The 68,508-nt window shown below is 39.2% G+C and overlaps 1 protein-coding gene across 1 annotated transcript; it reads right to left on the bottom strand.

Moving 5' to 3' along the window:
* Positions 1-7,960: 7,960 nt before the first annotated feature.
* COL3A1 (collagen type III alpha 1 chain) lies at positions 7,961-56,614 on the bottom strand. The gene is made up of 51 exons (XM_079310709.1): positions 56,387-56,614; positions 38,708-38,913; positions 37,070-37,108; positions 36,380-36,496; positions 34,741-34,812; positions 31,514-31,579; positions 30,889-30,942; positions 30,627-30,680; positions 29,829-29,882; positions 29,619-29,672; positions 29,239-29,292; positions 28,746-28,790; positions 28,515-28,568; positions 27,560-27,604; positions 26,816-26,869; positions 26,429-26,527; positions 26,268-26,312; positions 26,048-26,146; positions 25,256-25,309; positions 25,020-25,127; positions 23,796-23,849; positions 23,577-23,675; positions 22,519-22,572; positions 22,070-22,168; positions 21,863-21,916; positions 21,697-21,750; positions 21,138-21,191; positions 20,736-20,789; positions 20,479-20,523; positions 20,292-20,390; positions 20,097-20,204; positions 19,581-19,634; positions 18,611-18,664; positions 18,457-18,510; positions 17,803-17,856; positions 17,482-17,589; positions 17,271-17,324; positions 16,686-16,739; positions 15,893-16,054; positions 15,661-15,768; positions 14,740-14,847; positions 14,313-14,366; positions 14,026-14,133; positions 13,346-13,399; positions 13,131-13,238; positions 11,936-11,989; positions 11,595-11,702; positions 10,694-10,976; positions 10,028-10,215; positions 9,620-9,862; positions 7,961-9,145 (listed from the first exon to the last, which is right to left on the bottom strand). The coding sequence occupies exons 1-51, from the start codon at positions 56,463-56,465 to the stop codon at positions 8,999-9,001; spliced, it is 4,383 nt and encodes a 1,460-aa protein (XP_079166835.1). The 5' UTR covers positions 56,466-56,614; the 3' UTR covers positions 7,961-8,998.
* Between the last annotated feature and the right edge of the window lie 11,894 nt (positions 56,615-68,508).

Below are 68,508 nucleotides of genomic sequence, written 5' to 3'. Positions count from 1 at the left end.
GTCTCTCTTTGCATCCCTATCTCCATATGAAGTGTGCTGTATTTCCTCAGCCAGGTGCCTTGAGCACTAAAAAGAGCTAAAAGAACTAAAGAGCCATCTGAGGTAAAAACCAGGGCTGGAGAATCACTAAAGGAAAGTCAGCTTTGAAGTGCAAGCTCTCAGGTAGTGAACTGAGTCTGTAAGGCAAGTGGCTGGATGTGCTTTTCTCTTCTACAGGTTGTGTTTAGAGCATACATAGACATTGCACCTCTTTCCCTGTTAATGCATTCCTCAAAGTATTGTAGAATCATATTATGAATGAAAAAAATAAAAAAGGGAGGGGGGGCATTTTTTTATCCAGGCAACATGGAGTAGCCTCATGTAAACAGCTTTGAGTGAATGAACCTAAAATGAATGAGCCAATAATTTGTAATTTATGAAGTAAATACCTTCAAAAATAATAGAAAAAAGGCACTTGAGAGTGATTAAAATAACAGAGTGGTTACAGTAACACACGATCAGATGCTGCATTTAGATTAAATTTGAGTTACAAGAGTTGATTCTGTTTTCCAAAACTGACCTGTCCTCAGGGAGAAACAAACCCCAGGACTGCCATATTGACAGAAACCCTCTCTTGGTTTCCAAAAAGCAGTATTGCAATATTTGTTTGGCATTCATTCATTGAAAGCTCATCTAGAAATTAAATTCCCAAACTCCTTCCCTGCTTTGTGCTAGCTTCCTTTTAACTATGATAAATAACCAGCTCTAAGTCTTTAGCACTAAAAAGATTCTGTAGAGCACCAGCAGTATTAAATGCAGTAGAAGAATGTACCAAGCAACACAGAAATCTAACAAAGAAAATGACATGGCATTGCAGCTAGAAACAGCACAGCTAATACTCACAGAACAGCAAGAAAATGGAAGATTTTTCTTCTCTGTAAAGGCAAGTAAAGAGTCTAAAAACAGTTTAAGAGCAAAAAGCACTGTTTCTCTTATTGTTGTAAAGTATTGTAAGAGCCTCTATGGCTTTCTTTTATCTCCTATCGCTGCTTGAGACTGAGCACAGTAATTGAGCTGGTAAAGACTCACATAATCTATGGATGCTTTAATTACTTTTTCAGGAAATGTAGGATATAATGAAGGTTTAATACTCACTGGGCAGTTTTATCTCTTTGAGAGAGGATTCCAGAAAGAGTAAAACAATTACAAAAGGAAAAGCAGAACTAAATGGAAATGTAGAAATGCTAATGAAGGAAAAAAGATTTCCTGCAAGTATGCATATATCATAGAGAAAACAAGGTAAAATTAGAGCATTAGATGTTTTCAAAAACCATGACAAAAGATAAAACTAAATCAACAGTTCCAAATCTGAAATAGAAATGCCTTAGAAACTGTGGATCCATAGACAAATTTTATTGTGAATTTGCTGTTCATTCCTGTAAGGCAATTATTGGACAATATCTTCAGGATCAGTAAAAGAGAAAAAAAGCAGTTTATGCTTTTTTCTAAAAGCCAGAGGAGAAAGGGCACAATTTGAGAGCCAATGGCCTGTGCAGAGCTCAGGAGAACCTGAGCAGAGTGGTGCAAATATTAAAACTGAAAAGTTTTATGGTATTGCACAACACCAGAGCTTGATTGCTGATCTGTTTACTGTGCTCTTGGCATTGCATGTTTTATCATTTACTGGGAGAAGGTCTGGGAAAGCACAAAGATATCAGGCAACACTAGTTTGAGCAGGATGCTAAAGAGTCCATTTTTGACTCCCTCCTCAATGTTTTTTTTGTGCACATTCTCATTTCCTTGCTGGTAGTTAGAACCCATCTTTCTATAAACTCTGGCTTAAGTTCTGTTATATTCTCAATATCAGAGATTGGTGCACTATCAAATGTTTCTATTGCAAAATTAGTAATTAGTTCTTTGATTGAGATATTATTGTCCATCCTCCAGGAAAGGCTGCATTTCGGTATGTTTGGGCAGAGAAGAAAAGAAAAAAACAGTCAAGCAAGTTCACATCAGCCACAGCATCACAGAACTGCTTTTTAGCCTCAGTCAACTGAGTGAAAAAATCTGATCCAAATGCAACCAAGTATAACAAAAGAACATAACTACAATTCTAGAAATTCAGTAAATATTTTTGCATGTTTGGTACGGTATGATCTTTCCTGCCACAAAGAAACATGACAATGAGAGAAGATGATGATGAGTGCAGGAGCCAGTACTGTAATTCACGAGCCTCTGCCCTCTGAGGAACAAGCTGTGTGACTACACAAAAACCAGAGAAAGTATGAGCATTTCTTTCTGTTGTATTTCTGGGGTTTAACCCAGCCCCTAAACACCAGGGAAACACTTGCTTACTCCTCACCCCCCTCCATAGGGCAGGGAGGAGATTTGGGGGTATAAAACAATATAAGATTTATTGGATGACAAAAAAGAAAGAGAAAATAATTATAATAACAAAAGAATTCAAATATAGAAAACAATTGCCTAGAATGCATTTGCTCACCCTATACCCAGCCAATTCCTGAGCAGTGACCCCTGGCCAGCTTCCACCATAGATTGATGTGCTGAGGATGACTCCATAAGGTCTGGAATGTCCCTTGGATCTGCTGAGATCAGCTGTCCTGGCTGTGTCACCTCCCAGCTCCTGGTGCTCCCCCTGCCTCTTCACTGGCAGGGAACACAGACAAGGCCTTCATGTAAACACTGCTCAGAAACAGCATCAGTCTGTTAGCTGGAAGATTTTCATCCCAAATACAAAGACAATACTGGGCAGAAAAATTAACGTTTTGCAGCTGACACATATCACAGCCATTTCCTGCTAGGAATTTTGATCCCTGCTTTATAGATGTACCCAAGCTGAAAAGAGAAGTGAGCAGACTTTCCCAGGTACATTGGAGATGTTATAACAAATAGAGTGAAGCTGAGAGGCAAGTTACAATAGGAATATTCACAAAAACCCAGAGGAGGCACATCTCCAGTGCCCCCAGGAGTCACCTTTCAATGACTGCCTTCCCAGTGGATGTGGACTCAACAACAAAACTTAAACTTCAATCCAGAGATGTCCATGGCCAAGGGGTGTACTGAAAGGTGAGAAAGTTAGGATAAGTATAGCTTTGCCAGATACAACTTCAGGATTAAAAAGAAAAGAAGATGGTCAGTGACTTTCTCAGGAGGAGTCATCTCAATCAAGAGGGGCTGCTGTGATGGGGAAGCAGCAGTGTGGGTTAGTCAGACTTTCTGGACAACACTCTAGAGTGAAGCTATTGCAGGACAAAGAGCAGTTGGGAAGATAAGACCCAGCAGGATTTTGTCCTGGTGGACTTCATCCATCCTGGAACAGCAATTCCTCCTTGTAGTGTGAGCTACTTTTTGCTTCCTCCCAGTAAACAGATAGGCAAAAACACAGAAAGCATCTCTTTGTCTCCCAAATCCTAAAACCTGCAAAATATATTTCTCTTCTCATACTTTACATAGAAGTATTTACAGATTTCCTTTTAGATCATAACAAGATACAGTTGTGGACAATTGTAATTACAAGCACATGTTGAATTAAAATGTTAGATCATGATAAAAAAATTTCATATACTACTGTAGCTTAAGATTTTTGCAACATGCTTTATCCCATTACTCATTTCCAGAAGAGAGAGACTTGGTTTAAACATGGAGTTTCCCAGACCCAGCTTCTTTTCTGAGGCAAAGAACTGGATATGATTTTTCATTGAACCATGAGGTCTTGGTTGAAATCTGTATTAAGAAATTCTAATTCTAAGAAATTCTAATCATATTCTAATTAAATGACTACAATAACACTATCTTATTGCCATAAATAATAACCAGTCCTCCAAAATAACATCTTTTCCAGTCTGTATGAATAATATGCATGTGACAAGGACCTTTGATTTTCCTAGTGAAGCTACCAGGACAGCCATGGCATGGCAAAGCATGTGTTGAGAAGTACTTTCTTCTTTATTAATTTAAAATTCTTATACACAGCACTTGCTCCAGGTTACTGCCTACAAATGGACGCTTAATACTATTTAGCTGAAACCACAACAAAAAAAGTGTTACAAATCACCCAATGCTTATTTAAAAGTTGATTTCTTTTGTTTTAGGATGGGAAAGGAGGGGAAGTTATTGCCAATTTGCCATCTCCCAGAAGAAATTCCTAGCAGCTGCTCAAATCCAGAAACCATCATGAGCCCACTCTGAGTGCTGCTTTAGCCTGGCCTGGCTTTAGGTGCCAAATTACTGCTGGCAGAGGGGTTTGAGGAGGGGTTCAAAGCAGCTGCCAGCCGTGCTGGCCATGGAGAAGCCTTGCCTCTCTCCCAGAGGAAGCTGAGGGTGTAACCCACTGAGTTATAGGTGTTTACAATTTTTTTACAATTAGGGCCTAATCACCTAGCAAAGTTTTTAACTTAGAAAAAGGTTGGCTGGATTGTTGTCCTTTTTTTAGGGTTTTTTTACACTAAATTTTTGTAAAACACAAAGAAATAGGATGTTGCAATAGTCCCTGTGCCACAGACAATAGGAAGTCCACATTCACTGGAAGAAAGGCTCTGGTGTCCTACAAAAGAGCTCCACCCTGAGATGACAATTTGCACTTAACTGGAAAGGCAGAGTTCCAAGGTAATAGCAAAGCCTAAATTAGTGATATTTAGAAGACATGGATATGGCCTAAAAAACTCCTTGAGGAAGGGCTTTTTGCTCTTGTCTCCTTGTCTCAGAGAGCCATAGGAGGATGGTGTTGTGAAATAAATGAGATCAGCTTGTGTAAAAGAATGAGAAATTGTAGATCAAAATTAGAGAATTCTTGTATCAGTCTTATTACTGTGTGGGCATCTTCTATCCTTGTTTTTCCTGCCTCTCATTCAACTTCATGCCTCTCTTTCAACTGTGTGGACTACAATATTTTCTTCTTTTCTCCAAGACAGCTTGAAATTTAAGTGCTTGAAAACAGGTGTTGGTGTTTTCATCTAGACCAGCTTATACTGAGCAGTTCTGGAGGCTTAAAAATGTAAGGAAGGCAAACAGGGAATTCATGGCTTCATCCCTCTCTGGATAAGAGGCTTTGCTCAACCCACAGTTTTGGATTTATCCACCTCAGTTTTGCACTAACTGAAGAAAAGTTTACATTTTTATGGATTTTCCCCTCTGTGGAGGCAAGTAAAAAGTCTAAAGAGCAAAAAACTTAGGTTGGTTTTTTTTTTTTTTTTTGTCCTATTGTAGGGTGAGGTGCCCTAGGTTTCTTTGTTCCCCTGTAGCTGCCTGAGACTAAGCATAGTAGCTATTAAATTAATAATCTCTGGATATTTTAATTAATTTCTCAGGAAGTTGAGGCTATACTGAAAGTTTAGGATTCACATAGTAGTTGGTGTTGTTGAGAGCAGGTTCCAGGAAGGCAAAGAGTAAAATAGTTGCAAAAGGAAAAGTTAAACTAAATGAAAATGTAGAAATGCTGATGAAGGAAAAATTATTCCTTGCAAGTATACAAATATCATAGAAAAAACAAGGTAAAAATGATAGTTAGACAATGTTGGTATTATAATTTAAAAAACCATGACAAAAGGTGACAATCAGTAGTTCAATGTCTGAAATAGAAAATGCTAGAGAAACTGGGAATTCATATATGTTGTTGTCCAAATGGTGTGTTTATCTTGGATTATTGTGTCCAGTGCATCACAATTTGCTTGCTGAGAGTTTAAAGGTTTTGTTGAAGGGTGTGATTTCAGTCATATGCTGCAGAGTTGAGAATATCCACAAGGAGCCTGTTTGGGCAGAATTGCTACTTGTGTACCAGAAAACTCAAGCTGTTTTTAGCCTGCCTATTTTACCTACTGTCCTGCTATTCAGAAATTCACCAGGTGTTAAAATCAGAGGTAATGCTTCTTAATGTATGAAATAAATATGAAAGAAACATTCATAAGAAACAAACAGTGGAAGAAATCTGCTTTTCTCACAAGCCAAAGAGGAGGGCACTGGCTGAGGAATGAGTCACAGGTGTGTATAATTTGTTAGCAAGTAGGGTCTAATTAGATAGCAAAGCCCTTCTGTTGGATAAGGGTTTATTGGATTTATGACGTGTTTTAAACATAATCAATAAAAAAATGTAGAAAGGAGATGTTTAAATTGTCCCCATGCCAAGGACTCCAACAGAAGAAAAAGCTCTGGTGTTCTCAAATGAGCTGCACCTTCAGGTGATGACCTGAAAAGGTGAGGTTTCAAGGCATATTGAAGCCTAGATCAGTGATATTTTGCACTCTTGGAAACTTTTTGTGGCAGAGTTTTGGTTTTTTTGCATGTTTGGAGTGCTTTTTTGGTAGATTGGATTTTTTGCTGGTTTTTTTTGGGTTTGTTGGAGTTTTCTTTTTGCATGTTGGGATTTTCATTAATATTTTTTCCTTGTTTATCCCGAATAGTAATGTGGTGATATAAAAGTACAGATATATGACAGCCATGGTAGCCCAATTAACAACTCTGAAAAAAAGAAGGTTTTTATAACAAAGAAATATTTTTTGCTGGTCTTGGTTATTTTTTGAATTTTCTACAAATGTTCCAGAAAATGAACTTTCATTAGTAGACATTATTAACAGAAGACTTGATGAGTGTGTGTGCTTTATAAAGTAGCCCCCAAAGCTTGAGTTTTAAGCTTGAGTCATTGCTCCCAAAGATGGCAAAGACTATTTTCTTCTGCCCTGGGGATTAAGAACAGGTGTTTCCAATGCACTTTTCCCCCAGCCAGCATTCTTACCAGCTGCTTTTGTAAAACTCCAAATAAAGGCTTCCTACCATGTAATTTATGTCAGATTAATACTATTATGTACATGTAACTCACATTTTCCATAAACAGTAGTTCATTTTCACCATCAAGGAGGAGGTTTCCTGCAAGAGCCAGTACTTTTTATGAATTTTTGGCACTGTTCTTGTATGTTGCATTAAGTACAGTCATGCCTGTGGTGATACTGCATTGTGTTGTTAGGGTTTCCCCAGAGCCTCACTATTTTCCTTCTGTATGATCACATTCAAATTTGTAATGCCAAAGCAGGGCAGTGTCTTGGCTCAGTCCCAAATCTGGTGAGATTTCTTAAAAAAAAAACAGCATTTATCCTGCTTGGGCTAACCAGAAAATATTCTGAGGATGCATAATCCATATTGTCAATGAGAACTTTTAAGAATCAATTTTTTTTTCAATCCCTGATTTTGTTATCTGATCTTGTTGTAGAATGTCTTTAATGATCCTGAGCTGTGGAGTAATGTGTGGCTGTGCAATAATGATGTGGAACAGGCTCTGGACCTTGCTCCATAGGAAAGGATGAGTGGGATCTTTCAGCATTTAATTGTGGGAGACCTTTCCTGGCCTGGGCTCCTTGGTGCTGTTTAGTTCCTTCTTCTGGCCTTGAGGGCAGACACTGCCAAACTACTGCTGCTCCTTAAATGTTACTGTGGGCACTTGCTCCTTAAATTTTTGCTAAGATCTGGGGATGACTGAGTTGTACAGCTTCATTGGCCATAAAAAACACCAAGAGTTTCAAATGTCAGCTTTGTCAAACTGTTGGTGTTTCTGGCCTGCCCTGTGGGAGCCTTAAGCTCTTTAAGTTGCCCCCTGAAAAGCTGGTAGCCTGTAACTGCCTGGTTATTCAGACTGAGGCAGGTTTCTTGGAGGAGAGGTTAAGATCTTCCATTTCCTCCAAACTGATCTGCCTCGGTGCATGGGCCCTGCTTTGGATGTTGCTGACACATCTGAATCCCTGCTGATAGAGAAACTCACTGTACTTGCAGATTTGAGCCACTGGATGGAGTAGAAAAAGCAAGAAATAGAGAAGTTCATACTAGTACATCATAAACTGCATCCCTTAGGATTACCAGAGCTTCCTCCAAACAGAGGAACAAGTCTTTGAAAAATCATAGTGGTACCAGAGCTATGTCCTGCCTTGTTCATTTGTTTGCATGAAGGCACACATAGTAAAATTAAAAGAGAAGTCAGTTTTATGAAACAACAAGAAATTTTATTAAGATATTTTATTATGTGTCTCTGTAAGGAATAGACCAACAACCATATAAAAGCTTACAAAGATGGTTAACCTTCAACACTATAAATGTGTTAACGTGACAGAAGAAATTCACAATTTTGCATCTTTATTGACTTTTACAGAGTGAAGGGAGAAAATTCTCAACTATGACATGCCAATGACAATCTTTGACAGGAGACATTTACAATTGCTTTGAATCCTTTACCTTTTTGTTTTTTTGAGCAAGTCAATAACCCTGACTTGCAGAGTTAGGAGTGAAAAATACATTAGCACCATCATATTAATCTTTTACACTTCCCTAATTTTAGTGGTCTTGACCAGCAATGACAGGAAAGTAGAGAAGCACCTTTGACAACAGAATACAATCCAACAATAAAATTATGGTGACTACTGACATTAAGGTATTAAACTCTTAAGATAAACTGTACCTTTCACAGCTAATCAGTACAGAAATAGACAATTTTGTACCAAACAAATCCACAGAATTGACCACTGGGTCCAATGCATTTTGATTGATTTGATTGATTTTTGGTTTGACTCATCAGACACATCCCAGTTTCTGTCCATGTTGAGGTAGTTGAAACAGGGAGGTCGTTGTAGCTTTATGGACTGCATCTTGGAAAGAAGGGTAAACTTTGGTACTGGGAGCAATCAGTGCTTTGGAAATTGGCTAACATTCAACTAATAGAACACAGTGTTGTTTTATTAAGTGTTGAAGTTTTTATTATAGCACCACGGAGACATGTTTCGAAGATGGAATTTGGTAAAAAAAAATAGAGCAAAAAAAAAAAAGCATTTTTACTGTATTTTGTGTAATAGCGAAAAAAAAAAAATAACCCTTGATATCAAATTGATTTTTCCCCCAGAAATTTTGTTAATAAATAACTGGGATACAGACGGGCACCTGTACTAGCTGACAAGGCTGAAACAAAGGAGCACAGTTGGAGTGTGAATCTGTTTGCTGGGGTTTCAGAGAAAGCAGGATCTTTGATTTATAAGAAGCAAACTGGGCCAATGTCCACGCCAAATTCCTGATCAGGACCACCAATATCTAAAGGTGCAATATCAACCACCGGCAACCTCATTGTCTTGCGCGTCCTGTATTCGAAAACTGTTCTACCCCACTCACCAGTGTGTTTCTGTGGAGTTAAAGAGAAGAAAAATATTAGAGACATGAGTGGCATGTTAGAGACATAGAGACATGCTGCTGCTCCCCTCCAGTGCTCTCTGCTGCACTGACAGTGTTGGATCTGCAAAATGACTGTGCTTGCCCCTTCCCATAACCAGAGACCGTGGCTTCAACCAGCTAGCCTTGTTTTGGTATGACTAGTTATAGAGTTGACAGGGGATGGATCAAAACTTGGTGACTGTGACTTCCCTGGCATTGACTCTAAAGCAAGGAGTTACCTATAAAGCGTAGATTTTAATAGAAATGCACCTCACTTCCTACAGGAATGGCACTTCTGGTTTACAGAATATAAGTTCCCCCTACCAGCTGTAGCTGTGTCCTTTCCTTGTCCAGGCCATGCAAAGCTCTCTCTTCCTTTATTATGGGTCTAGTCTTCTAAAGGGAATTATTTATTAACTACAGCACTAAATTCCTGTTTACTTACAGTGCAGCCATCTTCCAGAACAGCATATGTGAATTTGCTGTTTCCTTCAGCCTTGATCTCACTTTCTGTAGAGCTCATGAGTTTCAGAGCTTTTTTAACATTGCCACTGTCCTGGTCCATGTAGGCAATGCTGTTCTTGCAGTGGTAGGTGATGTTCTGGGAGGCACGGCTGGAGAGGATGCGTAGGAAGGCCAGCTGAACTTCAGAGACATCTTCTGGAAGCTCAGGATCCCCATAGCTGAACTGCAGAGCACCAACACAGACAAGAGTGTTTGTTCAATCATCTCTAGGGTCAGTCCACATCATAATTTTTTCACATACTAATAGTCTCATTCATTTTAATTTCAGAATTAGTTTTTAGGACGTTGTGATGCACAATTTGGGCTGTTTACTGTGCCCATTTCTCACCTGGAAGCCTCCATTCATAGACTCTCCAAACCAAACGTGTTTCTTTCCACTGTTTGCACTGGTCCACCAGTTTTTCTTTGGCACAGTCCTGGGGTTAGCATTGAGGCAGGTCTCGCCAGTTTCCATATTGCAGTAGACTTTAATAGCATCCATCTTGCAGCCTTGGTTAGGATCAACCCAGTATTCTCCTAGAGGTAAGGGAAAATATTAAATGTTAATATATTTGGAGAGGAATCTGACTGCCTTATGGTAAAGCTTATTTCTATGCCAGATTTCTGAGCCAAATCAGGAAATGTATTAATTTTGACAGAAGAGATGCCACAGAAAATAACATGATATAAAAAATACAGAGTTCATGTGAATTCTGTAAAGAGACTGAAATTTGAAATAAATTTAGAACTTGTAATGTTGGGTTTTTTTCCCCCTAAAATAGTTTAAACATATGTTCACTTCTAAGAAGTGAAGTCATATATTCTGTTCAAATGCATAGTTAATTAATGTTTCAAATTGTTTTTACGTTTGTCATCTTTTTCATGAATTTTGTTTGAAAAAAAGTCAAATTTTGATGGAAGATATCTGCATTTAAATACTTGAATTCAAGAAACCAAAAAACCAAAACAATCCCCAAGATCTGGCACCATTGGTGAGAATAAAATCTGAACATACCACTCTTGAGCTCGGGATGGCAGAATTTCAGGTCTCGGCAGTTACGAGCTGGATTCTTCCGGGACCCATCGGGACTAATGATGTTTTCAATCTGGTTGTTAATTGATTTCATTGAAGACATGATGTCACTCAGATTGATATCGTTCTCCTTGGGCTCATCTCGATATTCATACCCATAGGAAACTGGACCTTTCTCACCAGCACCCAGGCCAGCTGCACCACCACCACAACATGGGCCCGGAGGACCAGCAGGACCAGGAAGGCCAGGCTGCCCTGGTGGACCCTAAAAAAGTAGTGAACAGGTTAAAGTTAAAAGTCTGTGTGGGCCCTAGTCTTAAAAAATGAGAATTCGTACGCAAATATTTAGTTTAATTATTCATTAATTAAACAGATGTATAAACATCAGTTAGATTTTCCAGGCCTTTATTTTCTTAAAATTGTAATTCTTCCTCCTCATTTTGTCAAGTTTAACTGTCTTTATGTCTGGGCTTTAAGAAGGAACCCTTTCCACTAAAATCCAGAGGATGACCACTTCTTGGCTTGAGGAGGTGACTGTGTTGGTGACACTTTTGCAGCTGTGGCCTCTCTAGAGCAGTGTAGGAAGCCCATTCCATGGCTCCCCAAACCCAAAGGGAATCTATGCTCTGCAGTGAGGAGGAGATCTGGTTGTACATAGGAAAGTCAGTGATCAGCTGAGACCAACACAGCGCATCAATAGTTACACTAAACTACAAATGAGCTGCATGGTTTTGGATTTAGCCTCGGTACTTAGAAACCTTCTGCCACAAATCTTGTCCATGAAACAGAGAGTTTCTGAGGGAGATGTTTAAATAATTGAGCATCTTGTGTTTCATGACCATTCCCAGAGGTTTGCTTGTATGAGTTTGCACCATTTACTTACCGCAGGGCCGCTTTCACCTCTGGTACCACGGGGACCAGGAGGACCAATTGGACCTGGGTAGCCACTGGTACCATCTTTTCCAGGTGGCCCAGCTGGTCCTGGGGGACCCTAGAACAATGAAGAACACAAACAGTATGGTCAAAGCAGTTTATCAGATAATTCAGAACTACTTTGTGAAGTATTTCAAATATTTCTGTATGATTTATCAGGTGTTTCTTTTTTTTTCTTCAGCTGCTATCTTTTAAGATGGCCAATTAAAATTTATGTCTATATCTACGTACATATTAACTAAAAAATCTGATTTTTCCTTGCAATTAGGCTGAGTAAGGAGTTTTTCTTACCCTTGCACCTGAAGCTCCTGGACCTCCAATTGCACCTTGTGGACCCAGGGGACCCTATGAAAGAAGGAAAAGTCAGTGATACACATCCTGGTAATATCTTGCAACTAGCTGGATGTGCTTTAAATAAAGACACTCAAAACATCATCAAGATTATATAAAACACATCCTTGTACAAAGGCTGTGTTAGGTATGAGAGAATGGTGGCCATTTTTTATTCAGAAAAATATTGAATGTTCTCCAATGTGTTTTCATATAGAGATGTGTTATGCAAAATGCCAACTGATACCAATGAGCTTTGGATGAACTCTTATATTCATGAGAATACGTAGCTATAGCCAAAATACTGCAGTTTTAATAATATTACCAGTAATGTTATTTAAATAATTTGACAAACATTAATGATTTCAAATACATTTACAGATTTGCTTTATGTGTGCACTGCAAAGAGCTAAACCATTTCTTTAAAAGTAATTGATCATCAAATGAGAATTTACCAATTTTTTTTCCTCATGTTATGTGTTAGACTCCAGGTTCTATTGTGTTGTTGAATAGGTTGGTATTGGTGCCATCTTTGGTATGTTGAGTGAGCTTTGGTTTCTTGATTCTCACTAGTGTCATGAGAGGTATTTAGAGGTTTTTTCCAGAATAAATCCCTTCTTAAACCTTTATTGGTTTTAAATATCTATGGCACTCATGTCCATTCTTGTCTTTCAATTCTCTTAGCAATGCTCAAATGGTAATATGTGTTTACAATTCAGTTAATTCAATTTTCTGCTCATTTTGCCCCAGTATTTCTTTCTATAAAAAATACATGGCAGAAGAGAGGTGTTTGGTCTCTGAGTAGCTTTAGTTGTCTGTCTAGGATAGATAGATGTTAGATATAGACAGAGACATTTCAACCCCTACTTCTCTCTTTCCTAATTAAATCAGGAATAGCCTGGTTATATTATAAATTAATAAATAAGAAGTTTTTATTGAAAAGGTTATAGTAAATCCATATCTACTTCCTAACAGCTTCTTCCAGTTCTTTAATTATGCTTATATCAGGTTGATTTAGGGAATCTGGATTTTGAAACATCTGACAATCAAATTTACATAGAGTCCCATAAAATTAGCTAAGGTTAATTAGGTACCTGGGGCCTAAAATCAGAAGCTACAATCAGCTTTAATTCTCAATCCAATGCAAAATACTCACAGGTGGACCAGGGAGACCAGGGGTACCAGGAAACCCTCTGTGACCCTTTATGCCATTGCTGCCTCGTTCACCAGGTTCACCTTTATCACCACGAGGGCCTTGAGGACCCTGTAAGAGTAGATTTGCAATAAAAGGAAGATAGAAGGAGATAAGAGCACTGCCCATATAACAGAAATTAAATGGATGACATCACAAATTCTTTAGACATGACTTACAGCAGGACCACGAGCACCAGCAGGACCAGTGGAGCCAGGAGGGCCAGGTGGACCCTGTGACATGGGAAGAATGAGAAGTTAGGGATCACTTGGAACTGCCCAGCCCACCTCTTTATTTCCAGATATGTTCACAGACAGCAGGTGTTGAGAAACAAGGGAAAGCTCCACACATACTAGAATCAGCAAGAATCCTGGCCAGGCCATTTTAGTACCAATGCCAGCCTGTCTCAGCTGCCCGTAGGCACTGATCTGTACACAGGCACTACAGCCTTTCCCTCTCTCAGTGAGATGCTCAGTGCTCACTGTGCTGGTGTCAGCACTCCTGAGAAATAACTTGAGGGCTTCCAAAGTTACTCCCTTAGTTTAAATAAATAGCACATTGCTTGTGCTGCGTGAGCACCACATGGGATGGAAATTAGGACAGGGCCTGGTGGGATGATGTGCTTTTTGGCACCCTATGGAGTATGTGAATCTTGAGCTTAATTTCTGTAAGCTGTCACAACATAAACTCTGAGATGTCTTTCCCCTGGATATTCTTATAGAACAGGTTCTTGATGTCAAGAAGCTCTGACACTAACAAAAGGATGACTCTTCAAAACTTCCTCTCTATTCCTGCATGAAATGGACTTTGCATAGGAAGGGTATGTAAGTAAGCAGTAACCTCTTTACTCTGGTCTTACCTGAAATCCTCTTTCACCAGATTTTCCAGGTGCACCAGCATTGCCTGCAGGTCCAGGGTGGCCAGGGGGTCCTGGAGGGCCAGGAGAGCCACTTTCACCACGGTCACCCTGCAGATAGTAAGGGGTAATAAATATAATGTTTTATATTTATATAATTCAATATAAGGAGTATACAGTGGAGCACAGGAGATGCAAGGAACAAATTACATAGCATATACATGACATATATTGCCATGTAGTTCATGTCTCATTTACTGGGCAGTCCAAGGATATTGGTGATTTCTTACTTTGCCTCCTGGGGATCCATCACGTCCAGGCAAGCCATCGGAGCCAGGGTTACCCTGGAAAACAGAGAGGCACAGTTTATTCATAAACTGCATGACCAGCAGACAGCTTGCTTCCCAGTAAGCTTAAACTATGCTCAAAGACAGAGTTTCCAAGAGGGAAGAGTTCCTGGAGGGGGAGTGGCTCCTAAAAGACCTGTAAGACCATTGTTTTGCAGGCAGTGCAGTCTCATGCTCCAAGTGAGACAGACAATATCCCCATGCAGTGAGGGGGGTGGCAGGGACAGGAGGCTCATTACAGGAGGGCAGAATCTGCCCAGGCCCCTGTGATCAGGCCCTTGAGGGAGGCCTTGTGAACCTTAAAGCATATTTTCCCCCAGAGTCTCCCATTTGTAACTCACAAGCTAGCAGGGAAATCCCATCCACTCACATCTCTGCCAGGCTCTCCAGGTAAGCCCCTTTGGCCAATGGGACCTTGGGGACCAGGAGCACCCCGCTCTCCTGGGATACCATTGGTGCCTGGTTTACCATCTTCACCCTGAACAAAAAGGGAAAGGATTCCATTGCAGATAGTGTTCTTAGGAGATGACAGTGTGTTTTGCATCTTATTAACTATGCAGGGATTTTGAAGGAGACCTAATGAAGTGAGGGACCCATGTGGCTTTGCTGGTTGTGAATACACAAAAGAAGAGATAAAAACTTGGCCAAACTGGCTTCTTTTCACTGCTGGTAGTATTCATGCAAGGCCATCAAATGTTCCTCATTAATTGACAACTAAGAAATAATAAACAGGAACGTTTCTTCTTATGTGCTCCAAAACAGTGCCTAAAGCTGCTAGCCAAAAAATGCTGGTCTATCACTGTATTAGTGATAATATACAAACCAAGCCTCACAGCATCTTTTCTGAAGGGAGGTGAGGGTACTTTTCTGTTTGGGTCGTAATATTTAAGCAAGAAACATATTGAGAATTAAGCAAGGGTAAACAACTAGTGGTAGGTGAGACTATGACTTGGATCTTGTATCCAGGAGGGGTTACAGCCTCTTCTTCATGACCCTCACAAAGTGTAATATACTCCTAGATATATAATATGTATAATATAATCTGAAAACCTTGCATCCCACAGCAGCTGGATACCAGGCATTTTAAAGCCTGACCTTATGCATATAAACACAAATAGCTGTAAATTCTTTCATCTCTGCACTAAAAAGCTTTAAACCCACCCAACAACCCCAATACATGACTTTTCGTCTCTCTAAGCTATTTTTAGCCCTTTTTGCATCTCTAGGCTATTTTCAGCAGCTGGGTTAGGTGGTGTCAGGGTGAGGGTGTAGCTGCAGGAAGGTCTCTCACCTTGGCCCCTGCCATCCCAGGTGGGCCACTGGGGCCACGCAGGCCTGGCAGCCCCGTGTTGCCCCGGCCGCCGACGATGCCTTGGGGACCTGGCTCACCCGGTGCCCCCTGTTTGAGAAAAGGGCACTCCAGTCAGCAGCAGCATCTTTCCCATTCCACAGGGGCTGCTTGTTCTGGACAGACACAATCCCTGCCCCTTGGTGGATCAGTCCCTGGCTGAAGGGACACTTACCCTCTCTCCTCGTGCTCCTGGGGACCCTTTTTCTCCTGGGGCGCCGGGCTCACCCCTGATTCCAGCAGGTCCTGGGCCTCCAGGAGCACCAGAGCTGCCGGGGGGGCCGGGAGGGCCGTCCTTGCCTGCAGGCCCTGCATTGCCAGGGGGACCTGGACTGCCCTAGGAAGAGTTGTGAAAAGGAAAGCGTGAGCTGCACACATGTACTGGCACTGGGCTCATGAAAGTCAGCCAGACCCGAGTCACTGCCTGAAGGCAGATTTAGGGTCCAGCCCCACGCACCCAAATTTGATCTGGTGTTGTAAGAGAATCCTTTATTGCATCACTTTCACAACTGGTATGTTTTATCCCTGCTGTCTGGACATACATCTGCACATTTTGGATGCCCAGTGCCTGTAATGCATCCAACACAGGGTACACATTCCGTACTCGTGGCTCTACCACAGAAATTGGAAACAGCAGGAGACCCTTCTGCTTTCTTGAATCACCCCTGCCACGTGCCTTTAATGTGGTATCTTGGACATGTGCAGAATGAAATGTCATTCATTACAATCTTAGCCGAGCCAATGAATGGAAATAATTGCATTGACCTTAATGGCACCTTAATTAAAATTCTACTTCCTATTCCATACCATAAAGATGGGGTAAACTCATCTTTGCAGATTATTTTTTCCCTGAAGTACAACCATTCTATTCAGAATGTTTTCCTGTGATATATATTAAAATATATTAATATATGTCTAAATGTATCCACAAATTAAGACTAAAATAAAAGGGGGGTAAACCAACTTACATTGTTACCAGGGGGACCAGGTAGACCACGAGCACCAGGGAAACCAGCAGCACCCTAGAGGAGATCAATACTTTTAGCTGTCATTTTCTGAAGACTGGAAAAGCAGGAACAAATTTATACTTACACACCTGCTGAGTTTAAATTACAGTCATGATTTTTTTGAAATTTGAAACCTGAATTAAATGTCCTGAATAAAATGTTCTAAATGTTCTTCCTGACAAGAAGTCACAATTTTTAAAAACATCTTTTGGTTTTTTGCGAGGGGAGGTCACATATTCTCCTCAAACTTGAGCTAATGGGTTTTGAGAAAGTTAGCAAAGAAGCGAGTAAATGTAATAACTGTTGAGATAAGTCATTGTAGAGCTTTGGGTCATTGTGTCAAAAGCTATTTTTGGCACCATATTATATTAAATCAATGTAACCCAGATCACTAAAGACTTCAACTTTAATTACTCCTTCTAGAACACTTTAAATATTCTTGAACTGCCAATACTAAAGTCATTGAAGTTCTTATTTTTCATTTACATCACATTTGTTGTAATAAATAGAAGCATTTAGCAGTGACTAAATTGAAGAGATACTCACAGGCCCACCAGGAGATCCACGATCGCCTTTTATTCCTTGGGGACCAGGTGGACCCTACATGAAAGGAAGTAGATAAAGCAAATGATTTGATAAAGATTAAAATTATAGGAAGTGTCAATACATTTCAGGCAGTTCATCTCCTTGCACTTGTGCCCAGCACTCTGGGGCTGAAGAAACCTCTCAGCACCAACAAGGAACAGCAAACACTTACTGGGGCTCCAGGGCCACCCTGTGGACCTGCTGCTCCAGGGGGTCCAGCCTCTCCCCTTAGACCAGGGGGGCCTCTTTCTCCTTTCCCACCAGGCTCCCCATTTTGGCCCTGCAGAGAAATGATATTGTTATATCACCACTCAAAAAAGCAGATGATGCTGTGACAAGAAATGCTATCCAGGTATTCCTCTGAAGGGAATGAAATATTAAATTAAGTGTGAATGAACTCAAACTCGACTGCCCTACCAGTGCAGGAGGGGAAGGACAAAGCCATGTTACCCTGTGTGTGTCTGAGTACAGGAAGAGTGGTGTAGACACTTACTGGGGCTCCAGGGAAGCCAGCAGGCCCAGGAAGACCTTGCTCTCCTCGTTCACCCTGTGGAAAACCACATGTCAGCAACTGAAGATGTTAGAAAGATAAAGTTCACTTTAAAAGTTAGACAATAATGCTATCAAGGCTGCTGAAGTTTCTTTGTCTTACCAGCCTTTGGAAGAAAAACATCTAATCCAAAACAATAGTTGGTACAAACTGCTAAACACAACTGCTCAGGAATTATCTGATAATTATCTAAAATGTGGTAAACTTAACTCAGATACATCAGTATAAACCCTGAGCACAATCCATGCTGTTCAACTGAGATCCCAAAATCTTAAATATTAGAAAAATAAATACAAGGAAGAGTATTTTTAAAAGTTTACTTAACTTTAAATCAATATAGACATGACTGTTGCTCAGACTCTTGCCTTGGCCTGTCACCACAGCCCTCTGACCCCTTTTCAGTGTTAAAAGCCTTGGTTTTCTGAAGTCTTCAGTACTTATAAATCTCAAGAGTCAACAGGAGCTGAATGTGCTTAGTTTATTTACAACCCAAGCCACATGTATTGCTGATAGGTTTGGTGCAGCACTGATGCCCACACCAGGCAAGAGGAGCCATGGTGAGGTTACAGAGGAAGGAGGAAAAGTTCTGTCACTTACAGGACCTCCACGGGAACCCATGGGGCCAGGGGCACCTGCTGGGCCAGTCTCTCCCTGCAAGGAACAAGGATGGTCACAGGGTGTTTGTCCTCTTCCCCTGAGACAGCCCCCCTTGGGGGTCTTTACTGTAAAACCCCATTGGAAGGATCTTTACCTTATCTCCAGGAGGGCCGGCAGGACCAGGAGGACCAATGGGACCTACATTGCCCTAAACAATTGGAAAATTAGAAAATTATGTATTTTGTGTCAAAATATGACAATGTTAACTCTGTTTTTTGCTCCATAGTGTTTGTGTTCCAGTGTAAACTGATTGCCAAAGGAACTTAAATGAAGCCATATCTTAAATGAAATCATATCATTTTGCAGTATGAGAGATCTCCAACTAACTCATTCTTTTTTTTTCCCCCACCATCCAAACCTAATCCAAAACCACCTGAAATTAATAGGTCTCTTTCTACGGTGTACAAGCAAAGTGACCTGTTGCCCTAATTTTCAGATAGATGATGGATCTACATTTCTTCAGCATCTCCTGGCTAGCTCCCTGACTTATTTCTTTCTTGAAAATTTAATCTGCACCTTATGCTCTGAAATAAATTTTTTGTATTTCCTCCAACTCAACCAAGCTGCATTTGTATATTTGTCATCCCTCATTACTTTCATGTATATACTGCCTGCAGGTAGTGATTTGATGGATGTATGTATTTCAAATGTCTATTTTATGGGTATTTGCTATATAAATGTATAAATGTATCATATTTGATAACCAGTAGGAGTATTCTGTATGAGAATATTTGCTATTGATGTCTTTTTGTGATTCATTGTAACATTAGTATGTAGAAATTCTACTTTATATGATTTATTTCCCTCTAAAATGTTGTCCCAGTCAACTATAATCTTTCTCCAAAAAATTCCATTACATTTACCCAAGAAGTGGTAATCACAAAAAACTAGAATTGGAGCTTATTTAGTTTACAATCCCAGTTTTGCACTGCTGGAATGAAACACAATGAGATTACAACTTTAGTTGTCCTAGATTGTATTACATATAACTGTGAGGTTACTCATGGTGTAAGAGCTGGCTGTGTAAAACTCATGGATAAACTACTGGGTGTTTCAATACTCACTCTCTCTCCTCTTGCACCAGGAAGGCCATCAGCACCTTTACCACCAGGTTCTCCCTAGGAGGTTAAAGACATTAAAACCATGAGAAAAAGGAAGCATGAGATGAGCCTACATGGGGGGAGGAATCTCATACTGAGAGTCTCTCAACAGTCAGATTAATTAATGCAACTGGGATGGTATTTTGTCCAGTATTCAGTATCTGATATTACGTTCTTTGATGAGAGAAAAAACCTAAATTGATGCAAAATGAAGTTCAGGCCAAATGGTCTTCCCATGGTATGAACTATTCTCATCATTAATTAGATTCATTGGAACTGTTTTGACGTACTCATCCCATGAGATCCAGTGCAGCAAAATATCTAGCATGTATTAAAGTGAGGGGAAAACCCCACATTTTTCTAGGACCCACATCCCATTGCTAAACCAACAGTACTGCTACACAATCTGCAGCTCTGATATCAGGCCAAAATGAACATGTGGGCAAACCCAGTATAAAATCAAAAGCATGTTTGTGTTACCCTCTCCCCTTTAGGTCCAGGGTTTCCAGAAGCTCCTCTTTCTCCTGGCATTCCCTGTAAGCCAGGCAGTCCTGTGCCGCCAGGGGGACCAGGTGGGCCAGGGGGACCCTAAGGAGAAACAAAAACTAATTAGAAAAATCAAAATTAACACAAATGGTAGCAGAATAACAGAAAAGGAAGAAATTCAGTGGGTACCTTGGCACCTTCTGTGCCAGCAGGACCTGGTCCACCTCTTGTTCCAGGAGGTCCTGGAGGACCTTGTGCACCACGTTCTCCTGGGATACCATTTTCACCCTGTGATAAAAAATTTGTTATTCTTTGTTTCCAGGCTCATATTTTCTTAATTAATTCATGTAATTACAAAATTTGCTTTATTATTTACCTTAGGGCCTGGGAATCCGGGTCCTCCAATATCACCTTTTGGCCCCTGTTAAGGAGAAAATAAATGTAGGTTATCCATGAACTTTACTTAGTACACCTGCATTGTGGCTGACATCCTGTTTCTCTCCCATATTATTCCCCAAATCAGACCATGCTGCTCTGAGATGAGCTGAGAGCTATCTGAATTTGGAAATACAATTTAGGAAGAACTTCTCAATAATTTTTTTGTTACTTAAAAAATAAGGAATTACTGCTTACTGGTTCTCCAGGCTTTCCATTCTCTCCAGCTGGTCCTGGTCCCCCAGGCAATCCCTACATGAAGGAACAGCATTATCCATGTTACACAGAAAAGTTATGCATTTTCTATCTTCAGATTTTTCGTTTTGACACAAAGATGTGTGGCCAACTCATTCCAATCCTTCAGAAGGAAGATGCCAATTTGATAGCTACAGGGTTTAGGTGACACAGCCTCAGCTAATCATCTGGTTTGCAATGATGCAGTAACTTTTGTCAAGTGGTTGGTTTGTTATATTCTATTATATTCAAAATATGATGATATTGGGCACTCCAATGTAAATGTTCAGATGCCTATATTTATTTTATTGGAAAACTTTGTGTTAGTCTATTAAATAGAACCATAAAACAATAAACACACAGCACCTGGAGGCCGGGTGGGCCTGCTGCTCCTGGTTCTCCCCTCTCCCCAGAAGCACCCTAGAATCAAACAAATGATGAAGAAAATCCATGAACTTGCCTGAGAACAATTCAACACACAAACACCTCCACAGCACCTCTAATCTGCTCCTCCTTATTGTGACATGATAACAACATTGCACAAGCTCAAAAACTAATGTTTGTTGGTGGTGTGCTATTTGCCCTTTCCACTCCAACTATTAGATGTGATTCAGCAGACACATTTTAACTTGATAGGAGTTTGAAGTGCCATAAACATTAAAGGGAGCAACAATAAACTTCTGCTTGGAAGGACCAAGAGCTCTAAATTGACTTTTCAATCTACACCATGTATACCTGACTCAAGTTTCTCCTATCAAAGTTTTGAATCTTTGTTCATTAAAATAATGACAAAGACCTCTTTTATTTGTCTTCATAAAAGGAGATTGCTTTATATCATTTAAAATATTTTCCTTCTGCTAAATTCCATTGTCTACCTGTAGCTGCCAGACTCCCATCATTGCCTTAATGGGCCCACCACACTTACAGTAGGTCCTGGAGGACCTGGAAGGCCAACATCACCATTCTTCCCAGCAAGACCCTATTCAAAGACAAAATTAGACTATGGTTAGAGAGTGATGCCATTTTTATAAGACTCATTAAGTCATTGTTAAAATTATATCATTATTAAATAAAATATTAGCAAAACTTACAGGTGGTCCAGGTGGTCCACCAGGGCCTCTTTCTCCATTCTTGCCTGGTGCACCCTTACAAAAAAGACAGACTACACTTGAAACACTTGTTTGTGGTCAGTGGACAATCATGTAAAGCAGCAGAGTGTGATAGCCCCACTATGGAGCAATTCAATTTAACATTTGACTCGTCAAGCATCAGCACAAAAGAGGAGAAATCCCACTCACCTCATTGCCCTTAGGACCAGGGAAACCCATCACACCTGGCTGCCCACGTGGGCCTGGAGGGCCAGGTGGGCCAGAGCGCCCAGATTCACCCTGATTGCCCTGGGAAGAGCAAAAAAGAAAGGAAGATGTGGCATCTGTGGGGTGAAATAAAGCAATTCCCAGGACTCATTAAACATTGAGTGAGGGGGAGGCACTGATCAAAACTCATTATGTGTTTTGCATTACAACTTGTGTCCCATCTACTCTGCATTTCACACAGTATGAAATTGCAGGGTTTGCAGGCTGCTGTTACAGTGATAGAGCATAAAAAGTGTTCTGGCAGCTAAAGCAAACAGAGATGAGCCAATTAACCTGGCTGTGATAACAACCTGTCATGTGGATACTGTGGGATGAGGGTAGGGCTGGGTCAGCAGGAGGACTAGGATAAAATATTTGCACAATGTACATACTGGAGGGCCAGGTTTCCCATCGCTTCCAGGGCTTCCTGGAATTCCGGGCAAGCCCTGCAAATTGAAGAAAAAAAAAAAAAGTGTTATACTTCAGTTATAATGTTCATTATTAAGTTTCAATTCATAAATATAAATATATAAAAACTACTTGCTTGTTATCATCCTCTTTAATAAAGATTAAAATTCTTGCCGTTTGCATCCCATGAAGTGGGAAAATTGGAGAAAGCAAACAGATTCTGTCATTATGGGCTTATTGTTTTTTTCTGAGAGTTGTATATAAATGAGACACCAGACATTAATCAACTAGAACAAAAATTTTCTTTCATTATGTAGAAAGAAAATTATATTTAGATGGAGAAAAAAAAGAATTAAACAATTCTGCTTCTGAAAGCAACACAATGTGCAACAGTTTTTCATTAACTTATTTAAATTTCTAAATATTGTATTCTAAATAGTTCATTTTCATTGCCAATAAAATCTTGTTTAGCTCCCAGAGGCCTGCAGCTGGGCTATTGAACGTAGATATATTTGTTATTAGGAGTTGCTAATTCTTAGTACAACTCCCAGAATGTTGTTCCATGTACACTTAGATGTTGTCACATTCTGTCAGTATTATACAATAGGCCATCTCTGAAATCTTACTGATATGTACTGTAAAGAACTGATCAACAGCTTATTTGCTTTAATTAAAAATAAGCAAAAAAATATAATACTTAAGTCTATTGAAATACTTAAATTAATGATTAATTTAATTATTTAAACTTTTAAGTCTATTTACATAATAATTGAAATATAAATATATTTAAATAAAACCCCTTAATACCTAATGCCAGAATTTGCTGAGATGTAAAGTGCTAATGCAGAAAATCATCCAATGCTAAAGGCATTTCTTGATGCCCCATGCTCTGCAGAGTTACCTGTCCCACCATAAATGGATGATATTACTGCCTACAGGTGCCTATAGAAAGGATTTCTGGTTGGACTCCTCTGCTGTATCAGCTCAGAGGAGTCATCTGTAACAGAGTTTATCCCATTTCCTTGGAGATGTCCTGTCTTACTCTCATTCCAGGAAGACCTGGGCCTCCGTCTTGTCCACGCTCTCCCGCGGGTCCGCTGGGGCCAGGGGGACCTGGGCTGCCACGCTCACCTGCAGGGCCCTGGAGACAGATGTGGAGATTCACAGCAAGGGAATCAGCATCACTGAACCTGAAACTGTCCATCCAAATTCACGTGGGTTCTCCAACAGTTTGGAGGACTTTTTTCAGGAAGATTTATACCTTTTCACCTGGAAGTCCATTGCTGCCGGGTAAGCCACGGAAGCCGGGGGAGCCCTGCCAGATAAAAGAACAAACTATGGATCATAGGCAGTATGGCACAGGTAATAGCAATTTCTTCTAAACTATTTACCATTAGACTTGTCATTCTGAAAATTAATGGGAAACAAAAAAGTGGCATTTCAGCATTTCACTGTAATAAGAAGGATAGCACAGTATTTTGTCCTTGATTCTAGTGTTCCTGTTGAAATCATAACCTTTCCTTTATTTTTAGCTGGCCCTCCATCATTATTTATGAGTTTTCTAAAATACTATGAAAAACCAAAAATCACGTTCAGTATTGAGCAATTATTTTCCTCTAATTCAATATTGAGAAGAGCTCTGTTGAATTGTTTTAATATTTATATTTAATACTGTCTTTATAAAAGAAATTTGAATTATAAATTTTATTTTGCAGCCCTCTTTATATGTTTAGTATGATTAATTAGTTCATTATGCATCTTTGGTTTCCTCACAGCTTCAGCAAATATTGCAATCAATTATTAAGTAAGGACTTACAAATAGATCAGCTCAATTTCCTTTGTTTCCGATGGAAACGGAATTCTAAAATTTGCAATGGTGTTGCTATTTATTTTGTTGAATAAAAAAATTCATAGGTTCCTCTGTGAGAATTATTACATTTTTGGAAAATTATTTAATATACTAGTCAAAAAACCTGTTAGCAGTTGAAATATTATAATGTAGAGGACATTCTGGCAATATTGCTGTTATTGATATTGAAGATATATTAACAATAGAGACATAAAGACATATTTTGAATGTAGAAGAATTTGCATTAATTTCACTTTCCAGAGCAGAAATTATTTTGATTGGTTTTTTTTTTTTTTTTTAACTGAGAAGTAATTTTGAAATTTTGATTATTTGTTGCCTTTGTAGTTCTCATAGTTTATGATTGCTTCTCAGCAAATTCTTTTGGTAAAACTTCCAGATATACAAAATCACTGCTTCTTCTATATCAAAAACTGAAAGAAATCAATTTATTTCCAACTGAGATAGATCCAAGAGCTGCAATTCAGAGGAGAAACTAGATAAGAACTCTCCCCAGTTTTGTAACCCAGTTTCACATCTGGAAATTTCCTGAAAAGATAAATGGACCCAAATTTCTCCTGGAAGAGTTTGGAAGTTCAGAGTTTCTGTCTCTGTCTTAGGTTGTGTAGCACAGCTCACCCTTTCTCCAGGGGTACCAGGTACTCCGTTCTGCCCGGGTTCACCATTTGCACCTCTTTTCCCTTCCTCACCAGGAGGCCCAGGAGCACCTGGGGTGCCATTTTCACCCTGGCAACAACAGAAACCCATCAGTGAATTAGAAGTCTCCAAAAAACCAAACAGGTTTTGTATAAGGAATGATTCAGGGTTCAGACTTCCTTGAAAGAAGTCTCTGGACACATTTTTAAATCACTTACACGCTCGCCTTTTGGGCCTGGATCTCCTTTTGCACCATCCTTACCAGGATCTCCCTAAAATGTAGAAAATCCCATTAAAATCATGGGCTCCAACTGGACATCATTCTAGAGCTACTAGATGTGCAGAAACACTAGGAAGTAGACATGATATTTCAAATTATTGACTCCTTTATTTAACATTCTGCAAAGGAATCAACATGCATTGGCTGAATCTGTAAGTGGAAATCATGGGACTCCTTAAAAATCCAGTAAAGGAAAGAAGTGATTCAGTCTTAAACACCATTGACCAAAACTTTGTCTGTTCCTGAGCTAATTCAGACATCACTGAGTCTTTTGTTTAAAGTCCCTGAATATTCTCTCTGACAAAGATGTGGTGTAAGGCTGTAAAAAAAGGGTCTGCTGGGGTGACAGGGTAAGACCAGATACAACTCATGGGGTTTAGTGGACAGTGGACTCACCCCTAGGAATTAAAACAGATTTGATTGTAAAACAACAGATTTTGTCTGATGTAGCCAATTTACAAAAGCAGTATCTTTGTTGTATCTGAACTGGTAGATAATTTAGGAAAGAAATTAGGTGTTATTACCATATTTATGTATAATCTTATATATAGCAATACCTATATGTACAAAAAAATATGTTATATATTTATAAAAATGATTGCCTATTTTCATTATAAAATAATTTATTAGACCATTTGAAGTGAATAGGAGAAGATCAATGGAGTTTTTTAAAATGGTATCAGGTTTACTTCCACCATATTTGTTTGTGTGAATACCATTAGTAACTTACCGGACTGCCTTTGGCCCCAGGGTTCCCACTTGCACCTGGAGGACCTGGAAGACCACGGCCTCCTGGAAGACCAGGAGCACCAGGAATACCAGAAGGTCCCTGCAGAGAGAGAACAACTGACAGAGATGAAGAGAGAATGGCTCTGATGGACTCTACCCAGTCCAAGCAGTGGCCCTCACCAACACAGCACAGCAATGGCAGTGATGTGAAGAGTACCCACCATTTCACCCTTGTTGCCAGGGCTTCCAGCTCTTCCAGGAGGGCCCTGGAAAAATAAATATCTGAGTAACCAATGCTGCTAATCCAGAACAAAGGTCTGCTGGGGCTCTGTGAAGAGCAGGTGACACAGCACCTCTCAGGTCCCGAGTGTTACGGATGTACCTGAGGGCCAGGTGGCCCAGCATGACCCTGAGGACCAGGTTCTCCTCTCTCTCCAGGACTTCCACTAGCACCAGCAGGACCAGGAGGACCAGCTTCACCCTACAGAGTAAACCAGTTAAATGAAGACCTTTCAGTAATCTCCAGGGCAATCAGCATTAAATTGGTGGTTTCTACCACTTAGTCGTGCTCTGTTGTGGCCATTCACGAAAGTGAAGAGGATTGGGCTTGCCTCATGCTGCATATGGCAGCATGTCTGCTCTAGGCTTGCAAACTGTGTAATAGCAGCCAGGAAAAGGAGGGCTCATAAAATAATGATGTAGAGTGACATAAGCTGTGTAACCAGAGAAAGCACCAAATCCCAATAGTTATGTGTCTTTAGTTGAATACCTTAAAACCTGGAGAGCCTGGAAATCCTGCGGTTCCAGGGGGACCTGGGGGACCCTTAAAAGTGAAAGAAATACTATTAATGCAAAAGGTAAAAACCATATGGAATTAATCTTATGTTAAAAAAGAGAGTCTGATTATGGGATTTTTCTCTGAGTAAGGAAACACCTGGAAAATAGCAAATATAAATCATCCTGTAAAAGATGAAATTTGGCTAGTCCTAAAATATCACACCTACATCTTAGTTACCCTGACTTTTACATATTCAGTTGAATTTCTGTGTTTTAAATTTAAAAACATGAAATCTATCATTAAGGGGATTAGGTTATAAAAAACTTTCAAAATTTGTTCTAATTCTAAAAAAAGAAAGAGAAAAGAAAGCCAATACAGCTGTTACACAAGTGGACATGCTCAGGTTTCTAGGCAGATGGGAAAGAAAAATATTTGCCAACTCCAGATAGCTAAATAATTGATTTGGTAAGATCATTCAAAATTTGATCATCAGGAAGTGTAGCAATTCCATCCATCTATATGCTCTCTAAGAATAATTTTTGCATTTCTTGATTTACAGTGTTAAAGCTCTCCTATTTCACTGTCTCCTTTCAGTATATTAACCAATGCAATTATGAAATACAATTAAATAAAATGCTCATTCTTGAACAAGTGCACCCCAGTTTGGGGTTTGCTGGCACTGCACAAGTAATTAATCTATAGCAACACAAATACTGAAAGTCAAAGTTGCCTTACAGGAGGGCCTGCTGCTCCTGGAGATCCATCTTTGCCGTGGGCACCCTACAAAAGAAGAGAGGTGTTGGGTACAGAGCACTATCCTGGACAGAGGACCCACATCCTTTCATGTCCATGATTCAGAGACCATATTTTTGTGTCTGTACATTCCCACTTAGTTAAGACCCAAGGATTCCTTAAATGAAAAATTCCAAATTAGTAATTAACTAAATATGTTTTGAAGGAATGTCCAACGTGACTTGCACTGAGACAGGAAGATGTAAAAATACATTCTTATTAAATTTCATAAGGAAATAACAGCTACAAAGCATTGTCTGTGTGAATAAGATTGCAATGGATGTGTATTTCAAAGTAACAGTCACTTCTGATTCACATAAAAGACTAAACTCCACTCCAAAAACCTGATGATTGCCTGTCTTGAAGCCATGTTAGCCCAGACCCTCTGCTGAAATTATGCAGTGTCTGCACAAACAGGGTGCTGGCTGTAAACTGCTTTGTTGATTGTGTTGAATGCTATGAACTAAGAATTCCTTCAGAGAGAGGGACGTGCCCTCTAACCCATCAAAGGGGAATTATATAATTTTCCACAAGATACTTCTGAGATTGCATTTTTCCCCTCTCTCTGCCATCCCCTGCCACTCTTTGTTTCCACTCCACCTCCCTGCTTCTCTTTGCCAAACCTGAGCTTGTGCTGAAACACTGAACTCTTCCTCAATGCACAATCTATTAATTTTTAAAAAGTGAAACAGGAAATAAGATGATAAAAATATTGTGGGTTAGAAGTGTTACATCTTTAATTGGGGACTGAAAAGTTTTCATGTGAGACTTTTACAGATGCTGTATAGTTTTTTTACTCCTTTGCATTACAATTGCTTTAAGGAAGTAGGGAATTCTCAACATATTGAATCCAAATATGTGCTGCCTCTGGATGAGAAAAAGGTTTGCAATTACTTACAGGGCCACCAGGATTCCCAGGTCTTCCTCTTTCTCCAGCTGGACCTCTTGGTCCCTAGAAAACATGTCAAAACGACTCTGTTAAATGGTTCTAAAATATGATGGTAGAGCAAAGAGACATGTCCCTTATTTGTATAACTTGCTGCTGTCCACTGCATGTGGTAGAGTAATTAAAGTTAAAAGGATGAGGAACAATCCAGCTAACATTTAAACACTCCAGGATTGTATTTACCGGTTGGCCCGGTGCTCCATTTACTCCAGGAAGACCAGTTTCACCCTGGTATGGAGAGAAAACAAAAAGAACTTTGGTGAGAACATTTTTTGGTTTACACACAGGAAAAAAGCCCAATTTTTTATCTCTTTCTACGAGGTGCTAGGGGTCCTCAGCATGAACTGAGTTCTGAGAAATCTAAACAAGTGTCAAATCAAAAATTAAACAGGAAATAAAAATCAGAAAGATTCAGCTTTTAAAATACTATACAAGAAAGTCAGATGACTGAGACATGTCCTTTCATTTTGGTATCTCATGTTAATTATGGATGGAAAATTGGGACATGCTATGGTTCAGAACATCTGACTCCTTGGGAATGACTTGTATTCATTTCATGGAGATATTAAATGGGTTTCTTTAATGCTTATTGTTGTTTAAGATGCAAAGCACAGCTATGCAACAAATAATGGGGGTCATTACTCTACCTACTAAAAAGATGACACTAGATTTTTACCTTTGGACCAGGAGCACCACTGTCACCTTTGGCACCATCTTTTCCATCAAAACCCTGTGGGAAAGTAAAACCATATCTGTATATTGTATTCCTCCTGCATTCTGGAAAACTTGATTCCTCTTGGCAAAATATTAAGCTCCCAGAAGGGGCATATTTTCAATAATGAGTGCTATCAGCTGTTGGAACCCTTTTTGGCATTAGGGATGGAGCTCTACAACTGAGGTAACCTCAGTTATGGAAGTTAAGAGTACATTGTGCAGAAATTAACTTTCATTCTATGATTCAGTCTTGGAAATGATGACTGAAAGATCATAACTCTGCAACACCTTAATTCAAGGAGAGTAACAGACTGAGCTATAATCAATAAACTCAATACTTACTCGTTGGCCTTTCATCCCAGGCATCCCAGGCATTCCAGGGTGTCCCTTGTGACCCTAAAGACATACATATAGAAAGATTAATGAATCATGTACTTATTGTATGAAGGGCACAAGCCAATGTTAACTCTGTGTCATGTTCACTTGACTAACTTGATATGGGAAAGCAAAACCTATGTTAGAAGACCATTGTTATTGGGAGATTTTCCATACCGGTAATCCAGGGATTCCACGATCTCCATTCCTGCCTGGTCTTCCTGGTTCTCCCTGTTGAAAGAAAATAAATTTTTTTGGTGGTTTTTTATTTCTTGACTTACTGGCAAAGCACCAGTTGTGGTAGAACAAGACTAGGAGAAAGCAGGTGAAGCTTCCACCAAAGACAGTGGTGATCTTGCAAATCCTCTCAGGGTGACAGCTCACTCTGACACTGCCTTCTGGAAAACAACTGCCAGAATTTAGAAACTCAGCTTTTAACAAGATTCTAGTTAATTTCTAAGTTACTTCAAGACAACCTTTAGCATGAGATGATCCCAGAAAACTTATTTTTCTTAGTAAAACACTCAAAATGGACACAACAAAAGCTGTAGATGTTTGCACCTTTCCTGATACTGTTCAGGAGTCCCAGCTGTGACACAGACAATGGTGTCAATGGCTCTAAGTCCCATAGTAAGATTTAAAGGGAGAAAAAAGCTATCACTACTGTCTGATTTTCTTTATAATTGCTAATTTATTTTGCACCAAATAAAGCATGCTTCATGCTTATGTTTGTTTTTGTTGGTTTTTTTTTTTAAACAATCAAATGACCTACTAAAATTGAACCTTTTATGAAATGGACAATTAGACCTTATGTAAGCCAGATTTACTTTCTTAAAGTCATGTTGTCAAATGGAGAAATAGGGAGATGTTAAAAATTCTCAAATGCAATAATATCAATGTGCTCTGTTGCATTGTTACTTAATGAACTTTTTTCTTCCAATTTATTAATAACTGGGTGAATAATAGTGAACTTACATCTTTTCCTGGTGGACCAACTGGGCCTATCATTCCAACAGGGCCTGGAGGTCCCTGTAGAAAAGTAATTAATATTAACTACAATTATAACAAATATTAATTATTTTTCACACTAAAAATGCATTAGGCATCATAAAAACCTGGACATTTGACATGCATCACAATAAACTGTACAATTTCCATCTGCTGCAGCGGTGACAACAGATTCATGCTTATGAGATCATGTTTTTAACATGCACAGTGGCACTGAATGGGTACATACGGGAGGGCCAGGTTGTCCTGGTTCTCCAGGGGAGCCCTGGTATCCAGCAGAGCCCTGGAATGCAGCAAAAAAGACTCAGTTAAGAGGTGAACAACTACATGCACCATTTCATGGTGCTGTTGTATTTTATAATCTCATAATTGTAAGGAAAACTATAGTCAGATATCAGTGGACAAATGACCAATGGTGAAAATACCAGAACCAGATAGAACATGCCTCCATGAAAGCAGAATTAAACTGCTCCTCTTAAAGGAGATGGATATTGAAAAACTCAGACCCTTGGTATGTTCACTGAATGGGTATCCCACTTTCCTTTACCTCCTGTTAAATTTTCTATGGGTGGGCATTTGGGAATGTCAACAGGATGTCAGGCATGCCACTGCATGTCTTCAAATAATGTTAGCTGACACCCCATGGACTTACAGAGATCTCAAGGGGTACACAAGGATTTAAGCCAGCACAGTGTATTGACCTCAGCTCTTGAGCCTTGGTGATGGTACAGTCCAAGATGATATTTATGCATAAAATTCTTCAGCATAGTAGCCATATTTATCAGTTGAAAAGGTAATTAATATTTATGAAAGAGAAAAGGAGGAGCTCATACAAGAAGATTAATGTTACTTACAGGGGGACCTGCATGACCAGGAGGGCCAGGGGGGCCACTGGGGCCAGGGGGTCCTGGAAAGCCACTCTATAGTGTAGATTAAAAAACAGTAGTTACAATGGTGTAATATAGCTATAAAGCTTAATATAGTTGCAATAGTCATCAATAACTGTGAAATAAACTTTTACATAATTAGTTGAGAGAAAAATCCTTGTTGACCTGTACTTGGTGTAGTAAAAAGGAAGCAGCAATGTATTCACACAGTGCTGAAGAAATACATTGTCTAGGTGTCCCTTCAGAAAAGACTTCACTGGGTTGCCCCTTGCAGGCTTGGCTAACATACTCCCAAGGTATTTTAAGAGCTGTAACTTTTCATTTTTGAGCCATTATTGCCCTTCTCTAGACCCTAGAGGGATGCTCAGAGCTCTGCTTTTCAGCTGCCTGAAGGGGAAGAATAGAAAGTAGAATGAATTTGTTAGACAGACTAAATGAGTGTCAGCTTCTCTGCTGTGTCACTGAGCTTAATTAGCCCAGCACTAGAGATTGCTCATGACCTAGAGATACACTGGATTAAGGCCATACTTTTGTTGTTGTCAGTAAGGCAAACATTTTCACCAGTGAAATCTTTTCTGAACTTTAACAGTACTAAGCCATAAGAAAGAAAGGAAGTCTGGACTAAACAAAACCTCAGTGTTTCTACTTCTTGTAGCAACAATCACAAAAGCATTTGATACTACAAAACAGAAAACATTTAAAAGTTAGCACAGTAGTCTGCAACTATAGGGAGTTCTTTAAAAAAACATTTTGTTAAATTAAACCCTTGACATGTTTCTTACAGCCAGAAAAATCATATATATTGATGACATGAGGATCACTGTGTGCTGGCAGAGTATTCCATAGTTAATATTGCATGTAATGTGTTTCGTGAGATATTGTCATGTTGTGTCAGAAAAGGTCATGTATTACAATTTTATGAACCTAATTTTTAAAATACAAGATTATCAATATTGCTGTACTATACTGGCATATGTAGGACAGTACATTACTATACTGAAAGAATAAATAATATTAATTCATAGTTGTCATTTGTCTAAAAAAGTGAGCCATTTTAATATTTGCTAATTCTAGGAGAGAAGTACAGCAAGATGCAGAAGTGTGAGGGTTTGGGAAATGGGGTTGCCCCTGATGTGTGAATACAGTGAGCAGTCCCTGTTAATTGTTAGAACTCATTTGGAATAAGGTAACTACAGAATTAAAGACATCAACTCATCAATAGCAATCAATCAATCAATGAATCAATCAATCAGTCATACAGCTACAAACAAATGAGATACAATTTTTTCAAGTTACACACTGAGACAAAGTGATAGTTAGGGGTGTGCTTGCTGATTGAATCTCCAGACTTTGAACATATGAGCATCCTCCAATTAGAGAATGTGCACTGGTGAAGAGAGACAAAGACAGTATGTGGAGGTTACACACAAGTGAAGAGAAACTGTGATGTAAAGCACAAAATCAGTCTACAAGTGTTGTAAAGCCACGGGAATGCAGCAACGGAGAGATGGTGACTGAGGAAATACCAGGCATGGTAACTACACACAGCAATGTTGGTACTATATTTCAGTGTTCTACTAATATTCCAAATTATTTCAGTTTGGATATTTATTCATCAGTAGTATTTAAATTGAAAACTGATAAATTTATAATATAATAAGTAAATTAGTCTATGTAAAGCAAATTATAAATGTTATTTAGCTCTAGTGATTTCAGCCACATCTGCCTGTAACTGCTAGTACTTACTTTGAGGTCGTGTATGCTGTAATGCAATATAAAAGCCCTTATGACCTGAAAATGACAGACAACCCTGAAGATGTTCTAGGGTGCTCAGTAAAACAGTTTGGTAGGGTTTTTTAACCCAAGTCCAGGAGTCAGAGCACAAGAAATCACTAATCACTTTCAGGGAAAAGCCAAAATAGAGAGGAGTTAACCATAGTTGTTAACTGAAGATGTCTCAGTTATCTGCCTGGGTCAGCACATCCCATATTCAGACACCACGTAGCAGAATGTAGATGGCATGACAGCTGTGGGTGAAAACTGTGAGGAGTGAATATGAATAAATGAATCAACAGGGACAAAAACATAAGGCTGAAGAAGACAAATGCGTGGATGATCATATTAGCAAATGAAGGAGGTAGAAACAGATTAAAATAAAGATGAGAAAATAATGACTACATTTCAGGAAAAAGAGCTGTTGTGATTAGTAAATCTTATTTCACATGATGATCCAATGGGAACTCCCTCCTTCCTCCCTCATTTTCTTGGAACTGCCTTGATATGCTACATCATGTGATCCCCAAACCATATTATGCAGAATTAGGCTGAAAATAATGATTATGCTTAATGAAGCACAGCCAATTTCCAGTAACAGCAATTCACCACTCCCTCTATGTAGCAGATTGCCTGAATCAAGAACTCTTCATGTTAAATATCTCTAAATCCCAGTGCCTAAAAGGAAAATCATGAGGTGCAACATTCAGATTTATATTACACATGAAACATAGCTCAGGTATAACTCTTTGAGGCAGTCCATGCTTTTTCTCATTTAAAAACCTGAAAATCTTGGATCAGGTCTAGCAGGCAGACACAGCATCCTTAGTACACAGTCTGAGTAACTGTGGGTAAAAAAAGTGGTAATTGTGAAAAGAAAACGTTAAAATATTTTGAGTTTTGGAATGAATAAAGTTTATAAGAAGGGTTTACTCACTTGTTATCAAGCAAGTTTGAATTGTGGAAAAGTTAGCAAGTATGGAATATCATACTCATTAAAGACAAATGATAGTGAGTGGGTGAAGGAAGATTAAAGGTGGTGGAAGAGGTAAAAATTGTTGGAAGGGAGGGAAGAAAGTGGAAGAATATCAAGCAGATAAACAAGGAATGTACATTAGACAGAAAGGGAAAAATGTTGTGTAAGAAGGTGAATCACAGACACAGATCAGGAAAAGGAAGGTAAGAAACTGAAGCAAGAAAGTGGAAAATAAAAAATCCACATGATCTACAGCTACTTTCCAAAATAGTACTGCTGAACAAACTGGTGCCTTATATTACATTAAACTTCAGGAAATAATTAAATGAAAACTTATATTGTTAGATTAAAATCAGGATACATACACATCCAAGGTATAATCTACAAGCAGAAAATTTGTTCTTGAAAAAGAAGAAAGGACAGAAAAAAAGCTTTATCATCTTACAATGGGTTGTGGGTACCCGATACCAGCTCCACCAGCCTTCACATCATAGGAGTTATACTGTGGAGAAAAACCCTGTAAAAGAAATAGAGAAAAAGAGAAAAAAAAGAAAAAAAAAAGACAAAAATGTGATTGCTACAAATCAAATAGGTATTTTCTTACAGTGGTACAGCAAATGCATGGAAGTAACTAGTTTGACATATAGCTGCCATATATTTACATAAGAGAAGCCCAGACAATGTCTTCCTTTGAGGTCATGGTGGCAATTAGCTCCCTAGGCTGGATACATCCATTTTTCTTCTTGACAGCTGGGCCTCACCTGAACCACAAAATTGCCTTTCTCTCTCCTTTTACTCTGGTTTGACTCCTTCTTAGCTTCTTTCCCCATTTTCTCTGTCTGTCTCTTTTCTATTGGACTTAATTGTCACTCAAGGAAGTTGAAATATTTTCTGTTGCACTAAAGAACAGGACTGTTTATTATTGATATCATGGTCCTGATTTCTTTTACCTGTGCCTAATGAATGACTCATTTCACATGAGCAGTCAGTCATATGATGTGGCATTATTGTGATGTATTATTGACCCCCAGGTGGTTGAGCAGGAAGGGTTGAGTGCAGACAATGCTCTGCCTGCTCTCCCAAACCACTGCAGGTCCAGCTCCTGCACTGGCCAGGTGCAAGACTCCTGTGCTCCCAATACCAACACTCCTGTCAGGATCCAACAGCACATCTTGGATACAGTGTTGGAATGGGAGACTAATTCAGCCTCTTTCCTCTCCTGTGTTTGCCTCTCTAAACCCCAAACCAGCGTCACTGGGACTGGTTAACTCATCCACAGCTCAGTTCTGCAGAGACAATCCCTCTCAGAATTAAGTAAAATGGAGATATCTTTCCTCAGTTTCTGGCTTATCTAGGAATGGGAAGTGTATATAGAAGTTATAATCAGTGGCCTTCATTCAAAAGTAGCAATTGTTTTAACATACAATTTTTTATTAGCTTTGTGCTAAAGAAGTCCCATCTTGTAAATCTGGGCTTGGTGGCCTGCATGGGTGCCAATGTCACCTCGTGACAAAGCACTGCCTGGGGCTCAGTGCTAATAAACTTTAGTTGCAATAAGCTCTCTTGCTGAGTGTGCCCAGCTCTTCTGAAATGACTTCAGCATTCAGTGAGCCAGAAATAGAGGCACCATGACAAATAGTACATGGCAGGCACTTCCCTGTGAGCAGAGGAGCAGTGCTTCAGTCTAGTCTTATGGGAATGTTCTGTTATTAAACATGAATTGATGAAATATAGGAAAGTAGGAGACTTCCCTAACCATTAAGCTTATGGGGAAATCCTCCATTACATTTTTTCTGATCAGATTATTTCTGAGTTACCTGAATCCTTCAGCATATCTGGCCCTAAAAGTTTTAAAAAGTAAGGCAAGGCAGATATTTAATTGCACTCCAGAGAAATTTTATGGACAAACCCTCAAAAGAACAGCAAAACCCCACCTACCCCCCAGCTCTGTTTTCCAGAGGCACAAATGGGATGGATGCCACTGAAAGCAAAGCACCTGGGAAGGTGCAAGGGACAGGTGCCTGCAGCATTGCTTTGCATGGCTGTGAGCACCAAGGAAGAAGCTGAACAAAACAATGACTTACACCTCCATCAATAGTGGGACATGACTGGCAGATTCCAGGGGGGCCAGGGGATCCAGGGTTCCCTGGCTGTCCTGGTGGGCCAGGGAGACCATTTATGCCTGGAGATCCAGGAGGACCCTGCAAAGACACAAATACAGCAGATACAGATCTTGGCACTTGTCTTTGGCTGCAAGGACATTGAGGGACAAATCTTTCCCTTTGTAACAAAGCATGTGTCACTGTGGAGGGAAACATCTCCTAAACAAGGTCACAAGCAAACAGTCAGGGAAGACAGACAAAATTCATACATAGGAACACTTGGTTGCTGGAACCTTATTACAACTGATATAGAATAAACACATCAGAAATATTTAGCAGTTCAGTTCCTGAATCTGAAATTATTACTGCTAATGGAGTCTTAAAGATTTTTTTTCCTCTTTCTGGAAATAAATATAGCAATAAAAACCAAATATGATACAGTTTGGACTAAAGTGTGTGTTCTTTCAGTTTAAATTTTTGAGAGTGTTGTAGAAGCTAAAGTTTTAACTTCAAAAGAACTCTAAAATAACTACATGGTACAGTCCTGCTGCAGACAGTTCAGACATCAATGAAAGCAGGATATCTTGGCAGTTTCAATGGGTTATATAGCACTGGAGGAATGGGGTCTTGGTTTTGTTCATTTCCTTGGGGGGAAAAAAAAGCTGCACTTACAGGGTCTCCTTTGGGGCCTTGGATGACTGTTCCAGGAGTCTGCAAAAAAAAAGGGAAAATAATTAAATTGAAAAAGAGAATAAAAATAAAACAAAAATTTGCACACATAAATAAGAGCAAAACACTTAAACATTTGAATATGGTTTTATCACATTAATTCTATTAATGCTTATTCAGTATATTTGAAAGTTGCAGGGTTCTTGGTCAGTCAATCTACTATTGCTTTGATCATCCACTCCCCCTGGAGTGAAAAACTTGGCAAATGAAGTCAGTACAACTTTGCCATTGAGTGCAATGGGGACAGAAATCCACTATTAAATGCTGTGACAGTTTTCTTGTGTCCCTCTTATTCCAGCATGTGAAGTGTGATGAGCTAATTTTAAAATCTCAGATCTATTGATGCAATTTATTTATTTTTCAATTAATAATTCAGTTACATGTTACTACATGGATTTTCATTTTTTGTGTTCAGCTGCTACCAGTAGTAAAGAATATTTGGCTGAAACAGTCTCAGGTGTTTCAAGATGACATTTCCCTATACACCACCCAAGGTCATCAGAACAGTTTCTAATGGCTTGACCAAACTCTTCAGTCAAAGAGAGGCTGGTGGAATAGTTCACATATTCTTCATTATCAGGAACTCCAGAACTTATGGGTCTCTAAACACAAGAGAGGGAGGTGTACTTAAATCTCCAGCATGCTTGCCTATACCACTCATTTCCACCTCTCAACATGTTCAGTGAAGTAGCTCAGAGGATCCTGGAAGCAGTGGAGTACTGCAAATAAGACTAGGTGACATATCTGTGTGTGACATATTTGTGTGTGATATTCCTTGTGTAAACAGATGTGCTGTAGAGCTGCAGAAACGCCCTCTTCTCTCTCTTCCTTACAACCCTTTCACTCTCTTATTTTCTCGATAAGGATCTTCAATGTGTTCGTGGCAACCTAGGTACTTTAGCAGAACTTCACAGATCCTTAACACTGGTAAAATGTTCAGATAAGCTGAAAGCTCAGTATAGCTGGCTCACTCACTGAAACATTTAGGCAGGGGGCTTGGCATGTGCTAATATTCTTGATTTTCCTGAGGCTAAGTTGCTGCAACTGGTTTGTATGAGGCTAAGTTGCTGCAACTGGTTTATATAATGCTAGTGTCTATAAAAAGATGGTGATAAATTGGGTATGTGCAGTATAATCACCTTTCCTTTACAGGGCATTAAGTCAGCAATAAGCCTGCAAAAGGAAATTCACTCTGTGATGATGTAGATTTAAATTGATAAGAAATGCAGACTCTGAAATGCCATGGAAGTTCTCTAATTTTCTTTGATTCTGTGTTGGCATTATTTTCCTGGATACAGGTTGAGTATGAAGTCAAAATAAGGTGTTTATATTATTCCTATGCTTTTCCATACAATCAAAAATGTAATGGCTAGTTGCTGCCTTCTGTCCCTTTCTACTGTTTTGGTGTTTGTTGTCTACATAAGGCTGGAAGATGCATTGTCCAATACAAGTATTTGCCTAAATTCAGAAAGTGGCATTGAAAAGAAAAGCACTTGAGAACATCTAAGCCAAAATGAATTGAGGTTGACACGCATCAAGAATGCAGCAACACCAAAGAAACAGCAGTGAGAATGAACTTACACTTGGAGATGGTGTTGTTGTCTGTGGACAAACTGGACAGCACTCTCCAAAAGGAATCTCTGGGTTGGGGCAGTCCAGCTCCTGGTCATCACAGATGATGTCATCACAGAGAACAGACCCCGCGTCGCACACACAGATTTGGCATGGCTCTGGTTTCCAAACATCCCTGTCAGAATAAGCCTGCCCAAGATGGGTACATCCTGTGACTGGAAACAGAGACAAAATTGTGTTGGATATTATTTCAAATGTGTATTCCAAATCAGAAATGAGTAACATGAAAACTGTTGGATAATTTGTTTGTTCGGTTTTCTGGTTCATGCATGTGAAGTAAAATGCTAAATGCTGCTCTTCAGGCACTGGGGGGATCTGTTACATTAATCACAGAATCTGCTCTCAGTCTATAAACAGACATCAGAGGAAACCTCCTGGAGCTGAGCCAAAGCCCAATTAAATCTCTGATAATCTTCTGTCTTGAGTAATTTTAGTGTCAGACTGATTTACTGTTTAATTAGCAATCAAATTCTCTGCTGCAGCTAAAGAATAAACGTGCCAAAGCTCTCCAGCAAGAGTGCCACTGGCCCCATGTGCCAACATGAGCCCTTGCACATGGATATGGAATAAGCCATCTGTCCAGCACCAACTCCTGTCTCCAGCATCCTGCATTAATAGCTGCCACCGAGGGGTTTCAAAGAGTTTTTTGAAAGCCAGCATATGTGACAGATCTGAAGGAATGTTCACATTAATTGCCCAAATGGTTTGAAATTACTGTGTCAGCTGGCCTGCTTAAAAGTTACAAGTGCCTTTTTTTCAGAAAAAAACGTTGTTCATCTGTAATATTCATGACTTTGTGGATTCCTTCCAGCAGCTGTTTTACTGATCAAATTTGTTATAGACTATGAACATGAAAAGGCTGATAAAAAAACTGCCTTGACACATTAAATTTTGGGTTGGTATTTTCTTAGAAAAACATGATCCAGAAAGCCAGGTCATTTAAGAACCCAATATAAAATAACACTAAGAGCATCTAATTTTAGTTTTACAAGCTCATTTTAAGTTTTGTAGATGTTATTAGAAGTCTTAGATTGCAAACATAAGTATCAGTAAATGTCAAGAAAGATTTTCTTTCATGGATAATTAAAAATAATTCAGTTTATAAAAACAACATTCTGGAGAAAGAGCTATTTTCGTGCCTACATCATTCTTAAACTTTAATATGAGGATAATTTAGCTACTATACACCACCCTTCAAAAAGAAAACAAAATGACAAAAGATGTAATTCAAATCTCTGACACTAAAATTGCCACTGGCTCAAGGCAGAAATTTCTGAATATCATCAAATTGTAATGGTCACAATTATCTAGTATGAGACTGAACCCAAAGTTGTTGCAGTTCCTTCCTATGGGTTATCCATTTATTTTTTTTTTTCTCCCTGCACCTTTAATTTCTGTTTTCAGTCTTTCCACCACTGTGTTAGAACCCTGGTCTCTTTTTTTCCCTTTTTCTTCCTCTCTGTATTTGTGGGTGTGTGTTCTCATTTCACACCAATGTTCTTTGGCAATGGGCACAATTACATGTGTTTCCTCTCTTCTCATGCTTCCTCTGCATTTCACCTTTCCTATAACACATAACTTCCCTTTTCATTTTCCGTGAATCCTTTCATTTCACACTGAGCAGTTCCCCTTCTTTATTGCCATGTGCTCAACCAAGCTTAGTTTGCCCCTACTCCCTTTCCACTTTCTCACTCAGCTGCTTTTCCTTGGGCATATTGACCTGACATTTTCCTCTATTTCACCCATGGAATTCATTGCCTCCTATGAGCTCTGGAAGGGCAATGACAAATCCAATCATGGAATGACTCCCTGAGGAGAGAGCTGGAGGGCAGATCTTGGGACAGAAGAGTTTCTTTTCCCAGTTTCAGTTCTACTACAGGCTGTCCATGCCCATGCACACCATCCTATGTTATTTTTTCATATATAAAAGAAGGAAACAAGCAAATGTTGTCTTGTAAGGGCTGGCACTCCTTATGGTTAAGAGCTGATTTTGACCACTTTCTTGATTAGAACAACAAAGCTTCAAAACCCCCTTCCAGACATTTTCAAGCCATTATTTTTCTTTGCCCGATATCAAGCTGGGATCCAGTATTTAACCTGCTTTTTACCACACAAAAAAAAAAAAATCTTAAAATGGAAAACCTTCCAATGGCATATGAAAACTCACTCCCCTCAAACATTCTCTATCACTCAGAAACTCAAGATTTCCTTTTTCGTCCCTTTTGTGCCTCTCTAGAAACTTAATATTCTGCACAAGGGAGAGGGAGAGGAACTGCTCATTTCCAGGACAGCCTCTTCCCCACACCCAATGTCACAGGGTTATGGCATCAGAGGATTCTGCTTCAAAGGACACTGCCTAACAATGTGTACCTTTGAAGATGGTCTAGACATCCTTCCTTAATCTGCCAAGCCAGAGCCAGTTTCTAAACACTATGCTTGGCTTCCTACTTCTCACCCCACAGAACCATATCCATGGATCCCAGGCAAATAAGCTGATTCTCTCCTTAGCTAGGTGCTGACTGTTTCTGCAAGAAACATTTCCCTCCTTTTCACAAACCAAGATCTTGCTGTGGGAACTTAGGGAAAAAACAAGCTGCCCAGTCTTGACAAGGCTAATGACAAATGTTTCCTGACAAACAGGAAGGCTGAAACATAGAAGTGAAGGATTATGAATGAAATCTTTATAGCTTCTGTAGTGACTCAAAAGCAAAACCAAATCAGAGTGGCTGGTTGCACACATGAAGCCCTCGAAAGCTGTGTGCTGTGGGAGGCAGAACCTCAGCAGAGCTTCTGGGGAGGTTAGAGCTTGTAATCCATCCTGAAGGAGTGGTTGGGTGCACCCTGGAGAGCATGGATGGGCACAGATCCATGTCACCCAGAGCAATGGACTATTCAGCTGTCTCTCTGCTTGAGCACCTACCAGTTCCACAGGCTAGAATGCTTTTTTCATTAGTAAACATAATAAGGAAGGGGAGAAATTAATTTTTTTGTAAGGCAAGTTATAAGTGTTAAATAAAAATACCTTTATATGGACCTAAAATAACTTAATATTGCAACTATTTTCTCTTGTAATATGCAGTTATATAAATTGCATAAACATATAAAGAGATGTATATGTTTTTCTGTACCCAAAAGATTTGTTTGATTAATTGTGATATTCTGATTTTCAGCTCCCACTATCACTTTCTTAGCCTTTCAAAACCACATATTTTTTAACTGTGTTTAACACAACAAGGTCCTTATTTACTAGTAAATTCACATCCAAGGATTTGAACCTTCATATGCCAATTTCTTCATTGTTCTTAATTCTTTTTCATTGATTTGTTTTGTTATTTTCAGAGATGTGATCTCTGTGATCCAATGTGGAGCACAAAAGTCAATCTTTCCCATTTTTGCACAGTTAGTTAGAAAAGATTCTGTTTTCAAGACAGAAGCAGAATCTTTCCTCAGTGCTCAGTTTCTCACACTGCAAATACTCACCTGCTGTATATTATTCAACAATATCAATAAAAACCATGGAAATTTAAAATATGGATCAACGACTGATAATTTTACATTAATATGGAAATAAAGGAGATTTCTCTGCATTTTTAGAAGCTTGTCATTCAGTAATGCTACAGTAGATGGCCTCATTTTACAGGAAGACGACAAAAATCTGAAGACATATGGATATAATGACATTCATATTTGCTTCTAACTTTCTGGACATTGTTAAATGAATTAAGAAATAAGCTAGGAGAGCTGCAATGAAAACTGCCATGGCCTTTGGCAGAAAGAAAGTATTAAATAGATTTCCAAAGGAAACTTACATCTGGGAAGACTTAGGGTGTTAAAGACTCCCCCTCAGTGCTCAGATGTAGATCTGTGTGTCAGCATGTTATGACATAATGCATTTTGCATTGCTCATAAAGATTAACCATTAGCTCCAAAATCCTTTGGAAAGCTGATTTGTGCTGAAGCACTGGCAAGTAGCATATAGGAATAATGAGGTTATAAAAAAGCTGACTTGTCTGCTTCTAGACTTGTGATATAACAGCCACATACTTGCCTTAGCCAGCTTTTCTTACTGGTTCCTAAACATACCCATTAGCCTGAGATTTAAGAAATATTAGAACTGAACAGTATTTGTCTATGGCAATGCATAATCTTGTTCTTCCTCCCAGAGCTCTAAATATGATGGCTATACAGCATGTCCCTTCTGTGGCACTTACTGCAATGCTTTGTTGGAAGCCCTGTCAATCTCTAGTGCACTGTTTAAAAAGTTTAATATTTGAAAGCCTGTATTAAATTGAAATTATGCAGTTTACTGAGCATTCATGTTGTAATAGGCTTTTTCTATGTGAAGCACTTCCCCAGGCCAGCCTAAATAGTGAATAAAATTTAAAAAAAAAGGCAAAGCAATAATTTATGTATGCTAGTTTTATATTACTTCCCATTCTAGGAAGACTGGCAGCTGTCCATAAGCAGACTTATAGTGAAACCTGAAAGGAAAATCACAATTTAGTTCCAAAGGACCTATAAGTGGGATGCTTAGAGGACTCCAAATGTGTGCAAGGGAAAACAGAGATGGCCATTTCCATATGTCCTGAAAGATGACAGATGTCATATGGGACATAATCCCAATTCCACTGAGGTGAAGAGGATTTTATTATCACATGAGAATCTGACCTGCTCTGTAGTTGCTTTTGGCTTTGCATTTGTGCAAGCACCATGATCGTGACTTACCACAGTTTTATGGCAAAAGGAAAAAATTTCCTAATATTATCCTCACAAACCACAGGCCTTTCCACTTTGGACAAAGCCAATGTCCAGCTATTGCATTAGTAGCAGACCCACATATCCAATTTATGGAGATGTGACTAAAGAGTTAGAAATTAAAAAACATCTTGAACTTGTCTGGTTCTGCCTCAGAGAGGGCAATAGTCCACACAGGGGTGACTCACAATCCTCCAGCAGCTGCCTAATGATGGCCTGGGAAGAAAAACTGAGGAGCTTTGGTCTGTGAGAATTTGATCACAAACATAATGAGTCAAACAAACAACTTCTGCTGTATTTAAAGTGAATCTGTTAAAGGCTAAAGCACCAAGATCAAGAAGGTCTTGCTTCTAACTTTGACAGAATCCAAAGCCTGATGAAGTTAAGAAGGGCATTGCCTTACTTTTTACAAAATCTGTGTTTCCTCACCCTGACCTAGTTTTGGTCATTTGCTTTACAGGATGAGTACTTAAAAAAATGGTTTTACATTTCTTCTGTAGTAAATACATCTGTTAATTGCATGGCCCAGTACTGTCTGATACACTGTTTAAGCAAAGGACAAAGTAGAAGGGATGTATGTTGTCTATTTTCAATACAAACACTATCATTCTCCCCTACCAGAGTAGGTGGAGGAATCCACCCCAACATGTGAAGCAATGCTGCTTTCCATTCCCTGAGCAGAAAAGAATGCCACAGCATCTACCTCGAGGCAAATGGTTTGGGCTCCCTGTCTGGTGTTAGGATGATGTTTATAAGAAACTCAAACACACTCGTTCCATCCCATCATCAGTAATGGAAACAAGCAGACTCTCATAATGAATGAATTGGCTGGAGCAGCTGGGATGGCCTGGGCTGTTGGCATGTCCGGTCAGTGCTGAGTACTCGAAAGGGCTCAAATCCTGTCTGGGTCACAGGAGTCAGGAAAGGAGGTGGAAAAAAAGGAAAAGAAATGGTCTAACAAGTTGGGGTTTTTCCACTGCAAGGCCTTCATACATTTTCTCAGCTGGAATTGTCTTAAACAACTAATTAATTGAATCAATTTCACATGGTGCATGAGGACATAAGGGCCAATTTAGGTATCCATACCTATTAGGATATTTTCAGGTTTAATAGTATTGATTTTGTAAGGCTTCTCCACAGATGATTGGAGGTAATGAAGCCTCCATTTATTAAACACTTAAATGCAGACTGTGCAAAACCAGAGTGGGTCAACCTTAAAAATGCTTTCATGGTCTTTGAGCTGTAGAAGTAAGAACTGCTATCAGGTGGAAGGGAAAAGGAGTGTAAATGAATAGTTCACAGATTTCCCAAGTTTCACACCAAAAAGGACAGCTACATCCTGTTCTTTCAGAATGAAACCGAAGCTTTCTTACTTCTAGGGATGCCTGTCTGCCAAGGAAGCTGGCGTTCAAACAGTTCTGCCACTGCCCAGTCCCAGGTTTCCCCTTTTCTCAGATACAGAGTAAGAAAAAGCTGCTTAAAAGAATGCTGGTTAAGCATAATGCTGTACTTGTCTGTCAGGGGTGTTGCAGGATGGAGTCATGTGCTGTTCCACTGGCAATGCACAGAAGAGTCTGGATCCTCAGGTTGAGGATCCTTGAGTCACATAGCCAAACTACCCTTGCTTCAAGACCCACCCAGTCTGTGTGTCAGATTACAAAATAAATAAGAAAAAAAGCAGGCCTGCACTGGTACAAACAAGTGCTTGCATTTTAAACAGCTCATTCCTTGCTCCCTTCATTCATCTTTATATGCTACAAATGCCACAATCTTTCTGCAGACTTTAAAAAGTTTTAGAAATATCAGGATTAGAATATATCCTAAGCATATTTGTTACCAAGTAAAACACAAAATGCCTCTATTTCCCCTGCAGATTATTGGCTTTTTCCTAATCTTTCAAAGTGTGATTTAAAAACTCTAATTTTATCTTGGTTGAAAAACTCTGCTTTATCTTCAGAGGGCTGTTGCCCTTCTCAAAAGGTAGTATGGTCTGAAGCAGCTGATTCTCTCACACTGTTCTGTTTCAACATTTGTGTTTCACAAATTTCTCTATTTGAACACTCATGCTGACACTCTGAAATGATGTTCTTCATACAACTTCGAAAGGTCACCCTGGCACAGCAGTGCTGCAAGGAAATAGTGAGCAGAAATATCCCATCAGAGATGTTACACAACAGCCTTGCTGCTTCAGCTGGTGTCTGGCGTAAGAAACTGTGGCAAAAGAACTCCCTTGTTTCAAAACTTGTAATAGGCAAACAAAGTGCAAGGCGATTTCTTTGCTCTTTTGGTTGAGGAGAGCTGTTTTTTGCAGAACTGTCATTTCAAGCTGAGTCATACAAGGGGCAGAATAGAGCTGACTGCTCTGTATCTATCACCTTGCTTCTTTCTTGGGGCTGCCCAGAGAAATGTTGACTGTCTGTTCCTGAACTCATAAAAGTTATTTTGAGGAAAAACTTCTGCTGGATTCAGGAGACAGCTGTACCCCTTTTGTTCCTAGCTATTCCTTTACAACATCATGGGCCAAATTGCTTTTTTCATGGGAGGAAGATATTCCTGAATGACCATCTGTATTGACATGTTACTCAGGGATTTCCTCTCCAGTGTCCCCTCTCAACAGTCTGACTCAGTGACTCAATTATATTTATGCTCTTTTTAGTAGATAACAACCTCTTTTGCCATAAGCTGCAGAATTCAGATAATTCCTCCCTGATTAAGGGTAACCACTGCCTGATCAGAACCTCCCTTGATTTCACTGGGCTTTGAATCAGACCTAAAAAATGTTAGCTTCAAGGCATTCTGGTGGTAACTGAAGCTCTTCAGTGCCTGACAGATCAAATCTTTTATTAAGGGTAACATTAGCATTAGAGCAGGACACAAAGTAAGAAGACATTTCATCATAATTTAGTGCACTCAATGCCTTTTAGAGGGACAAGTGCATCATACTTCAGCTACTCTTAAATTGCTGGTAAAATGCCTATGAGATTTTTCCATCCCCTCTGTTCTCACGTTACAATATTTTTTGTGCCATGTGGTGTCATGCTAAGAAAAAGCAACAGGCTGCAAAGAACTTAATTTGTGGCTATTTAGTTGTAGTGCTGGCATAAATTTTAGTACTTCAGTAATATGATTTTAATGTGCTTCTTATCTTTAGAGTGAATGATACCAAATTCTTGCATAAAGACTTGTGTCTTAAACTAAGCAAAAATGGACATAAATTCAAGCTCTAATATGATTTCTGATGATTTAATGGATTTATTAGCTATTGCATCCTGCTTATTCCAGCAGTCAATGAAGACTTCTAATCAGAATCCAAGTGTCAAGGTAATGCTGGTTTTGAACACTCAGAACCTTCCAACTGTATTCCATAAAAACCTGGCCTAACATATTTCTAAAGAAAAGCAATAGTTCGAGCTCAACATTACTAGGATTAATTAAGAGGAAAAATTTACTAAAATACCCCCAAGGTGTAACTCAAAGACATACTTCTGCATTCCTGATTCTAGCTAGGACCAGGAAGAGTTTATAACATTGGAGGGTTCTTTGAGACATTTCCTGCAGTAGGTCTGTCTCCTGGGAAGAATTAAAAATAAAGTGGAAAAGTAATTTTGCACAGGTTTCCCAGACTGACAGATCCAAAACATCATGAAAGAGAGGTTCAGCTTTTGATCTGATAAGAGGAAGGGAACAAATGGAAATTGATTGTTAAAGCTTGATCCACATAGAACCTCATTTAAAACACTACTTAATTAATGATGCTTTAAGCTTCTGGCATGATAAAACCTAAACACTGCATGGGGAAAAAATTACGACTTTTGTTTTGCAATGTCTAAATTTGTAATTAAAACAATTTTTGGCAGGGAATTAAAATTTCAAATGGGACATGATCCTCTCTTTCCCCTTAGCTCTGTGAGAGGGCTAACAGATTTATGCAATGCTGTTTCTGTGGTTTGCCCTGGAAGAGATCAGCTTGATTCAATGCTTCTCTCCTGAGGCTGAAGCAGATGGGAAATATTACAATGGCAGTATAATACATGTGGTAATATCATTTATACTTTCAGATACCTTGGACAAAGTCACCCCAATATAACTCCACAGCCATAATGAACTTACATCTGAGATGAGTAAAGCAGCAGGGGGGCAAATTCTACACTGGCCTAAGTCCCTGCATGATTTTATTGGTTTCCCTGTAATTTCAGAAGTTGGAAGTAAATGAAGGATTTGGTTCTTGCGTTTCATATTCCAGTGAAGGATTAAAGTGCTCTGGCATACTGTCTAAAGAAAAGAATCATATCTTTGGCTGCCAATAAATTAAGGGTATTTGTAATTCAGAAGGTTGTGGTGAGGTTCTGAATGCATAGTGCATCATTAACCTAGTTTCATCTGCAAAACAGTTTGTATTCATTCATTCCTTATTCAAGTTTGTATTAATTCACCCCACATCCATTTTGGACAGTTTGTTGGATATGGATGGCAGTATTTGAAATTCTTCTTAATCTGCCTCATAGAGGATATTAAATGGCTATTTGTACACTGGATACAACACTCTTATTGTCAACCTCCTAGGGCTACTAAAGTAAGTATTGTGAAGGTTTTCTCAGGGTACCAAAGACAACTTAATTTTGGAGACACTTTTAAATGTCAAGTTCTATGCCTGGCCATTTTTCAAGCACAAAGACCTATGGATCTTCCTAACTAGTTCCCTAGTGAGGTGAAAATTCACACTTTTGGTGCAGGGAAGAGCCTGCAAGCAGAGAGCTGACTTCTTATTAATATCAGAGGTCAGCAGCCTTGCTACTGAAGTGGCTGCTTGAGTCCTGGCACACATTTAGCTCTCCCTGCTCTGTGCAGCAACAACCTCAGCTGGCATAGGGAGAGAATAAACAGCACCACATAGCCCAGGAGGGATGGAACATCTGCAGCAGACACAACCCAATCCAGCACAGTTTATCTGCTGCAGCCCTTAAAAGGTATGGGTGGAAGAGCTGGAGCCAGAGAACACCTGATAAATGAAAAGACTCTGTACAATTCACTTTTTTTGATTCTTCCCTGAAGGACATTTACAGCAATCTTTCTCTTTTCAGCTGCTCTGAAATAATCAGTTGGACTTGAAAACCTTTTTTCTTTCTTCCTCCATATTGATGTTATTCTGTTCATACAAAAAAGAGGGAGCTACAAAGAGGACCACCCTGCCAACAGCCAAGCCACCAACAGCCTTAGAATATTGTGCAAAGAGTCTTCAAAATGTCTGAGCAGATTTCAATTACCCTTTTCAAAGATTTGCAATTCCCACTACACAGCCCATTGTTTGCTTTCACTAGGACATTCTTCTCTTAAAGAGCTGGCATGGAATGACTACTGCTCTGTAGGAAAACAAGCAGAAACCATACAGTAGATTTAAAGACAAAACCAGAAAAGATGTAAGTTTTTTTTTTTAAAGCGGCTCTCATGAACATAAAAGTGTTTTCCAAGAAAATACAAATCCTATTTTTGCTGCTTATAGCTGAAGGAAAGCATGGGGGATGTAGTTTATTCTTCTTTGATGCTCAGCATGGCTATTGCAGTTAACATCAAAGGAACAATAAGCGATGCTTCCCATATTTCCCATTAACTCTGTTCAGATGAGCAATTGTTTCTGTCTGGTCTGTTTGGAAAAAAAAAAAAAAAGATGCAATTTTGTTCTTGCTTATTTTCCTAAATCAAGTAGAAAGAAGGAAAAGAGAAGAAGCAGCGCAAAGGGAAAGAAGAGAGGAAAAAAGATGTTCTAATGCACCAACTGGTCACTGGGCGTGAACTGCAGGGAGCTTCAGTGGGAACTGATTATGTCCAGCAGTTTTCCAAGAACTGCCAGGGCTGAATTGCTGTGGGAAGTATTTTCCAGACACAGATCATCCTTTCATATCTACTGCTGCAAAACGTGCCTGGGATGTTCCTGTGACTCTGCTGCCCTTTGCAGCGCTGGAGTTGGGAATAAAGAGGTGCCTGAAGCTGCCCTAGCAGCCCACGAAAGGTTTGCACTCAGGAGGGAAGGTTTCACCTGATGGGAGAGCAGAGGTGCCTGTGCCACCCTCCAGGGTGGGATGCACAGCCACTTGAAAGAGAAATCCAGCAGCAGAAAGGGATGTGTCTCCAGTGGCTGTGGATAGCTTTGCATTTTGCTGAAGGCCATTCTCTGATAAATCTACAATTCACATCCCTCATTTCTCAACAGTCATTTGGGTGCCCCTTTAGCTGTAGGAGAAAGCCTAAGCTTTCAAAACAAAAATCCACATTTGGCCTTGAAAAATATATATTTCCATTACCCTCACATTCTTCCTGTTCAAAGTCCTGTGCATGCCTTGTCCTTCCTGGCAGACATCTCTCCACGGAGTATTTGTTTGAATCAAAGCAGGACAAAAATGTACAGACATTGTTAAGGAGGTACCATTTTCATTCTCTTTCTGATAGTTCATGTTTAAATGAAGGGTTTGACATAAATGGGGGAAAATGGAAGTAGCCTCTGAGCTAATCTGAAAGGAATCTCCTCTTCTAAACTAAACAAAGCCAGAAGTCCCAGAGCTGAAGTTTATCCAAACTAAAGCCAACAAATGGTTGTTTTTGGAGGGGGTTATATCATGTTTTCCATTGTCATGTTGACATGAAACAGGCAGAGGATTCCACTTTTCAAACTCAGAGACAAGATTGGCTCTGAAGTGAAAATAAATAAAGAGAAACAGTGGTTGAAAGTAGGTTAAGTTTCCTCAAATCAAAATTCAAAGAGCCCTTCCTATGAAAGAAAAGATGAGAAAAAGTAATGATTGTTTGAAAATATAAACAAAAAAATATAATGTACTCTACCTCTGTGTGCAAGATGAGTTACTCTACAGCCAATGGTGGATTTCATTCCTCTTTGCACCTTTCCAGCATTTAAGATAGGATTAGCAAACCTCCCTCTCTCTCTCTCTTGTACTTATAGAAGAGACTTTCTGATTCCTGCAATTCATAATTTTTTACTACCTATGGAGGTTCTGTCTTGATTAACCACAGTCAGAAGCAATGCAAGGGTTAATATTTGAATTTTTGTTTTTTAATACAGTTTCAAAGCCATGTGAGACATATTAACAGCATGATCACTACATATAAATATACAAATCTTATTTTCCTGTAACAATGTCTGTGTTGAATGGAAAAAAAATCAGGAAATTCTCAGGGAATTCCTTACAGATTTTTCCAGTGACAAAATGTCTCTTGTCAGGGAAGCCACAGAGAGGACAGAAAGGAAAGCTTAATGAACCCTGTGCATCAGAAGAATCAATGGAAGAAAAAAAATCCCTGGAGAAGCAGCTGTCCTGCAGCAGTCACCAAGGCTGTGGGAAGCTGGCAGCAATGAGCCACCAGACAGCACCTGTGCCACAGGGCCACCACTGCTGTGACAAGCACAGCCCCACAGATCCAGCCCTCCAGGAGGAATCCACAGCACCCCTGGGCTGCAGGCAGGCAGCACACTGAGGGCCAGGGGCTGCAGCATTCTCTGCACGCTGCCCTCAACAGCCTGACCTGAAGCTACAGAGGCAAAATAACTGTTTTTACCCCTCCTGGAGCAGGGGTAACATCTGTGCCCAGTTCTCCTTCTGTGAAAGGTGTATTACCATGGATATGTAGAAGGAGGGATAGGCTGGTAAAATCGCAGCAGCTAAATGATGACACTAAAATTTTTGTTTCATGTAGGGCTGAAGGTTATTTATCATCTGTCAAAAACCAAAATAAGAATGTCTCAAAATTAGAGACAATTGGCAGTAGATACTGAACTCTAAACCAGGTTAATCATGTAATCTACAGTTTACCAGGATACAACATTGAGAATGAGCTAACAGTAGCAATGTTGAATCAGAACAGATTTTATTATACCTTTCTCAAGCCTGCTTTATTTTTTGGGTGCTGTCAGTAATAAATTGAATAGTGGTCCATCATATTAAACTGCAATGTTGTAGGACTCTAATCAAGTTACTTTAAGACCATAAAACCCCCTATTTGTTAATAACATATCTTTGCCATTGCCAAAAATTTCGCTTTTCTTAAATGAGATCTTTTGCCCAGTTTCTTAAACAAGCATGACTAAAGACCAGCATAATCTGGAGTATTAATGGTTTGACCATTGCACTAATATCTAATTTTGTGAGCTTTGACAAGTCATTACTCCAAACCAACAAATTAAATGTTGCAACTCTTACAGCAGCTGTGGCCTGTGCTCTTCAGCAGACTGGGAAACTACCACAGAAACATCAAGAGCAATACAGTGCTCCAGGTGCCCACCAGCCTGGGAAAGTGCACTTTGTTATTGTTTGCCCTTCCTGGTAGGCTGAACCTTTCAACTCTGAAGAAATTTATTTTAACCCCAAATTCTAAATACCACTCTGCATTGTTTCTGTTACCGATCCTCAGCATGTTGTCCCAATTTTGGGGGCATTTCTGCCATTTTCTGCAGATTTCTGATTAAAACAAGGTGTGAACCTAGCTCGGGCAACAACTAATGGAATAGTGTCCATCTGGTTTCTCAGCCAGCCTGTGGAACAAAAAAATGATGGTAATTTCTTTCTCTTTTTTTGAGCAGCATTAATTACAACTCTTCCCCAGCTGTTGTGTAAGGCTGGCATCAGCAGAGTTTGCAAGTGACACCTGGCTGCTTATTTCAAACCTCAACACTTTGGCAGAAGCTGGAAGAGGAAATAGGATCTGTTTGTAATCTGCAGCACTAAGAGGAGAGTAAACCTAATGACTCTGACTGAGGCATCAACAGTGAAGTTTGTGCCAGCAACAACACCCTTCTACCTCTGCCTCTTCTCCCTGTAATAAAGCAATGGATGTTTCCAACTCCACCTCCTCTTTCAGAAAAATCACTCTGTGTAGATTGGGTGATTTGGTCTCAAGTCAAAAACAAATCTGGAAAATAATGAAAGGGTTATATAATAGTCTCATTTTCCTAAGGCTAATGTGTTCCAGGGGTGTGTGATATAAAATGTGTTTATGAAATTTGTCATATTTCCAAGAACATATATATAATGTTTAGAGGGGGTGGATTCCCCAGGCTTTCATTTAGCATGATTTTTCCAGACCAGAAAGGAATGTTTCAATTTTCCTAAGCATAACCTTGTCTGCAGTGTGCTTGGTAAAAAATAGCTAGGAAAAATGGAAGGAGAGGAGTAGACCCCAGATATTTCATTACTTCACATAGTCCAGATTACTTATGATGGTTAATTATCTCTTGGCACACAGATGTGCATCATCTGGTTTTACTGTCAAAACTGGATGGAAACCTTTCTGAGTTACCAAAACCTTTGAGGAGAGATAGTTCTGTTGTTAGCATTTACCCTTAAATTGGAAGTTTATCAACAAAAAGCACATGTGTGCAGTGTTCCATTTGCTAAACATGACAGTCTGGCAGTCTCACAAATAATGATATCTGTACAGTACCCATCCTCTTTACATGCTATCTAATCCTTCCCAGTTAATTAAAAAAAAAAAAAAAAAAAAAAAAAAAAAAAAAAAAAAAAAAAAAGGCCAAATCAGCTGTTTACAAGTTTTCCTAAAATATCATTATTTTCTCAGGGATCAGAAGTGGGTGCTCAACAGGAAAAGTCATTTGCATTCTGACTCTTGAAGCCTCCGTGTAATGGTTATATATAATTTTGAAACTTCACTTTGCAAATGAAAGTAATATGAAAGGTCAATAAGTCTTGTCAGACAGATTTTAGCATTTAGCCATTACCTCAGAAATGGGTTTCCTGACCAAACATCCAAGATAATACTTGCATTACAAGGAAAACACTAAATTACCTTAGGGCAAAAAATTACTTGGAATAATACTGAAAGGTTTCTGGCATTGCTGTCACACTGCTTTCAGAGCAGGAGAATTTTCCTAATGACCTCAGTGAATTTCCTCAAGGACTGGGGTGTACCTGGAAGTGTCCTGCTCTGGCTGACTGAGATATCCTTTAAGCATCAGAGATGCAGCTGAGACAGGCCCAAATCCATCTGACCTCCCTTTTGGCACTTGTGAGAGGGTGCTGTGGATGTGCTTTCTTTGTAGGCAGTGGAAACTGTAAAATACATCCAGCCTGCCTGGCTAAAATTTATTCTGTCTTCTGGAATTGCCTCTACAAACTCAAGAAAAATGGATGAATGCAGGCTGCAAGGCTTAGGAAATGCTTCCACAAGTTGTGCTCGCTGGGTGGAGAATGGATTTCCTTCCTAAAGAAGCATTCTAATATCCCACACTTCTGAGTAATTTAATATGCAGGATGTAAAGGTGCCTCCAAAGGGTGGAACTGAACATGCATTGCTGGACTCTGAATCATCTGTGGTGTCAGAAGTGCTGGCCTCCTGTCCTGTCAGCCATCAGGGGGCATCTTATCTGGACCATGGGCAGGGCTTGAAAGCCCTGTCACACATCAGAAAACCTGGATTGTGTCAAGGTGATTTCATCTCCAGGCTGAAAACATCCTGGTGGGTTACAAGGACATACAGCTTTTGGTCATGGAATTCACAGAATATTCCTTGTTGTATGCAGATCCCAAGCTCTAGAAGAGGTTTAGCCTGAGGCTGTACTCAAATCTCCATTCCAAGCTATTACAGCAAGACAAAGAAACATAGCCCAGGGGTACATCTGACTACCCTAAACTCAGTGTATACTGAGTGGTTTCCTTAATATCTTGCCAAGTCTTGTCTCCTGGCAGGCTTTCCCAAGGAAAATTTTATATTGACTTACATTTGATACTAACCATATAAACATTTTTCTTGACAAGAAAGAGTATTTCAGCATGTCTGGAAATTCTCTTTTCAGTTGTGGAAAATCTGGTTTCCCAGTCCATTCCCTGCCCTGCACATGAATTAGTGATACAAATAATCAACCCCTTCAATTATTATTTTCTAGGAGAAAAGCATATTCAAATGTGTGGAAAGAAACATTCTAAAGTGAGGAGAGAATCCAATTTTTTGAGGGATTTATCAGTCTCTCTGTGTAACCTCATCCCTGTAAATAGTATGGAAGGTAGCCCAGTAAGGAAATGTTACAACACCATGAAACAGGAATGTGGCAGGGAAATGAGAATACTCATTCACACTTCATTTGTGTATTGTTCTTCTACCCAAAATTTACCATTTATTGAGTCAAATATATGTTGCACCTCAGAAATGTCCAGGGATATGACTACAGTGAGGGAAGGAGACCTGACACTCAGGAGGAGTTTGTTTATGGAGAGAAATAAAATGTATGTTCCTCCACTTTATATTGGATGGTCTTTCAGTGCTTATCCCTTTGCAGATAGACACAGGTATATAAAAGAACACTTACTGCATTTTAAATATAAACAATATATATATTGCCTGCTGCTGTAAGAAGAGAAAACTCACAGCACATATTTGCTCAAATGTTATAGTCTCTGCATTTCATAATCCTTATAATCTAAATGAAGGTTATTGGAGAGAGAGTTTGTATATGGCAAAGCAGAACAGAAAAGTGTCAGTTCACAGTAAATTTTGTTTACTCTCTGCAAAATATATGCATTATTTTATTTATTTATTTTTAATAGGCACTTAGGCTTAGCCTGTGTCTGTGCTAGGTGAGGGAGGCTGGTGCTGCAGAGACTGTTGCCTGATTTGCCCATGCACAGATCCTCCTGAGCTCCAAATGCTCCAGTGCCAACAGGCTGCTCCTGGTGGATTCACACTCACTCCTCTGCAGAGGTCCCTGTCCAGGTATGGTGAGACAGATGGGTTTGCCATGAACTGGCTCAAGTAATCATTTTCATTAAGTGTGTCATACAGAGTAGTGTAGGGTGTGATTTTAGAGGCATTTGGCTTTCCTTTATAGCACCACACTTTCTTTGGCTGCTGCTTATCATGTTAATTGTAAGGCTATTCCTTGCCTCTCTGTAGGAATAAATAAATTGCTGATCTTTCATATTTACTGGAGAGAAAAGTGTTTTATCTTAAGGAAGGTCTGGTTTACAATATCTGGCAAGCAGGAACTGAGCACATCCAAAAAAGGTCAGCTGTACTTGTGGAATGCCATCTGTTTAACTTAAATACTCATACCACACTTATCTTCACTCTAGGTTGAATTCTTGTATACAAAGTACTTCTCTCCCCTCTGTATTCCATGTTCACTTGGTTTTTGGCATTCTTGCTCTCTGTAAACATGCACACACACACTCACATGGACTTCCACATACCATCAACTGCAAATCAGTCTCGTGAGGGGCTGAAACAGCCTGCAGATGCCTGATTCAAACTATTGCAGCTGAGGGAATTAATTTACCCTCCTGTTCTATGCCAAAGAAAGAATTTTGCAAGCTGACATATTTTCATATATCAGTCTTAAAAACTCCTTCAACAAAACTGAATTTTAAATTTTTCTGCACACAAACTGTTGAAAGAAACCCCCCACGCTGCCAGTGTAAGACAAACAAGTACAAAGGAGAACTCCAAATAAAATAGCTGGAAGCAAAGACTTATTTCTTCTGACAAAGAGCTTTCAGGCAGCACAGAGCTAACATTTTAAATGTTATTCCAAGAGTTAAAAGAAATAGCTTAGAATCCCTCCGGTGTCTGTAGCAGGAAAACAAGCAAGAACAAGAACAATTGCAGCCAGGGCAGAGAGCACTGTGCAGTCCTTCTAACTTTAAAGAAAGCAAAGCAAAGAGAAACCTTTGGGATGATACTCCAAATCTTGCAGCTTTCAGCTTCCCCATTAAATATCTGACTGCTGAATTAGTGAAGGAAAAGTGTTGTGGTGAGATTCGTGCATACACATTTCTTACAAGCTACTAAAATTATTGGTAAAAATAAAAATAAAAATAAAATAAAAACATGAAATCATAAGAAGCTTGAATTACTCACCGACTTGTTGTGCCAAAATAACTGAGGGTTGAAACACGGCAAGAATGAGCAAAGTTACTTTTTGCACAGAGCTCATCATGTCTAAATATTAGACATGAGACTCTCTGTGCAAAAATAAAAATGGGGGGGGAAGAAAAAAATCTGTTCAAAATAGCAACATCGGTTGTTCCCTGCCCTTCCAGCACCGGGCCATGTACAGAACTCAGCCACAAGCATTCCCCAGCTTTGGCCTTAAATAGGAAAAAAATTGGCTTACTTTTCTTTTCCACCCCCTTTACTGAAACATGAGAAGAAGACCATCCCCTAACAGTAAATGAATGATTAATATTTCTCTTGGCTTTACAGAAGACTAAAGTCAACTAAACAAGATACACAGCACATCTGGAACTTTTGTGTGTGTACGAAACGCGTGCTGACACTGTATATGAACAGTGTATATGCACTCTGTGTGACATATATGCATGTGAAAAAAAGCCCTGTGCCAAAGCCTCCAGGGCAAAGCATTTTTTCCTGTTAATTAGGAGTCAATGGTTAAAACCCAAACAGGATTTTAAATTCTTAGTGCTCCCTAACAAAGATAAAAGGGAAGTAGCGATGTAACTGCACAGACTGAAAGAATCCCAGAAGTGGAGGAGCAAACCTGGGTATTTCTGCTGATGAGCAATCTGACTTGATGAAAGGAAGGACTGAAAATAACACTTCTGTTCCAGTGCTTTTTCCACCATTTCCACCTCATAACATGATTTTGTGTTACATGGGGAGAAAGCAAGCATTAAAAAAAAAAATATGAAGAGGACAAGATTTCAAATCCCAAGCATCAATCTCTCAAACTAAACCTTTTCAAGAAATTTAGTTTGATGCTGTCATTACAACATTTGAAAGGAATGCAGAACATTTTTCTTGTCTGTTTGCTCCTCAAACAAGAAGGTAGAGAGGATAAAAAAAAAAAAAAATAAAAGCAATCTTGAGATTTCTAATGCTTTTTAAACCTAGTTATTTCTTTATTCCACACAAAATTTTACTGAGAAGAATATCAGAACACACAAATTTGTTTTCCAAGTCAGATAGTTTGAGTAGGTTTTGTTATGAATCTAGTTTTGCTGGGAATGTAGCCTTAAGAGACCCCAAAGTGAGTGCAGACAGAAAGCTGCTAAAACAATGATCAAACCAATTGCTGCTCTCAGTCAATCAATCTGATCCAGGTCACGTCCTGCAGAAGTGCTCATTCATTTGTTCTCAAGTGTTGCTGAGATTACAGTGACCCAGGGAACCATCCCTCCTCTCAATAATTTGTGATTGCTGTGAACTGTCACCCAAAAAAGGGGCCCATATCTCTATGCATCACAAAATATCTCTATGCATCACAAAATAAGAACAGACTGAAGTTTAATCTAGTAGGTATTAGATCTCATTTCAAAACCTATTTGTCTGAAATAAATTTGCACTTAAACTGAAATACCCTCTTCTGCTGGGGTCACCTGAGGTGGAGTAGCTCAAAGCAAGTATGAAGAGGTCTTAAATAATTTGATGTCACTTTTACATATCCTGAGCATCTCTTCTGCATCTTAAATATTTATAAGTATGAATGCCTTGATACATTTCAAATGAGTTACACACCACTGTTTTACCTGGAATCTCCCAATATTCCATGCTGTATCTGTTGCATTGACAGAACTATTTCCTTCAGGTTTGGGTTTTCATGTCCAGGATCATATGACTTAACAGATTAGCTTATTTGGTTTATAGCATCCAAATAGCTACAATCAACAAACAGATAACCAGCTCCTGTTGAGCCATCCTAGAACATAAGACAACAAGCTTCCAGTTTTAATGCAAGGGTCTATAAAGTTTTCTCCTCTTCTGGAGTTATGCTCAGAAAAAGAAATAAATCCTGGAACCTGGATTTATTTATCTCTCTTTTATAGAAATGTACAAACAGATCAAACCCTGGATAAAAAACATTCTCAGCTACAGAAAGATAATTAAACTGAACAAACTGTTATCAAGATCACATGCAGGCCAATTTACTATAACAATGTACATGTGTTTGTCACAGTACTTGTTTAATTTTCATGAAGCCTAATGACTGTTACTTGCTAAGTGTTCACCATTGAGGAAAAATAAATTCATACAATGTCTTTGACTTAAAGATATTTTCACATTGAGTTCTGCAATTTTTTTTTAGCCTGCTTGACCATGAAAAGCATTTCTCTAAATTTCTAAAATCTAACCTTTCGAAAAAAGAACACCCTTGAACTCCCTTATTTTTACTAATGCTCACCTTCAGTTTTTACACTGCAACACTTGTCTGAGTAAAATTTAAATTCTAACTACTCTGGATTGTACACCTTAGATATATTGTTATTCTACAGATAGATTATGAACACATTTTCATCCATAACACCTACTATTTGCCCTAGGCATGAGAGTATCAATATGTGTGATTGAATTTCTACAGAAATGGATCCTGGGGTTTCTGTGTAGAAGGATAAACCATATCTCTTAATGCTTACATCCCATAAAAATAATAACCCTTCCTTGGGTTCTGCAGTGTATTTGCTGTGGTTTAAGGAACAAAACATAGCAATGCTCAGCTGCTAAAATTCCTCATCAGTGCTACCTTCACATAATACTTGTTGTAGAAATGATTTCATAACTCTAGTGTAAAACTCTCTGCCAATTGCCACATATTGTCACAAATCAATTCCTTTTAAGCGAATTTGCCATTTTACTTACGTGGCCTGAGGAGGCTGTGGCACAGCAACATTCCTTGAACATCCTCTGCACACTTTGTGTTCAAAGTCTTCCTTTTCACATCCTCTGCACAGAAACAGCCACCCTAAAAAACAGTTCTTGAGTCTTGCAGGCAACTTTGGGTTATTCAGCAGGCAGCTCTTGTTTAATACTAATTTTCCTAGGGATGCAATGTCATGGCATCTGGACTAAAGTGGAAGAGGTACTCATATCAAAATTGGTGCACCTTTGATGGAGGAATCTGAAACAATTTTTTGTAAAAGTGATTGAATGTATTTGTGCTGTATGGTAGATACCATAAAAGATGTGTAGATCAAAACTGTTGACTACCTCTCCATCACTTGCTGGAATATTCATGCAATCTGGGATTTCTTGTGCCTGTTTGAGTATTTTGGTTAGTGACATTCTTTCTAAGAAAGACAAATGAAAGCCTTGCTTTTACATATTTATCAGGTGACCACTGGTCTATCCCACCAAAAGGTCAGTCCTTAAGTAAGTAAATTATGTAAGTGCCACTTTGAAAGTTCCCAAAGCTCTGGCCTGTAGAATCAGTTCATAACTATTTCTTGTTTCTGAAAGCTTAATCTGAACTAAGAATCTTCAGATTTTGCCATTGCACTTACTCCTATGCCAGCAACCAGATAGTTGCTTTTTTTGTTGTTCTGTGCGGATTTTAATGATAGTAAAGAATCTCCAAATTTTAAAATGAGTGTACAGTTTCACAGGAATAAAGTACTGTGAAAAGAGCAAATTGTGTCAGAAAGTACAGTGGGGGAAAGAACCTACAAGAAAAACTGAATCTAGAGCCACTAAACAAAGAAAACCCCAAAACACAGCCACATACTTCTGAACCAAAACTGTTTGTGAGCTAGAAGCATTGCAAATTATGACTGATGCCCTAATGAACAATTACAAGAATGAAGGTAGCCAAAGCAATAAAATAGTTTCATTGTTCTCCCATCTTTCCATTTTCACTGAAATTTTATCCTAAGACTATGGGAAATCAGGTTTTGAGACCCAGCCTCTAGTTCACATGTGCTCTTTTTTCATTTTTGCACATTCTCAAGGTTTCCACAAACTAAAATTCTTTTTTTTTTTTTTTTTTTTTTTTTTTTTTTTTTTTTTTCCAAAGTCCTGTGCAGATTAAATAAAATCCTTCATCTGAGTCATGTTGGGAACTGTGTTACAGCACAGCTGTGAAGGCTCTTAAGGCAGAGCCAACATTATGACTGCATACGGGTGAAGCAGAGACAGCACCCACAGCATTTTCTCTTCCCAGCAGGAGGGACAGAAGCCAAACCAGTTTAATGACCTCTGGGTGTGCTGAATGCTGGGGAATGTGACATCTATGGCCAGGGCGGGGTTTCTCTGCATTGAACACGCACCTTCTCCCGTCGCCAGGGACAGAACCCGGTAATTCAGATCCTTGGCCCCACGCCTGCGTGAGGATGCTCCTCCTTTGCACCGAGGTGTCAAAATTGTTTTGAAAGGAATCCTTTCTTCTTGTCTCTAATCCAGATTTCCACTGGACAGCTGAAAAAACACCCCCCCAAATTTTCACTTCTTAAAGAAATAGCACAGTCCTATGCACCTAAGGAATACTTAATGAAACAGCTACAAGATTTTCTGTCAGGAGAGTGTCTTGTAAAAGTTTTTGTGCTCTGCAGCTTGTGGTTGTTGGACATCAAAATAATATAAGATGGCAGAAAATATTTATAAATTTAAGAATAAACTCAGTTCTGAATTTGTGTGTATGCTTAATTTTATACAATGACAAAAGAAACAGCATCTTGACATATCTCTAAGTAACAAAAAATGTGTGAATTTATGAATTATGATATATCATAAATAGCAGGATGTCCTTTCTACCTCAGGGCTGGTGTAGAAAGTGGAGGTACACCATGAAATCACTCCCTCATGCTGGCCCTGCTCAAATCACCATTGCTCCAGACAGCACATGTGGGTCCCAGAAGTGCCCAGGTTTATGGTACTTCAGCTGTTGATTCCTATGGGACCTCACCACCAAAATGTTCCAGGCTTTAGGCTTCAGCAATAGCAATCCAGCAGACTTTAGGAGCACTTTTTTTTTGGGTCATCACTTTTAAATAAATAAAAAAAAGAACAATAACTGTAAGATATGGCCAAAATAGTTAAAAAATCATTGTTTCAAATTTTTCTGTTTGCTGATTTATTGTTTTTCTAATGAGGGAATAAATATTCTTGTTTGAATTTACTAAAGAATAACAAAAGGCCATCCGTACTATGACTCATCCATTAGTAAAAACAGAAAACAGAAGAACTCAGGATTAAATGTTTTAACTCTTGATCTGTTCAATATTAATGGGCTGGGAAGCAAAAGAAATTACCAAGGCAAAAAAAAAAAATTAAAATTTTGAAAAAAATCCAACCTTTTCTAAATGAAAGCCACTGGAGTTGTGCAAGAATGTCAGATTGCAATACAAGAGTCTTCCACTACAAATGAAATCCCAGTTTGAAAGAAGAAAATAAATAGCAGTCTTCAGAAATAGGGTCAGCCCAGTTTTGATGGTATGAGGCAGGTATGACGTTCTCTTCTGGACTGTAAGTGTTCCACGTGTCCCAAAGTGCTCACTGATTTCCTAGAAAGGACAAACAGCATCCAGCTGCTTTTCTGGAAAGAGGGGAAATGTACCACAGTGGGGCCAGCCTGCTGCTGCTGACACTGGTGGGTGGACAGTCTGGAGAGCTGACTGCAAAGATTCTCTTGACGTGTATTTTATGGATTTTTTCTGATCTGTGACCTTATCATATTCTTTTCTCTGCTGCTAACTCCAGTATCCTGTCATAAAGCCCACTATATCTCTGCTGTTGGCAAGTGGTGCCACGTATGAATTCACGTCATGCATGGAGCAACAACTTGGGACTCTAGTTTAGGTATATGGGTTCTTCTGTTCTGCTTTTCAAAGGCAGCTTTTAAAACACCTTTCCTTTCAAGATGAATCTTGCCCAGAGAACATTACATCACCCCATGGTATTCAAAAGTCTCGAAGTCTATACCAACAACATCAAGTATAATGGCATATAAAGAAGATATTGACAAAATATAAATAGGTATGTAGCTACTGATCTGAACCAATTTTATGGTTAAGACCTATATGGGCCTGCAAGTTTTGTCTTAATATTACAGAACACAAAACCCTACTTCAAGCAGATTAACTATATGTCACTAGAACTGCCTGGGCTATTATTGGAAAGGGTGTGAAAGTTTTCTTAGATACAGTGGGTAAAAAAATGCCACAAACACACACCCCCTCCTGCACCAAAGGTAGCAACAACCAAGTTGTGGAAGGCTCTGGTAACCACATTCAATAGTTAGAAATTATCATCTGGAAGACCAAATGAAAATACCACACATTCATTTATTTTTATCCCTGCAGACTCTGTGGCATGAAGGGTGGTAATAACATAATTATTTTTAAATTTTTACTTGAAACCCTTATGTATATGAGATTCAAACTTTTCTGTGAATCAGAAAATTGTTATGCCTCACTCAAGATCCACTTCTCTGTTTCTTAAAGACAAGGGGTGCTTTCTATCTCCTTTCCTAGAAATTGTGTCTCATGGAAAATAGTAATAAATATAATAGGAGAAATATGCTTTATAATTGGAACAATAGAACTTTTCCCCCAATAAACAGCTTTGAGGTGTGAAATCTTCTTACTCCTTAATATAAGAATGTATTCTTCTCAGCACATCATTTTTACACATATGGAAAATTCAGAAAAGTGCCTCCTCAAATTAATTGAATCCTTATTTGAATGGTATTAAATGTCCTGTGTTTCAAATGGCAGAACAGTGACTAGGCGGGTATGATTACAGTGAAAAACAACACTATTAGGCCAGCATTGTGATTACAGAAGAATAGTGTAGTCATAATTTTGAGATCAAGGAATTGAGAGTATGCCTTAAATGAAAACACATCCCATCTCACCTTCCCAGCCTAGCTGAACCTCTGTCCTCAAAGGGATACTCCACCAAACTCTTGCCAGAGATTAGTCAAACTGCAGGACCGACACCACTGAAGAAATTTTGCATGCAGAAAATTAAAAGAAGGAGCAGCAGGAAGAATCTCTTGGTGAATTCCACTATTTAGCCTAATTAGTCTTTATTCCAAGGTTAGAGATCTGATGTAGGTGACTCTTTCTTGATGTTTACAGCAGTGGCAGCATTCAGCCACTGCAGTTGGAATGACAGGAGAGAATCAGAGTCTTGATTGCAAATGGATCCCCTGGTGGGAAGAGAGGGACTATACAAATCCCCCCTCTCCAGGCCAACTCTGCATCCCACTGGCATGGAAAGAGTGCCAGTCTCCTGCCACCCACTCTGCATCTCCCCCATGGCTTCTGCTCATTCCCAAGGCCAGCAGAACACAAAGCTCTTGGGAATGCATGAAACGAGTGGACACGTACACAGGACTGAAAGTCTGACCTGTTGTTACAGAGATCTCGGGCTTTTGCACTGCAGAGAATTAAGCCTGCTTCCATTCCCAGAACTTCTGGTGTTGGTTTTGATTTAGGAATTGCTCTTCCTAATTTCTAGAGGCCAGGAGGTCAGGGTTGTTATTGTACTATGTTTCCCATAGCTGCCTTCCTGTGCGTCTCCATGTTTTGCGATTTTGGACTAAACTACTGCATACCATGAATTTTCCAGCTCCCAAGGTATCAACCATGACCATTTAACTACTCAGTAAAAAAGGATTTTCCTTTGGAAGAGCAATGAAATTTCAAAATAACTAACTCACACATTCACCATCTATAGAGGTTTGAGATATTTATCAAGTGCCATCCTTATGTCAATCAACTGGGAAACTACTACATAAGAATGAGAGAATATTTTCTAAAAATACAAAATAAATACATGAGCAGAATAAGCATGCATACTGCTGATCCAGTACCACATATAGTGAATTAGAGTTTGTCAGGTACTTCAAACTTTATCCTCACCAGATGACACTCACCATTATTCCTCAGAAATATAACTGGCATTCCCATCAAACTCTTGGTACATTTGGAAAGAGAATTGTGCCACCCGGGAATGAAACAGTAAAACATTCTGGAGTGTTACACTACAAATTGCTTCGTCCTCTGCCACTGTTCAGGTAGCACAGATCCACAGATTCAGATCTTCTATATTTTTGGCTGAACTTCTCAAGGAAAAAAAAGGCATTTCTTAGATACAGATGCAGTGTAGAAACAATTTCTGAGGATGTATTTAATCAACATTCTTAGAATGCTTAACATTTCTAAAATCTTGCATGTGCACAAGATACAGAGAGCTGCACTGCTGTTAAGGTTTATATTCCAAGTCAAACTGGGCATTTCAGTACAAAAGATACCAATGAACTTATCAATTTTACTAACTGATACAAAACATAGCAATACAAATGATAAACGACTTTCCAACCCACGCCTGTTCTTCTCAGTAAGTGCAATTCTCTCTGTTTTCATGATTTGCAATGACTGCTCCAGGGAAACAACAGAAAAAGACAGAACTTGCAGGATGCTTTCCATCAGTGTCTGTTCTAATGCTCTTTAGCCTGGGGCAACCTCAGAATATAGTTTTACACAGTAGCCTTCTGCAGGTGTGTGCGTGCACGTTAGACTGGGTGTGATATACACCAGGAGCCCTGTAGGTTATTAAGTACAAAAAACATACTGACAAGAGTATTTACTTGGTTTCACGTTGCAAAGGAAAAAAAAAGATCCCTTCCTTTTGAATAGATCTGCAGCTCCCTCTTACACACCCTTTGCAAGCAGAGCTGAGCAGTGCCCTGCTCTGGGGGCTGAGGGTTTCTGTGTCAGTGCAGGAATGCACAGCAGTCCCTTGAAAATCCAGTGGGAAAAGGAGCAGCAAATTGGCCACATGTTGCAACAGGCTGTCACATGATATAGTTTGTAATATTTAATAATCACCTCCTGTTGTAATATGGTGAAAAGCCTGTGTGTGGTATGCCACAGTTAAAATTAAGGACAAGAGAAGATCGTGGAAAGGTTTCTGAACTTCTAGTGGGATTGATCCTCACTATCCTCAAAGTCAGAGCTGTTTTCTGTGTAAGCAGCTGCTGTGGAAGCAGATGTCCCCTCCTGCCACACCCAGCTGCCACAAGTACCCTGCTCTTCAACAAAACCAAGGGCAAGGGCACACATCCTCAAGAAACATCAAGAGAATGAAAACTGCATGATATATTTGGTGAGAATTTGAACCACATACAGTGTATGAACTAAAAACTGTTGCCATGTGATTTTATCACCAAAAAATATTTAAGTGTCGGGACCTCCATTTAAAATAAAGTCTGAGAAATTATATCACAGGGAAGCCTGAGTTTCCCTACCCCCCAGTGCAGATGATATTGTGGTACAAAGAAAACACTAGTGCAAGTGTGGGTGTTCAGGGCAAATTTATGGCACTGTCATTTCAGTGTATTCGTGAATTTTGCCTTAGACTTTTAATAAAGATGAATGAACACAGAGCATGCAATATACCAGCAATGGATTTTGTTAATGCTATTTTTTCATTAACTTGAAAATAAAATGTCATGTAGGTGAGAAAATAGCATATATTTAAATCAAACATTTCCTATATGCAAACATGGGAGGAGGGGGAGAATGAGGTCTTTTAAATTATTTTTTTTTTTAAAAAAGCCTTTTCAAAGCTGAAATGAGGTACCTTTTCCGAGTTCATCTTTAAACCCTTATTGAAACACTGTTTTCAAACAAATGATCATCAGGAAAATTCACCTCATCAGTATCTTAAAAAAGCTACAAAGCTGTCAACAGCAATACTTAAACATTCATAAGATGCTTTTAATGTGGTACTTGTGAAAGTACAAGTAGGGTGGACTGCAATTTCTGCTAAGCAAAGAGTAAAAAAATAATTCAAACCATTAGAATTCAGGGAATTTGACCTTGAATAACTTACACTGTTATCTATCTAACAATGTGCACTACTTTTTCTTTGGACCCAGTGCTTTGCTGTTTTGGAATACAGTGAGCAAGGAATCTTTAATCTATTCATGCAGAGTTTGTGACCCCTCCAAAGAGAAAAAAAAAACCTATTAATCCTTCCCAGAAATTTCTGCATATGGCTCTTTCTGGAACTATTATTGGAATATGACATTCTGATATGTTTCAAGGAGAAAGGAAACTTTGAAGATTCTGTTTAAAGTAAATCAGAATTCCAAAACACATAGATGCTCATTATGCAAGTGTTAAAATAGAGAGCAAACATATTTGTAGGCAAACCAAAATCTTTTTTACGAACTGAGAAGTGGAAAGAAAGCATAAACAAGCAAGAATTTTTCTCTATTTTCTGTTTCTACGAAAGTGTGAAGAAAAAATGGCACATGAAAGAAATTCTTGCACTGTAGAGTTATTTCTAGCACTTCAGCAGTGGGTGTGGGAAACAATGTTAATAACTAACATGTAAGTCAGACACTTGAATATGTTAAACTCGGTATGAACACCATAACTTTATCATGCCAGTACAAAGACACTTCCCACACTCCTTATCACTGAAGTACTTTTGATTTCCCAAGAGTTACACTAACCATATCTAGACTGACTTGATCTCCTTAGGAATCCAGGCTCAAATGCATCTGAACTGTGCTGTGATGAGCAAGAAAAAAAAATTAAAAATTACTATCAATTTGTCTGAAGACAGCAGCTACTATGGAGGTAGAAATAGGACCCCAATACATCTTGTCTTATTTACAAGAAGAGGAATCTGTAAGCACCTGCAGATATCAAGGCTCCTGCATGGTGTATATACCTGCCATTTTTGCTTGCTGCATTCCCTTTTTTCAGAGCTTCTGGTCTACTTCTCATTCCAATTACACATCATTTTGTTAACTAAGAGCACTGGGAATATCTGGAGTCTGGTTGGACAGAAGGAAAAACCCCACCAATGGGACTGAAGAGGAGCTATTCAGACATGTGGCAGCTGAAGAGCCTCCTCTCCAAAGCCCTCACCCCTGTCCCCAGGGAGACATAAAGCAGCTCCACATTCAGCCAGCAAGGCACAAGCAGGACACTCTGCTTCCACAAGTCACTACTTGGCTGACCCTGCAGGCTCTCAGCTATCTTCAGGGAATCAAGAGCTAGAAGCTTCTTGCTCTTTTAACATTTCCAAGTTTCACAGTCATCACACTAATGATTTTTTTGTAAACTACTTAACACAATAAAAGTTTAAGAACAGCTAAATCAGTGCTTCTTTGTGTGCTGCTACTTCTCTGCATGTATGTTTGTAGCATGAACAGAAAACTTTGCCCCAAAGAGTTTACAGAATTTCTTCTTTATGTTTTGCTTTGACAATTATGTCAAATTTAAATTAACTACTCAAGTTTCATGCTTTTAGCATTAATTTCAGATTTAAAAAATGTTTGCAGTTTTACAGACCCCTCAATTATTAAGCCAGATGTACTGTAAAATGGTCTTCACACAAGTGAGATTGTAAAATAAGTGTTGCAAATTGTTCCTTTGCACATTATTACAAATATTTTGCATATTTTCACCAGTGATCTTTATCTTTAACCAGTTCTATTTCTGTGAAATTGTGTTTGTCTGCCACGGGTTACCATTTAACCTCTGTTAAGTTAACTGAGCAGTTTTGCATTTTTGGGTTCCCTAAAAACAGATTTAGTGTTAAACCACCAAAACAATCTCCTGTCTAGACAGGTAACTAAAACCATAGAGTGTCAGGTGTTCAAGGAGGGAATTCTCAAGCTGTTTAGGATAGGCATTGCTGGGGTGACCAGGAAAAGGGATGCTGGGATTCTGACAAACTTGGGTTTTGGGAAGAACCAGACCAAGCAGTTGTGCAGGCAAGAGGTTGACATTTGAGCCACAGACTCTTTGAATGGAGAAAACTGGAACATCAGATCACATGAGGACAGAGCAGAAATGCAGAAAGGCTGACACCTCAGCCCTGCCAGCCCTCCTGGAGCTTTCTGCTCCATCAGTGCCTCTGTGGGAGCATGCTGGAGGAGCTCTGCTCCTGTCTGCTGCCTCCAAACTCACGAGGCAAAGCCAGCAACAACAGAACAGCATATTTTCTTTACACATGACAACCTCCACCCATTGAGCTGAACTGGAGTCAAGACATTTTGGCACCTTAATAAATAAAATGTATTCTGTCTGAAATAAGTTAATATAAGGACTGATCCATCTGTGCTCCAGAATGCTCTGGAACCAGATAACCCTACAATCTTTACCCTTTGCCACTTAATGCAGACAGAAGCTTTGGGATTTGAGAATTTTGAGCTTAAAAAAATTATCTTAATAAAAGTTCCTCACAAATCATGAGTAGTTTTTAATACATTGATTTTTAGAATG

This window comes from Erithacus rubecula (genome assembly GCF_903797595.1).
Source record: "Erithacus rubecula genome assembly, chromosome: 8".
NCBI lineage: Eukaryota > Metazoa > Chordata > Aves > Passeriformes > Muscicapidae > Erithacus > Erithacus rubecula.
The sequence above is the reverse complement of the archived record's forward strand: the minus strand, read 5'-3'. Positions and strand labels throughout refer to the sequence as shown.

Excerpts from the sequence above, each read along its gene's own strand:
- COL3A1 (XM_079310709.1), bottom strand. The coding sequence starts at position 56,465 with ATGATGAGCTCTGTGCAAAAAGTAACTTTGCTCATTCTTGCCGTGTTT. Across the intron at positions 36,497-37,069 it reads AAGGCCCCAAAGGAGACCCT|GGTCCTCCTGGATCTCCAGG; the intron begins GTAAGTGCAGCT and ends GTGTCTTTGCAG. Across the intron at positions 9,863-10,027 it reads CTATGAATGGAGGCTTCCAG|TTCAGCTATGGGGATCCTGA; the intron begins GTGAGAAATGGG and ends GGTGCTCTGCAG.